General features: G+C 36.8%; 1 protein-coding gene across 1 annotated transcript; it reads left to right on the top strand.

Moving 5' to 3' along the window:
* Positions 1-12,274: 12,274 nt before the first annotated feature.
* Positions 12,275-64,525, top strand: NFXL1 (nuclear transcription factor, X-box binding like 1). Its single transcript, XM_049790114.1, has 22 exons — positions 12,275-12,486; positions 15,843-16,013; positions 23,600-23,709; positions 26,538-26,671; positions 29,255-29,433; positions 29,846-30,007; positions 30,097-30,197; positions 31,738-31,852; positions 35,725-35,849; positions 36,517-36,639; positions 41,200-41,290; positions 45,942-46,062; positions 46,460-46,619; positions 47,460-47,551; positions 47,957-47,978; positions 48,502-48,642; positions 50,795-50,961; positions 53,056-53,122; positions 56,761-56,865; positions 61,392-61,478; positions 62,752-62,805; positions 64,169-64,525. The coding sequence occupies exons 1-22, from the start codon at positions 12,288-12,290 to the stop codon at positions 64,340-64,342; spliced, it is 2,700 nt and encodes an 899-aa protein (XP_049646071.1). The 5' UTR covers positions 12,275-12,287; the 3' UTR covers positions 64,343-64,525.
* Positions 64,526-72,089: the final 7,564 nt, after the last annotated feature.

The raw sequence follows: 72,089 nt of genomic DNA, 5'->3' as shown, positions 1-72,089 counted from the left end.
ATGGTGCTAAGGGAGAAAGCATGTGCCAAGAAACAAAGACTTAAGGAAATGTGTTTTTTAAACAAAAACAGCCAAGGGCTTGGAGAGATAGCAGAGCAGGTAAGGGGCTTGCCTAGCATGATTCTGACCCAGGGTCAATCCCTGGCATCCTACATGATTCTCCAGCACTGAGGATCACAAGGTGTGACCCCCGAAAAAGAAAAGACACAACAAAAACCAAAATAGCCAAGATACCCAGATGACTATCAAGATACTGGAAAGAGCCAACATTGACTAAATTGCTACTTATTGAATATTACTCAATTAAAAAAAGGTCCCATGGAAGCTTTAAAAAAACTTCCAGGGGCCGGGCGGTGGCGCTAAAGGTAAGGTGCCTGCCTTCCCTGCGCTTTCCTTGGACGGACCGCGGTTCGATCCCCCGGTGTCCCATATGGTCCCCCAAGAAGCCAGGAGCAACTTCTGAGCCCATAGCCAGGAGTAACCCCTGAGCGTTACCGGGTGTGGCCCAAAAACCAAAAAAAAAAACAAAACAAAAAAACAAAAAAAAAACAACAAAAAAAAACTTCCAAACCTATCTTTGATGAACAAGAGAAAAGGAGCATCTAAGGTCATGATAGAGAGAGCATTCAATGCTCATTTATGGCACAAACTCTAGGCAGTTTAGTCTCTTAGGAATAAATGATCCTTAAAAGTAAATATTCAGCAGAGCTTAGAAAAAAAATTGTCTTTTGCTCGGACAGTCTTTAAACTTCTCTGTGAAACCACTGAATTACCAAGAAAGCATATTCCCTTTTACAGTATCTCTTCAACTCCCTCTGCTGTTATTTGTGAACAGAGCAAGTCATTTGAAGAAATTGGAACTGATAAATAAATTGATAACCTGTCACATTTTTGCTTAAGTATAGAGGTATACCAGTCTTCCCATTTTCTTTTCACCCTCACTGATGACCACTTTTCTTCTTGTTTCTGGGACATATATTTTCTTATCTCTCTCTCCCTCCCTTTATTTTTTTTGTTTTTAGACATTTTTTCTTTTTAAACACTTTGGTTTGCAGTACAAGACACATTTTTCACCACTAATGTCCCCAATTTTCCTTCAACCCTCCCTCCTACCCACCACTGCCTGCCTCTGAGGGCAAGCATTTTACTTCTCTGTCTTTTCTTTGTTGATACTGTGGTTTGCACTATTGCTAATTAAGGGGTAAAATGTACAGCAACTTATTCCCTTTCAGCACTGAGTTCTTATTCAGAGTAATCAGTTCTAACCATCACTGTCACCATGCCACTAACCATCATGTCACTGTTCACTACCCTAACTGTATTCACCACTCTTTGTGCCAAGCTTCCTGCCATGGACTGGTTCTCCTGATCTTCATCTCTATCATCTCTGGATATTACCATACAATCTAATATTTTATTATACCCCACAAATGAGAGTACTCTATTTTTCCCTCTCCCTCAGACTCATTTCACTCATATCCATCTATGTATAAGCAAATTTTATGACTTCATTTTTTTTGCTAGCTCTGTAGTATTCTCATTGTATAGATGTACCATAGTTACTCTATCACTCGTCTATTCTTGGGCACTTGATTTGTTTTCACATTCTGACTATTGTAAGTAGTGCTGCAACAATCATCGAAATACATTGGGCTTTTCTCCGTGGTGTTTTTGGGTTCCTGGGATATATTCCTAGGAGTAGTATTGTTGGAGCATATGGACACTCTATTTCTAGTTTTCTGGAGGAATATCCATATTGATTTCAAAATGGCTGGACAGTCTATATTGCCACTGGCAGTAAATGAGAGTCCCTTTCTCCCTGCATCTGTGCCAGCAATTAGAATACTTTCTAATTTCTTGCAATGGTTATTCTTATTCTTTATGATGTGTGTCAATCTCCGTGGTGTGAGATGATATCTCAATGCTGTCTTGATTTGCATTTCTCTAATGATTAGTAATGCAGAGCATTTTTTATGCGCCTTTTGGCCATCAGTAGTTGTTCTTTGAGGAAATATCTGTTCATTTCTACTCCCCATTTTTGAATGGGATTATGTAAATAGATGTTCTTTAGGAGTTGGTTTGAGGTCTGGTTGTCCCAAAGTTTCCAAAAGAGAAAGGGATATCCTGTAACCCCTATCCAGGGAGTTCAGGAAAAGATGGTACATTGGTAATTCTCAGCAAATAATTTATTCACACAAAAATAGACAAAAGAGCTTACAAGAAAATTTTCACTGCAAGCTGTTCATCCACAAGCCAGTTGCTCCAACAAATGGAACCACAAGCCAAGATGACAGCCCCCACTCAGCTCTCCTGCCTTCAATTTATTCAATTCCAAAATTTAAGCCCCTCCCCTACAAGAGGGGGAAAATACCAACTGATTGAGATACAATAACAAATGGGAAACAAATGGGGACCATTTCTTTTTTTTTTTTTTTGGTTTTTGGGCCACACCCAGCGATGCTCAGGGGTTACTCCTGGCTGTCTGCTCAGAAATAGCTCCTGGCAGGCACGGGGGACCATATGGGACACCGGGATTCGAACCAACCACCTTTGGTCCTGGATTGGCTGCTTGCAAGGCAAACGCTGCTGTGCTATCTCTCCGGGCCCAATTTCTAAAGGCACCAATTTACTTAATATTTCTCCCCTTTTTAATTTTCTAAAAAAATAGAAAGTAAACAATAGACTATGAAAAGATAAAGGAAAAAATACCCAAATGAATAACAATATTTGCATAGGCACAGCATAAAGAAAAATGTAGGGCCCGGAGAGATAGCACAGCAGTGTTTGCCTTGCAAGCAGCCGATCCAGGACCTAAGGTGGTTGATTCGAATCCCGGTGTCCCATATGGTCCCCTGTGCCTGCCAGGAGCTATATCTGAGCAGACTGCCAGGAGCACCACCGGGTGTGGCCCAAAAAACAAAAACAAAGAAAAGAAAAATGTAAATAAAAAACTTTAGGCATAATAACAGGGTGTTCCTACCTTAAAAAATGAGTCAAGGAACCAATTATAAGCTCTATAATAATTCACAATTCCCATAGTACATTATGTAAAGTTCTCATAAGTCTTTTTTGTAGACCAAACAAAGTCATAGTTCATGGATCTGTTAGCTCCATGAAGCAACTGGAGAATCGCACGGGAATCACAATTAGAAAACTCAGGAAGAAAGGAATTTACATACTTAGATGTAAGTCAGTCCACCCAGCAGGCAAGATGAAGTTTATCATAAGGACACAAGCAGTACATGAGTCAAATTAAAGGGCTCAGGCTTGAGCCCGATTCTGGAAGATTGTAGATGTACCCAGCATGTTACTGGGGGAAAATAGCAGAATCCATCAATAGACACTTGAGGTTTTTGACACAGAAAAAAAGATTTTTCAAGCTCTTCATTCTTAGCCAGATTCCAAGGAGAATTCCATGATAAATCAGAAAATGAGGTACAATGAATAGAGGAGTTCAGCAAATTATAGATTGATGGGAGCTCAAGTCAATTAACCAAGACTAAATGTTTCAGGTGAAGAACCTGTTTCAAGAAAATATGTGAGGTTCCATTCTTATTGGATAGAAACTCCTATTCTGAACCTACATATTTTAATGCACCCATGCAAAATTTAATGTGCCTATGCAAAATAATTGCCAAAAAATATAAAGAAAAGAAATCAAAATAATAATAATAAATCAACAAAAACCAATAGTACATTTTTAGCCAAAAATATTAAAAAATGTTATCTAAAGTAGATTCCTACAAGATAAATAAGAATAGGGAAGACTATTTACATAAGAAAATAGAAAGTAAAGGCAAATACAAATAAAAATACAACTAAATGTAAATATTCACAAAAGTCAATATTTTTTTAGAGTCCATTTTGAATAAATTCTGGAATTAAAAATCAAATGCGGGGTCCTGAAGCCCCCCGGAGGGGCCCGGCCAGCGGGGATCGGCTGGGGAGGCTCTGGGACAACCGCACCTTTATTTTGCAAGGCTCAGATCACACCACACCTGTAAGAAATCTGAGAGAGGTTAATAATAAATGGCCCAAGACATAAACTCTGTTCAAAGGCGTTTATTAAAGTCCAGCACCTTCTTATATAGGGAAGGTGAAGGAGGCAGGCAAAAGGCAATGTCAATCATTCTTTTGGCATGAAAATTACTTCATTATTCCAAATAAGGCAAGTGGGCAATACTTCTTGCAGTATCCATGGAAACATCTTGTGACCTTCTAGCTGCATTCCTAACTGCTTAACTATCAGGAGGTGGTGGAAGATGTGCTTGCCTCAATGATCTTGAACAGACAATGTAACATACACTTATTGATAACAGCCTCGTTGACTCCGGAATGTAGTCTTAAGGAGTGAGGCCCTGTCTCTGATAATGGTACCGGGTAGTGTTGCTCTCCTCCGGGCTAAAATTAATTATCTCTTGCAGCTGCACATTCCTTTCTCTTTGGCCCAAGAACTTACAGCAAGACTGCACGTAGCCTTTAGGTGAAAGGCTGAACTAAGGCAGAAAGTATAGCAAAATAACCTCAAACAAGTCACAGTCCCCAACAAATATTCACAGAAGTCAATATTTTTTTAGAGTCCATTTTGAATAAATTCTGGAATTAAAAATCCAAAAAGCCGATTTTTTGCTAACAATGTAATATTAAGAAGTCTGAGCAAATGGTTCATAAATGTCACTGGCTAGCAGAACTCTGAAAAATGTGAATTTCCTCAATAGGCCGAAATCAGAAGCCGACAGCTGAATAAGATGGAGAAAACTGGAGGAGATGAGGAGGTTTCTGTATGGAGAAGGGTAAGGACTGAGAGAAGAGAGGATTAGTTCTGGCAAAAAACATCAATCAGTTATGTGAGAAGTAAGAAAAAGTCTTCCATATATATTATACAATATATACAGAACAGACAAAAGACAATACAAATGGTAGACAAACAGAAAGGTGGCCACCACATGCATACATTCTCACAGACACATTATCCACAGATTTTAATTGCAATAGATTCAAAGGTAATAATTGAAGAAAAAAAAAAGCTGGAAGGAAATAAACATCTAAGAAGCAGCAGCAGTAGCTTCAGCTTAAAAGGGAAGTCAACCCTGCCTCCACCAACCTTGGCGGATGTCCGGCCCTTAAGGAAGTCATCACTACCTCGGCCCCACCAATAACTCGTATTACCTTGGCGGATGTCCCGCCCTTAAGGAGTCGTCACTGCCCCTTCTCCCTCCCCCTTCTTAGAGTATATAAGAACGAACTTAGACCACCACGTGGTCTTTGTCTCTGTCCTACTCTGGGCACACTTTGACCCTGACCATTCTGGTCAGTAATAAAGCACTTACTGGAGCATTTGCTGGGGGCTCAGCCTCTTCATTTCTCTGCATCGGGCAACTAGATTAGGACACCCGGACCTTTCACAGCAAAGGGAGATAGTTAGCTAGGAAGCCTGAAAAAGGCAGCTGAAAGGGAGACAGAGCTGAGAGAGCCAGGAGTAGAAAAGTAGCTACTAGGAAAAGGCTTAGTATAGAGGCCATGGAAGGCGGTGATATAGTGGAAGGGACCGTGAAATAAAGCTGGCTGACTCCTGAAACTTCATTTGACTGCTTTGTGAGTTTCTCTGCCTTTACCTTGCAGCTTTCAGACCCTTGGGCATAAGGAGTGCAGGAGCTGGGCCTAGCTGAGAAAGGCCTCACCATCCCCCTACCAACTCTAGGACTATTTAGTTTATATTAAAACAACAGGGTTAGATGTTTATTTCTTCTTAATAAGTGTTATCAGTGCCTTGTATATCTTAGATATTAACCTCTTATCTAATGGCTATTGGGTGAATAGTTTTCCCATTTCATGGGTAGGCTTTTATCCTAGTCACTACTATTTTCTTTAAAGTGCAGAAGCTTCTCAGTTTAGCAGGGGTCTCAAACTCAATTTACCTGGGGGCCGCAGGAGGCAAAGTCGGGGTGATCCTTGAGTTCAAAGTCAGTAGTAAGCCTCGAACATTGGGGTGTGTGACCCAAACAACTAAAACAAAATGAAACAAAAAAAAGATTCAGGGCCACAAAATGTTGTATGGAGGGCCACAAAGGGCCCGCGGCTCGCGAGTTTGAGACTCCTGGTTTAACATAATCCCACTTGTTTATTTTTCTTTCACTTGCTTGGCCAATGGTGTTTCATTCTTGGTGTTTCATACCTTTAGCTTCAATATCATGAATTGTTCTGCCTATGATTTTCTTTTCTCTTTTTTATATTTATTTATTTTTTAATTTTTAATTTTTAATTATGAGAACAAAGATGCAAAGAAAGAGGACAAGGTAAAGTTACAGTGGAAGGACAATCACTCAGAAACAGAATTCTCAGAAATCCCCTTGCTAATATCTGAACTTTGAACTTTTAGCCAAAGAACATTAAGAAAAATAAAACAGAACAATTACAAGTACAATTACTTTGTCCCACAAGTCCCCAGATTGTAATACATAATATTTCTTAGCAGCACACAAAGCAATCTAAAGCCATAAAACTTATGTAACTCCTTAAACATTGAAGGAAAAGTACTTTTTTACATTTCCATGCACATGCATATTAGTTTAAGTTAACCTCAGAAGTTTAAGTGGGTTGTTTTTCTTAAGGATTAGAGTCAAAGGAGCACAGTAAAAACAGTGTTAGAGTGGCAATTATTGTTTGCATAGGCCCACCAAAATATGAGGGACATGGAAGGAAAAGCCTTGGCCTAAATACAAGGAGACCCTACCCCTGAAGTTTTCTGGTATAAGACCAACTCTAGGCTTCAGGCAAACTAGTTTGTCCAATTCAAGTCATTGTCTGTAGTGCCGACACACTTTTATTTTTCACACAGTCTCTGTTGTTGGTATCATGTTTCTGTATTAAAGATCCCGGAACCTGCATATCCTACATTGCAGTCAGGATGGTGCACAGCGTCCTCTTGTTTCACCTCACAATTAAAGGGCAATGCAGAGAGCCCTGTCCTGTAAGCAGGTTGTTGTTGTTGTCAAGTCTTCTTAGTGTTAAGGGAAGTCTCTTTTGAGCAGGTCGATGTCAGAGCAGTGGTAGGGTCTTCCCCGGTAGAGGATTGCTTCCAGATGTTGTTATAAAGAACCTTGGATGTTTTGTAGATAGCTTCCCTGGTTTAGGGGTGAATGGAGATGCCCATTCTTGTGAGGCCTGTGCCTGGACATTATATCAATGTTCAGGGTGTAAGGTCTCATTGCACTACAAGATTTGTGTATTCCAATCTCTATTAGATAAGAACTTATTTGTATGTATAGTATTTTCCCATTTTAATGTGTCTATGCAAACAAGGAACAATGCCACGTGGTGTTATCGGCGCATATGGGAGCCATAAGAACAAGTCCAACAATCCCCATGACATGGTTCAATCATAAGCATTTAACTGAGGGACTCTTTCACCAAAATTCCTTATTGAACAGCTCACAAAAAGAAGAAAAGATAAAAAGTGGGTAGAATCGTCACTGTAAAAGAATACTTAGTAAGAGTTATTGCTGTCAAAGAAAATACACATAAAATATTCAAAAGACATATGTGTCCATTTTATGTCTTTTGAAATAGTTGGGGGTTGTTAAATCCAATGCACGACGACTTTGGTCTGTGATTAGGACTGTGCAGTACTCAAGTTAAAAAGAGTAAATGTGGGGTACTGATGGTTGGGGGTGAGAGAGTTAAGGAGTAATAATAAGCTTTGTAGGGGTGTGTGAAAGGGCAGAATCTGTTGCAGCAGGAGGTCAGTCTTGATGCCTAACAAGTAAAGAACTGAGGGTAAAGAGGGTTAATTAAGGGGAAGATAACGAATCCGGATTGGGAGATGAGGGAGTAGAAGGGGCTCTGGTGTGGGGGAGGAGATATATATCAGAGGGGCTATATACATTGTATAGCTGAATTGTTTATGGATTAGGCTTGGCAGTCAGAGAGGACCACTGTATAGGAAGTCACGTCTACATATACACTGATTTTAGGGACCTATTTAAATGTTACCCTCCAAATCTAGAGCATTCCATTTTTTTTTCTTAGAAACAATCAAGAATTAAGAACATTTTTGGGTGAAGTTAAAAAGTATATATGTTGAGCGGGATTTTGAAAATGAATACTAGTAAAAAAAAAAAAAAAGAAGCCCTGATTAGGGTCCAGCATGCATACAACAGGAGTTTGTTTCCCCAACCCTCCCCCCAGGGCCCAATTTACCAGGCCCGGCCCTGAAGACAAGTCTGGCATGGGGGGATCTCAGTCCCCTGGACTAAGTGGTCAGCCCAAGGGGCCTGTGGCTAGCTGTCCTGCCCAGAGTCCCCAACATACCAGTGGAAGACACCCAGAAGTCCTGGCATGTGGAGTCTTCTGAGTGCAGCCCCTGCCTCTGTAGTTTGTGTATGAATAGGGGAGGGATTTCTCCCCCCACTACCTCCCAGGGCCTGATTTACCAGGCCCAGTCCTGAAGACCAGTCTGGCGTGGAGGGATTTCAGTCCCCTGGACTAAGTGGTCAGCCCAGGGGGCCTATGGCTAGCTGTCCTGCCCAGAGCCCTTAACATACCAGTGGAAGACACCCAGAAGTCCTGGCATGTGGAGTCTTCTGAGTTCTGCCTACGGTTTCCTTATTATTTCAGGTCTGATATCAAGATCTTTAACCCATTTTGACTTGACCTTCTTGCATGATGTTAAAAAACGATCTGAGTTAAAAAATTTTTTTTTCCATTTTGTTGACCAGTTTTCACACTACTACTTGTTGGAGAGTCTTTTCTTGTTTCACTTTGTATGTTACACCTTTACCAAATATTGATTTATACCTGTGGACCTGTGTCAGAATTTGAGTTTATTTCACTGATCTGAGGGTTTGTATTTAAATACTTGCTATTTTGATGACTACTGCTTTATAACCTTTTTAAGGTTGGGGAAAGTGATGCCTCCTATCTTTCTGCCAAGGATTGCTTTAGCTATTAGTGGACATTTATTGTTCCAAATGAATTTCAAGAGTGTTTAATCCACTTCTTTGAAAACCTTCATGGATAATCTTATAGAGATTGCATTAAATCTATTCAAATGCTTTGGGGTATATTAACATTTTAATGATGTTAATCCTCCCAATAAATGAGCGAGGTATATGTCTCCATTTCCTTGTATCCTCTATCATTTCTTGAAACAGTGTTTTGTAGTTTTCTTTGTTTAGGCCTTTCATCTCCTTAGTTGACTCCAAGGTACTTGATTTTCTGAGGCACAATTGTGAATGGATTATTTTTGAATGTCTTTCTTCTCTTTCACTATTTGTATGTAGAAAAGCCATGGATTTGCATATTAATTTTGTAGCCTGCCACTTTATTATACAATTCTATTGTTTCTAGAAGCTTTTGGTAGAGTTTTTAGGATTTTCTAAGTATTGTATCAGATCATTTGCAATTAGGAAGAACTTGACTTCTTCCTTTCCTATCTGAATGCTCTTGATATTTTTTATTCTTTACTAATTGCTAAGGCAAGTAATATCTAGTATTATATTGAATAGAAGTAGGGAGAGGGAGAAACCTTGTCTCATTCCAGAACTTAGTGGAAAGGATTTTAGTTTTACCATATAGAGTAAAATATTTGCCATAGGCTTGTGGTAAATGACCTTGACTATAGTGAAAGTTCCTTCAATTCCCATCTTATTGAGAGTTTTATTTTTATTATGAACAGTTGTTGGACCTTGCCAGATACTTTCCCCGCATCTATTGTTATGACCATATGGTTATTATTTTTCTTTTTATATGCATGGTCTTTTATATTGATTGACTTGCATATGTTAAACCATCCTTTATTGCTAGGATAAACTCTATTTGGTCATGGTATATAACTTTCTTGATGAGTTGCTGGATTCTATTTGTTAGTATTTTGTTGAGGATTTTTGCATCTGTTCATTAGGGATATCAGCCTGTACTTTTTGTTTTGTGGTGTTTCTATCTGCTTTTTGTATTAGGGTGATGTTAGCTCCATAGAAACTATTTGGGAATGCTTTTCTTTCTTCAATTTCCTGTAAGTGCTGAAAAGGATTTGCAGTAAATCCTCTTTAAAGATTTGAAAAAATTCACCAGTGAATCCATCTGAACCTGGGATTTTTCTTTTAGGAAGCCTTTTTATTTCCTTTTCAATTTCCCTAATAGTAATAGGTATTCCATATCATCTTGGAAGGTTGTAGGGACTCTTTTTCATTTCTTTTTTTCTTTTCTTTTTTTTTTTTTTTAGTTTTTGGGCCACACCCTGTGACGCTCAGGGGTTACTCCTGGCTATGCGCTCAGAAGTTGCTCCTGGCTTCTTGGGGGACTATATGGGACGTCGGGGGATCGAACCGCGGTCCGTCCTAGGCTAGCGCAGGCAAGGTAGGCACCTTACCTCCAGCGCCACCGCCCGGTCCATCTTTTTCATTTCTGATTTTGCTTATTATGGTACTCTCTTTGTGAGTCTTGCTAATAATTTATCAATATTGTTTATATTTTCAAAGACCCAAGTTTTGCTTTCACTGATATTTTGGACTGTTTTCTGGGTATCCAGTTCATTAATTTTTGCTCTGTTTTATTATTTGCTTCCACCTACCTACCAAGTTCTTCAATTCTTCTAAAAATCATAATTTTTACTGTATTATTGCATAGTGCATTCTTAAAAATCAGTATATACAATTGTGTTCTTTGTCCTCATTTACTACTTCATTCAATGTCCCTATTGTTTCCTGCCACAAAACTCCAAATTAATTTTCCCTCCCACACAGCTCCCCACAACTATCTAATTTTAGGAACCAGGAGAGTTACAAGATAAATGTCTTGGCCACTACCTCAAATAAAGACCATGAGCCTCCAGAGAGTGCAATCAGCAAACCAAGTTTATTGATTCCAGCTAGCTGGGGCTACCAGATCTGTCATACAGATTGAAACCAGAGGCCCTGAGCAACTTGGGGAAGTACCTTTTATAGGTTTAAAGAACTCTAAGGGGAGGGTCAATATGGAAAGTAGGGCTTGCAGAATTACCAATCCTTAGTCCAGGTTCAAACACAATGTCCAACCTGTTGGTGAGCTTATTCTTCCAAATTAGGCGATCCCCTTGGAGGGGTGATCAGAAGTCCATCCTTTGCCCAAATATATCAAATCCCCCTTAGTAGGGGGTCAGCTGATGGTTACCACGGTGGCAAGTTTGCTAAGGTGGGCAACATCCTGTCAAATATTTGTGGTTGTCCGATTGTGGTAAAGATTTCCTGCTCAAAGTACATTCTGTTAACTTATACATCTTACTTCAAAGGTGGGTTTTTACCCCCCAGAATAAGAGGGAGGACAAGGGGTGTGTGTTTGAAGAAAGTAAAAATCAGAAACTTTCAGCTTAACAGGCATCTATAGATGATCACTTAATTGAATTATTGCATTTCGCTCTTATATTCATCTAGCACCCATTTTCCCTTCATTCCTGTAACACTCACATTCCTTAATAACTTCGAGGAAACTTCCAAGAAGCTAACAATGGGCGTGCTTCATGAAATGCATAAAGTAAACTATAAAGAAATATTATGGGCATTAGATTGCTGAGTCTTCAGATTGTCAGTTTCCCAAGCTGTTCTCCACTCTTTTCCCTCCTTCATATGGCAAGAAGTTACATTGGATCAAGTTGAACAAATCTTCCACGGTCATTCCGAATAATTTTGCTTCCCAAGTGGCTTTAGAGAGGCATCAAAAACAGAGCCACCACCCGTCAGGGTGAAGACTACTTCAGCGTCTTCCCCTTTCCTCACCAAGCAATAGCCCATAGCAGCGCTCTGCCGCAAAGCATGCCGGGATTTGTAGTTTCCAAAGACTCGGGCTAGCGGAATACGCATGCGGGAGACAACCCGAAAGCTCCCGGATCAGGAAAAACTTGATATTGCCACGCATTCGAGGAAGCCGAAAGCAGGGGTTTCTGGGAGTTGTAGTCCCCGGGAGCAGACGGTCTGAAAGAGGTAAGGAGACGTAGCGCAGCTTGCTTTGGGGTCCGGGAGGTGTGAGCTGAGGGGCCGCTGCCTGAGAGGAAGAGGAGGACGGGGGCCTTTTCTTTCTTTGAGGTCCTCCTTTTGGGGCGTCGGGTGCTCCTTTTCCCTGCGGTCCGAGTCCTGCCCCCCAAACCCGGGCCAGGCGCGGACTCGCCATCAGGGAGACGCAAGGGCCGCGCGCGACCTTCTCTCTCACACCCGGAGCCCTGCGGGGGGACCTTGCTCTTGGGGTTCCTCGCCCCGGCTCCCCCATTCCGTTCCATTCCAGCCTCTTTCCAGGTCTGTTTCTTTATCTCCTCAGGAATGTCGGCTTCCTGGCGCCAGGTAGCAGCCGGTGGCCGCGGCCGAGCCCGAGGACGCGCCGCTGCGGCCCCTGCCTCCGGAAATGGAGTCCAGCTCCGCGGCGCGGGCGGCGGCGGCGGCGGGCGAGAGAGGGCTGCGGGGGCCGCCCCCGACGCTGGCCCCGCGCCCCGGGGAGCCGCCAACGCCGCGGCTGCTGCAGGTAGGTGGGCTCGCTCGGCGCGACCCCTGAGGTGGGGTGGGGTGGGTGTCGGGGAGCACTGAGGAGTCCTAGAGGCCCTAGGGCGCCTCTCCTCCCTGGTGTCCTTCCTTTTGGGGGGGGGGATCAGGGCAGCCACCCCACCCCCCACTTTCCCGATCTCCCTTCTGTGAACTTTTTCCAAAACCTCTTTCCAGGCACAGCATCCTGCCTTGCATTGTAATTTCGATTGCGTGGATTCTTGATGGTTGGTTACTTCTTAACAGTTCAGTATGGGCCCTCTTCTCTCCTTTTTCCTTTCTTTTGCCCTTCCCTCCCCTTTCTTCCCTTCCCTTCCCCCTTCCCCTTCCCCGTTCCCTTTCCCTATCCCTTTCCCTTTCCCTTTCTTCCCCTTCCCCATCCCTTCTCTTCTCCTTCTCTCTCCTCTCCCCTCCCTTCCCCTCCCCTCCCCTCCTCTTCCTTCGACTCCTTTCCTCTTCCCCTCCTCCCCTCTCCTTTCCTCTTCCCTCCCCCATCCCCTCCTCTCCTCTCCTTTCCTCTCCTCTCCCCCTTCCCCTCCACAACTACTTAGTTCAGTAGTTGTGTCCCTAGTCTAGAAATGAGCCTTCGGGGTTTCTGGGATCTTATTTAGTTTACGGTATATCTTACTGTAGTTTGGTTTGGTTAATGTGTCTGGACTTGAATTTGGTTATCTACTTTTTTTTTGGTTATTCCAATTAATTACTTTTCTTCCAAATTGAGATCTTCCGGGCTTTCCTGCCTTTGTGCCTGCCTTTGTGCTTGCAGCATCAGCCCGGATGTAGATTTCTGCACAGACACTCGGTTTCATGTGGCCTCAGCTAAGTTCTGGGCAACCAGTTGTCATTTTACAGTCCATGGCAGATTGCCTTAGCAGATTTTTTACATCCTTATCAGATTGTCTGGTCAGATTTAGAGAATTTTAATTGTACCCCGTAAGTAGTTGGTGTGCGTTACTTGAACTCTGGTTCCAGTACAAAAATTTTAGTTCTTTGCTTGGACTTATGGAATTATCTTCATCGAAGGTGCTGAATTTTAGTGCAGCTCGAGATCAAACATTCCTCTCACTTACCCATGCTAATGGAAGGAAGACTAATCCTTGAAAAAAATTGTTGTACATGTTTGAAATGCATTATATGAATATATGATTTATTTTTTATAAGGGGATTGCAAACAGCTTCTGAGAATTTTTTTTTCTTAGTTAATTTTAAGGCAGGTGATATTTTCTTAGTTTGCAGTACCGAGTTTAATGTAGTGGTGAGGGATACCATTTGGGACCTAAGAACAGTTTTGGTAAACTGATTTTGTAGATAATGGAATGGATTTGAGAAATTGCTTTGTCAGCTTTTCCTTGAGATCTGTAGATATATTAATCAGTTTATAAATTAAAATGTCTTAAAGATAATATTTGTTTAGTTCAGCCTCTACTTATATACATATTTAAATGCTAATTTCCCATAAATAATGAGAATAATGGTAGCTCTATTATTGTATGCCAAGGGTTTGGTCGTATATCTTATAATCATTACTTGTCTCCTAATAGCCTAAGATTCTTAGGTAGGCACTTTGTACATTTACAAAATTTCAGTTTTGCTTGAAAAATTGCATAATTGCCAATTGAACTGACTGTAACAAGAAAAATGAAACTTTTAAATAGAAAAATAAAAATAAAAGCTCATTATGTATAAATACATCTACAATATGAAGTAGTGGCTAATTAGTTTTAAGCATAAAATGAATTTTAAATTAGTAATTAAAATGCTTAAATGAGTAAGTTAAAATTCTTTAAACATTGGCTTTAATGAATTCAGATCAATTTAGCAGTGTGGCTTTCTCAAACTATGATTGCTGCCAGTAAGGGTTTATTAACACTTAGCATTTGAAGAATATTCAAGTTTGAAATCTATTAGGGGATTGTGTTGTAAAGTGATTTCTTTCTGCATTATTAACCAAGTAACAAAATGAGAAGTACAGTTAGTGCTAAAGATAATAGTAGAAGAGTTAGCAGAAAAATTATTTAACATTTCTTTTTTGGAATGAAATTGTTATAAGAAGCACATTTTCCACATTAGCAACATTTGTGTTTAATATATTTTGTTTGTTTTGGAATCACTCCTGACGGGCTTTGTGGACATTTGGAATGCTGGGGATTGAACTTGGGCCGCTTGCATGCTATGCAACTCACTACCCTCTGTACACCTGTAATATCTGACACCTGTAATATCTTTTTCTTTTGTGCTATTTAATGAAGGCAAATGATCTTGAATTTTTTAGGAAGCTGAGTATCATAATGGATATTGCTTGTGCAATCTTCGGTGAGGTATTAAAATGGTGGAGCTGAGGGGGATGGATTTTGATCGGCTCCCAGTGGAGTTTTCCATCTCTTCAAAATCACTGAACGATAGTTATAATTATTTTGGTGAAGCAAGATAGTTTTTATTGAAATATATTTGAAAGAAGCAAGAGGAGATAAGTCCAAGTTCAAGATAGAACACAGACTTATCCAGAGTGGAAAGAGGTAAGCAAGTGAGATATATGTTCAAGGGAGAATGTGAGCTCGAAAAGTATGTCTACTGTAATTTCTTTATATGCAGAAAAATGTGTGCTGGAAGGCTCCAAAGGCCTAACCCAATTCCAGGAAAATGGATCTGGAGCAGGATCATTGCAGGAAATAATCCAGATCAAGTTTGAAAGGGTCAGGGAGCTTTCCAGCTCAAGGGACATGGAACCAGAGATCAGCCTTCCGAAACCAATTTATATTAAGCACCTGAATCCACAACTAGCAGGGAGAAAGAGAAGAATACCAGGCTTATCTGGATTTATCTCCTGAGCCAGTCCCATCTATGGTAGCCTTAGACACGTTAAGACAGGAGGGTAGGGGCCGGAGAGATAGCATGGAGGTAAGGCATTTGCCTTTCATGCAGAAGGATGGTGGTTCGAATCCCGGCGTCCCATATGGTCCCCCGAGCCTGCCAGGAGCGATTTCTGAGTGTGGAACCAGGAGTTAACCCCTGAGCACTGCCGGGTGTGACCCAAAAACGAAAAACCAGAAAAAAAAAAAAAAAAAAAGACGGGGGTAAAGGGAAGGGTAAGAAATCAGTTTTGTTTAGGGTAAAAACAAGTTGTAAACCAACAATATGCATTTTTATAGAATATTTGACAAAAATGAGTTTTCATTACAGTATTGTATTCTGTGACTCAGAAATTTGAAAAGGCCTTTTGCCCCCATAAATAATAGTAAAATGGAATTCTTCCTAAGTGACTTTTGAGTCAGTGTTTTGAAAAGCTGTAGTACAGTGGTTGTTTTGAAGAAATAAAACTCAGTTTTTTCCCTTAAGCAGAGCTAATGTCTCAAAGAAAATTTGAAGAAATCAAGAAGGCTAATCAAGCAGCAGCCAAGAAGCTTGTTGAAGAACATTTCAGCTCTTCATCTGAGGAAGAAGATGATGATTTTGAAGGAAAGCAGGGGAAAATAGTTGCTAATACTTTTACAACTTACACTACGCAGACAGGTACTGCTTGATCTTTTAAATTTGAACATCTTTGACATTAATGATAATACAGTCCTGACCTTTTTGATGACACCTTTCCTTGATGCAAAAGAGAATTGAATTTTCGCATAGTTTTCTATTTGTGTTTTATTCTGTATAATACTTACTTTAAGACCTGCCACAATAGGGGCCCGGAGAGATAGCACAGCGGTGTTTGCCTTGCAAGCAGCCGATCCAGGACCAAAGGTGGTTGGTTCGAATCTCAGTGTCCCATATGGTCCCCCGTGACTGCCAGGAGCTATTTCTGAGCAGACAGCCAGGAGTAACCCCTGAGCACAGCCGGGTGTGACCCAAAAAACAAAAACAAACAAACAAACAAAAAAAAGACCTGCCACAATAGGTTGATTGGTATGTCTTTTACAACCTTAGAAGTTCTTTTGCAGTTTGGTGGGCAGATTGTAGGAATGTTGTAAGGGAAGAGAGGTGCTCAATTGTGAAATTGTGAAATTAGTAATTTGAAGCTGCTCTTGGCTATGACTAAAGTAGACATGAGAATTTTGATTACTTCTTTTTTTTTTCTTTCTTTTTCTTCTGAAGGTAGGTGGTGAATATGGGTAATAAATAGAAAGTTTAATATGTGTCTGATCCTGGAGTGCAAAGCCAAATGTGGAGAGGTAGAAGGGAGTAGAGAAGAGAAGGAATGAGAGAAAAAAGAGAAGGGGGGAAGGAGAGGGAGAAAAACAGAATGAGGGAGGGAGAGTTAAAAAGAGGGAAAGAAGGAAAAAGAGGAATGGAAGGAGAGGTAAAAAGAGAGGGAAGGAGGGCTTGGTTACTTCATTAAATCTATTTTTCATTGCTTTTTTTCACCATGTTACACATGTCTTGAATCCTTTTCATTTCTTGTCTTCATTCCTTTGTATCTTACTATGACTGATTTCATTCCTTTTTAAAAAAGAAAACGTGTGTTATCTACAATCACATTATGTGTTCTAATTATTAAAGCTATGCTTATTTATATTAGAGAGTGCCAAAGTGATAATTCCTGTGTATTAGTTGGTATAATAAATGGTTTTATTACAAAAAGCTCATATACTTTGTACATTTATACTTAAATGATTTAAAATACTCCTTTTTTAAAATTAATTTTTATTGGGGCTGGAGCAATGGCACAGCTGTAGGGTTTTTGCCTTGCATGCGGCTGACCCAGGACGGTTTGCAATTTGATCCCCTGGTATCCCATATGGTCCCCTGAGCCAGGAGCGATTTCTGAGTGCAGAGCTAGGAGTAACCCCTGAGCGTCACTGGGTGTGGCCCAAAAACCAAAAAAAAAAAACACAATACTTGTTTTTATTGTGACCAATGTGAATTACAAGTATATACAGTTATATTTAAGGTACAGTTATATTTAAGGTACATAGAGGCAGTGAAATAGGGCAATTACTACCACCAGTGTTGACCTCTTTCTGCCACTGTTCTCAGCAAGCATCCCATACCTCCACCCTTAACTCTCTAGACTGCTAGTGTGTAACAGGTCCCTTTTGTGTATTTATAGCTTGTTGTAGTTTGGGTCTCTCTCTTTTTTTTTTTTTTTTTTTTTTTGTTTTTTTGGGCCACACCCGTTTGACGCTCAGGGGTTACTCCTGGCTATGTGCTCAGAAATCGCCCCTGGCTTGGGGGGACCATATGGGACGCCGGGGGATCGAACCGCGGTCCTTCCTTGGCTAGCGCTTGCAAGGCAGACACCTTACCTCCAGCGCCACCTACCCGGCCCCGGGTCTCTCTCTTTTTTAAGGCTAGTCAAGTGAAGCAGTGGGAGTGGAGAAGGAACAAAGAAATCTGTAACTGGCTGTGATCAATTAATTGTAAACACCACTACACTTGGACCAGCCAATTTGGGTCTCTTGATTCTTTTTCTGTTGACTTTGGCTTGGATATTTAAGTCTGATCATTTTTTATTACCACTCAATGTTCATGAGACTGCTTTGGCCCTGGTACCATCTACTTTTTTTTTTTTTTCTCAATTTGTAGGAAGTCATAGCAATATGAGGCAGAACAAGATGATTCATTCATGCACTATGGTTCTGTTAAAAAAAAGGAATCGGGGGCTGGAGAGATAGCATGGAGGTAGGGTGTTTGCCTTGCATGCAGAAGGATGGTGGTTCGAATCCTGGTATCTCATATGGTTCCCCCGAGCTGCCAGGACCGATTTCTGAGCATAGAGCCAGGAATAACCCCTGAGTGCTGCCGGGTGTGACCCAAAAACCAAAAAAAAAAAAAAAAAAAAAAAAAAAAAGCAGCCAGATCCCCTGTCTAGAAACTATAAATATTGATTTAAAAGAAGAAGAAAAAGAAAAAGAAAAAAGGGGGGCTGGTGTGGCAAGGTTTTTTTCCTGTGTGTGTGCGTGTGTGTGTGTGTGTGTGGTTTTGCATAGGTACAGTAAGTATTGGACAAATTAGAAAGGAAATTCCCTTGGCCTAAGAAATACAGGGTATCTCCACCTTTGAAGCATATTGTCAGGAAACTGACAACAGGCTCTGGACATGTTCATTTTCAAACTCCAAAGTCTTTCTATATGGTGCCAAGAAACCTTCTGCTTTGTCGTGGTTGCTAGTCAGTCCTCTGTAATTAGAGATCTTGGTTTTTGTACAGATCCTGGGATGAAGTCTAGGATAGAGTCTTTCATTATGGTCACAGGAAAAGTTCTGCACAGTGGCAGTTGTAGTCAGTCTACTGTAATTAGTGCTCTTGGTTTTTGGACATACTCAAGGACTGATTGTCTTCTGATATCATCTCACAGTTAGGTGATGAGGTAGGGCAACCTGCCCTTAGATTAAGTTGTTGTTTCCTTGTCGTCAGGGTGTCCTATGAACCTACCCTGGTGCAAAGTGGTGCTGGAGCGGTTTTAGGGACTCCCCTGGGGGGAATTTGATTCCTGGTGCTCCTAAAGGGGACTGTGCCTGTTCTAAGGTTGCGATCTGGAGTTTGGGATTCGACGGTTGATGTCTGATCACTTGATGTCTAAGTCGAGTCTCCATGACAAATGTTCAGGGTGGAAGGCACCCCTGTAAAATACTCCTTTTCTTAAAATTAAAAAAAATTGATCCTTTCTCCATCTCTTTGCTGTTGCTACTATTGTGAACAACATGCCTACAAACTTGATTATAGTATTTGCTCAAGTTTGCACTCATTTTGTTGGCATATTTCTGCACATTCTGGTTGTAAAGCTCCTTGAGTTGCTGTGTTGTTCCCACACATGCTTCCCTGGGGTGGTACTCCTGGCTGAAGTTTCCCTACATCTTTTAGTTGTGCTCACCAGGACTTGCACTTTTAGTTTCAGTACAAACATATATTGTTGGCTGTATATTGGAGATTATATTATATACTCTGGCAGTGCCAGGACTCCCAGAGACAGCTGCCAGGACCATTTATTTGTGTATATGGATAGCCATGAAGATTGAATTTTGCCTTATAATTTCCAGGAAGACAATTTTAGCCATTGAACCATTTCTTGTTATCTTAAAAATATTCTTGTGCATTATTATTAACACAAAATGCCTAAAGTATGCTGATGGCATTTTGAGTTTATTGTCAAATCTAATTCTGAGGAATTCACTATATTGATTAGTTGGTAACCTTGAAGTTAGTTGTCTAGGTTAGGAAAAAGTTGATGAAAAGCAACATGAATGCACTGTTTGAAATGGGGGAGGCCTATATTATGCTTAGCCCCAGAATATTGGAAGGTGAAGGGCAGTGAACAAAAGAAATTGAAAGGAAATAATAGAGATTAGTTGGGAAGTAGCAGGGGGCAGGAGTGTAGGGGATCTGTGGTTTTGATTACATTAGTCTGAAGGAATGGGATAACTAAATATCCAATTCAGGGACCACAGCACTGAAAACGAGATCCAACTTCAACAATCAGCCTTAAAAAGGTGTCCTTCAGGGGGCCGGGCGGTGGCGCTAAAGGTAAGGTGCCTGCCTTGCCTGCGCTAGCCTTGGACGGACCGCGGTTCAATCCCCCCGTGTCCCATATGGTCCCCCAAGCCAGGAGCAACTTCTGAGCACATAGCCAGGAGTAACCCCTGAGCGTTACCGGGTGTGGCCCAAAAACAAAAAAAACAAAAAAAACAAAAAAAAAAAAAAAAAAAAAAAAGGTGTCCTTCAAGGTGGTAGATTGGGGGTGAGAAGGGGGTGGTGGGAGGGACCTGGGAACTGTGAGAAAGGGAAGAAGACACTGGTGGTGGGATCAGTGCTGGAACATAGTGTATCTAAAATCCAAAATAAGAATACCTTTGTAAATCATGGTGCTTTAATAAAACAAAAAAGAAGAAAAAGAAGGCACCTTGAATATTACGAGGCTCTTCTAAAGATTGTCAGGATTCTGGTCTCATTAGGATCTCATTAAGGTACAGACATTTTTTACTTTAAAATAGAATGTACAGTGACATAACAGGTATTTTTTTTTTTTTTTGTTTAGAAAACATTACTCTTTGTACATTTGATTTGATTTGATTTTTTTTTTTTTTTTTTTTTTTTTGGTTTTTGGGTCATTCTTGGCAGCCCTCAAGGGTTACTCCTGGCTCTAGGCTCAGAAATCGCTCCTGGCAATATTGGGGGACCGTATGGGATGCTGGGATTCGAACCACCATTCTTCTGCATCCAAGGCAAACGCTCTACCTCCATGCTATCTCTCCAGCCCTCATTTGATTTTTAATGTAGCTTTCATCTTAATGTGGTCAGGCAGTTTTTCTCATGCTGTTTTTGTCATATTAACTAATTAATTTTTTTAGTGTTTGTTCTTTGCCTGTACTGAAGTGAGGAAATCTGATCTCTTGATTTATCAATAGTAAATGCTAATAAAGCAGTGAGTTGCTTCTTATCCCATTAGTGAATAAAACAGAAAGTTAGAGAAATTCATTATTTTTATGAGTAGCTGATCATTGTTTTTCCTTTCAAAGTTCAAACTTAACAGTTTATCTTTCTGACAAGTATTTCTATTTGTAGAAATATTCTACAATTTTTACTTGCTGGTTTATGGACATATCAAACTATATGGCATATATGTTTTATTCACTGTTCAGACAATGCCATGAGGCACAGCACACTTTTTTTCTTAATCTTGACTTGAACAGCTTTTTAAATATAAATAAAACCAAAAGTCAAGTTATAACCAAGTTCTGCTTGGTTTCACTTTCTAAATTTCTTTAATCTTTTTCTTCCTTTATATAATCACTGCCATAACTCAGGGCCTTACAGCTATTTAATTTGTATGTTAAATTCACTTAATGAGATAATTATTACTATTGTTATTGTATGAATGAGGTAATTGAGACAAGTGAGTTATTTTGGGTTATTTTAAAATTTTTATTCTGTAACTATCTATTAACTGGTACTTAATGCTTCTAGGCTTGGCCTCTTCCTGCTAATGTTTTTATTTGCCTGTGTGTGATATTTTTATTTATATATTTTTGGTGGGGGAGTTTGGGCTATACTCAAGATATTGAGGGTACTTTTCTGGTTCTGTACTCTAGGATTAGTCAGTCCTGGTGGGCTCAGAGTGCTGGGAATTGAATCTGGATTATTGCAAAGCAAGCACCCTTACCCACACATGATAACTTTGGCCCCAAAAGGATCTTTTAAAACACATGACAGCAAATGTAGCACTGTCTACTATGATACAGTGGACATCAGCCCTGAATAGTTTTCAAAGAAGTCAATGTATCATTTTATAAATGTAGAATGTTAGGCTTTATTTTTTCCATTTAAACCTATTTTATCTTGTTCTTATATTTTAATTTATGCTGTTAATTCTTTTGTTTGTTTTTGGGCCATACCCAACAGAGCTCAGGCTCCTGGCTCTGCACTCAGAAATCGCTCCTGGTAGGCTTGGGGGACTATATGGGATGCTGGGGATCAAACCCGGGTCCTTCCCGGGTCTGCTGCATGCAAAGTTAATGCCTTACTGCTGTGCTATCACTCCGCCCCATGCTGTTATATTAGATAAAATTTATAGTAGCATACATTTGTTAAAATGAAAAGTAAGGATAAGCACACAATACGATTTGGTTTTCTTTTAAGAATATGCTTTAGGGCCCAGAGAGATAGCACAGCGGAGTCGATCCAGGACCTAAGGTGGTTGGTTTGAATCCCGGTGTCCCATATGGTCCCCCGTGCCTGCCAGGAGCTGTTTCTGAGCAGACAGCCAGGAGTAACCCCTGAGCACTGCTGGGTGTGGCCCAAAAACCAAACCCCCCCCCCAAAAAAATATATTCTTTAAACTTGTGACTGACTCTTTACTGTACTGGTTAATATGGCCCATTTTGAGGTCAAAGTGAAGTTTCTTAATTGTTCTATACCTTAGTTTCAATAAAATAAAGATAAAAGTAACACATTAATCCTACTGAAATATTAATACTAATGAATAGCCTACTAATATAGCATTTTTTTCTAAGAAGCTAATACTATTTTTGGGGCTGGAGAGATAGCATGGAGGTAAGGCGTTTGCCTTTCATGCAAGAGGTCATCGGTTCGAATCCCAGCGTCCCATATGGTCCCCCGTGCCTGCCAGGAGCAATTTCTGAGCATGGAGCCAGGAGTAACCCCTGAGCACTGCCGGGTGTGACCCAAAAAACCAAAAAAAAAAAAAAAAAAAAAAAAAAGAAGCTAATACTATTTTTAAAATAGAAATAGTGAATTTAACTTAATCATAGTTAATATACTGTATGACCTCAAGATATTTTATTCAAAATAATTTGTGTAATAATAGAATGTGCCATTAGAATAAGATCCCCAATCTACAACAAAGCTATAACTAGCAGTCCAGGGGGCAAAGGGGGGGAGGTATCGCATGGATGCTGGGAACAGGGGTGGAGGGAGGACAACACTGGTGGTGGGAATGGCTCTAATTCACTGTAACTATCTATCTTAAATATAATGTGAAAGATTTGTAATTCACATTGGTCACAATAAAAATTATTTAAAAAAAAAAAGAATATGCTATTTGGTCCAGAGTAATAGCACAGTGGGTAGGATGTTTGCCTTCCAAACAGCTGTCCCGGGTTCCATCCCGGTATGGCCCTCTGAGCCTGCTAGGAGTACTATCTGAGCATAGAGGCAGGAGTAACCCCTGATCCTCGCCAGGTGTGACCTCCAAACCAAAAAATGCAATATTCTGTATGTTGAACACAGGTACTTAACACTTAGGCTGAATGAATGCTTAGCTTTGGCCTCTCAGTTTTTACACTTTCAGTTTCTTAAAACATTTTTTATATGCTTGTTCTTCATAAATATTTCTGCTCTGCTCCCACCAAATTTGTTAGGAGATATAATATATAACAAACAAACAATATATATAAAACAAAAAAGAAAAGCATAAAGTATACTTTGAGAGAAGGCCAAGATATTGTTTTAGAAAGTACATGGAATTTGAATTATGTAACCTCTTACTAGCTAACTTACTACTTTTTATTTTTTTAACTTGCTTGTTTTTCCTCTGTGTTTTGATCAATATATGTTGCCAGACGGTTAATACATAATGTGGTGGTGTTAGTAGTGTGTGTTATTTTCAGATGTTTCTTAATACAAGGTTTTCAATTTTTACATTTTTAAGATGGAGATGTCCATGACTTGGAGCGAACAAAGCAGTATGTACATGAAGCTTTTCAAACAGGAGCTATGACATGCTTAATTTGTATTGCTTCAGTGAAAAGAAACCAAGCAGTAAGTTTTTCTTCTTATCTGTATTAATATTTCCCCCCCACTGTGTATATTTATAGTAGTTAACTATGTATCATTCTTTTTCTGTTTTCTTTTTAGTTTTTTTGGGCCCAACCCTGAGTGGAGCTTAGAGTTTACTCCTGGCTTTGCTTTCAGGTATCCCTTGGCAGGGCTGGGGAAAATATGGGCTACCAATTATCAAACCTGTGTAGGCTGCATGCAAGGCAAGCATCTTAACCCAGTGTGCTCTTTTTTGCCCCCCTCTTTTCCTTTTTTTTGGTTTATAAATTCTTCATTTGAGAATTTTACTTATGAATTGATTTAATTTTATAAATTTTTATTTAAAAATTACTTTAAACTGGGGCTAGAGTGATAGCAGGTAGGTTGTTTTGCCTTGCACTTGGTCTACATAGGTTTTATCCTTGGCATCCCATATGGTCCCTGAGCCTGCCAGAAGTGATACCTGAGCCCATAGCCAGGAGTAACGCCTCAGCATGATGTAGCCCAAAGATCCCCTTCAAAAAATTACATTTAACTAAATAAATACAAAATGATTTAGCACTAACTATAACTGAAGCACATATTTTCAGTTTTACTGCACCTATCATTACCTGAGAGATTAATACAAATGCAGAAATGTTAAAATTATTTGTATTTTATTATTTTCAGCAGGTCTAATGAAATTTATAGTTCCCTGCCTCTAAGGAAGAAAGTAGAATTTAGCAGAGATACCTAACATTTATTAGTGAGTTTTTGTGAACAAGGCAGGAAAGTATGATTGGCACTCAAAAGTGCCAGGTGAGTCAGTGGAGTGAGTAGTGAATTCAGACATAAACCATGTACTTAAAGAAACTATGACCTGGGGCCGGAGAGATAGCATGGAGGTAAGGCGTTTGCCTTTCATGCAGAAGGTCATTGGTTTGAATCCCGGCATCCCATATGGTTCCCTGAGCATGCCAGGAGTGATTTCTGAGCGTGGAGCCAGGAGTAACCCCTGAGCACTGCCGGGTGTGACCCCCCCCCCAAAAAAAAAACCAAAAACAAAAAAAGAAACTGTGACCCAATGGCAAGATTATATGTAAGTTTAAAGTGGGCATTGATAATATAGTTAAAAGAAAGTAGTGGCTCACATAATTGACTTAATATTTAAACTGTAGACTAATTCATTTTCCTTATAGCAAAAAGAGAGAAAATCATACCAAATCAAGTAAGTTAGAAATTTAGCACGCGTTTTAGAAGTTAGAAGTTGGCACAAATTGATTAGAATGTATAAGCAGATACATGAATATGCCTTTGGTGCCTGGAGTCACATGTGCTTGACTTAATCTAATTTTAGTGGCAATTGATGACTAGTTTCTTGGCATCGTCTAAGGCCTACAGTACAAGATTTTTCAATGGCTGTGTAGCAGGACTGAACTTTAAAATTTAGTAATCAGTTCAGCAATATAAAATGTATTGGTAGTTTCTCTTCCCCATTTTGTCCCCTATTCTAGCGCTCAGTTTCTACCTTTTAAAGAAGGGGTCTCAAACTCGCGGCCAGCAGGTCCTTTGCGGCCCTCTGTACAACATTTTGTGGCCCGTGGTCGGCCTTCAAATATCGCAGTATTCGCGATTATTCGCTTACCGAATAATCGCAATAAAAATCGCATTAGTAAGAAAAAAATCGTATTAAACATTCTCATATTCCGAGCAGTTTCGTTCGGGGTATGCAAATGTTTAATGCTATTTTTTTGTGATTTTTTTCTTACTAATGCGATTTATTGCGAATATTTGGTAAGCGAAATCCCTTATGTGGCCCTGTCTCACCCAGACTTTGCCTTCTGCAGCCCCCAGGTAAATTGAGTTTTGAGACCCCTGTTTTAAAGTAAAAAGTGGGAATTTTTACAATGCTTTTCTGGCATAAAGTTGCCTATGTCATTTATGCTACAGGTCTGATAACATTAAATATATAATGGAGAACTTAGTATTGTCAGTAACATTAAGTTTTTGTCAGGTTTTAAAAATTAACTCACTGTTTTGCCTTTACCCTTTTTTTTTTTTTTTTTTTTTTTTTTGGGTCACACCTGGCAGTGCTCAGGGATTACTCCTGGCTCTACGCTCAGAAATCGCTCCTGGCAGGCTCAGGGGGCGGGGACAGACATATAGGATGCCAGGGATTCAAACCACCATCCTTCTGCATGCAAGGCAAATGCCTTACCTCCATGCTATCTCTCTGGCCCATGCCTTTACCTTTTAAATTACATATGTTCTCAATTTTTATTCACCTGAATTTTAGATTTAACATTATGGTGCTAATTGAAGTGTTCTTGGAGATTTATGTTATATTTGATGATTAATTTATCATGTTACTTATAGTTGGAAATACTCATGCTGAGAACAAGAAATTGGTTAAATAAATTAGTTATAAATCTTCATGGCATAAAAATAGTTTGTATGAAATTTGACAAAGGCATAAATGATTATACTGTGTTGAAAGAGTATAAAGGCACATCAGTATAGTATGAAATCTTTATAAAAAGAAATAAATTAGAGACAGCTAGAATGTTAGCACTATATTTATAGCTGAATAAATCTGAATGATTAATAGTATTTTGCTTTAAGTTATTCAACTTGGAGCTGGGAATGTAGCTTAGTAGAATAGTTGCTACCTTTAAATGTTTATAAAGAACATTTCTTTTGTTATACTGAAAAGGAATGTTTGTCTCTTTTATCCTTAGATAGTTCATGAAAATAATGTGATATTTTATACTATGTGGAATCTAAAAAGAAAAATCATTGTAAAATTGCAATAGAAAATCATTGTATGCTAATCCTTTTAATTATTGTCTTAGGTTTGGAGTTGTTCAGGGTGTTTCTGTATATTTCATATGCCCTGTATCCAGAAGTGGGCAAAAGATAGCCAATTTTTGGTATCTTCTCCGTTGACAGATGATGATTTTGGAAAAAAAGATTATCCCTGGCCTTGGTAACTTTTTTTATATTTAATTGGAAGATTAATCAGAATTATAAAGTAAATGAAAATTATTCGTGATTTGCTTTGACAGTTTAAGCATTTACACTTGGCTGTCATACTTTAGGACTTTGGCAATGATGCATCTCTCACATAACCATTTGTTACTTGTTCCTTTTAGTCCATATAAAAAACATTCAAACCCCGTGAAACAACTTTTTAATTTAAGGCTTAAATTTTACTTTATATTATGTTATGTTATTTTATATGTTTGAAAGGGGACTTCCCCAGCACTACTTAGCAGGTATGGCTACTTCTTAAATGATATTTGACTAAGGTGATGGTGTGATGTGCAGGGGTGGGACTGTAGTGGGAGTGGGGCAGTTATGTATGGTGATGGGCACTAACTTGAGCTCTAGCTTTTGAATTCTCTTGGGCATTTTGATTTCTTTTTACAGGACCAGCATCTTCATAATTTGGATTGTCGTCTAACTTTTTGATCATAGATATTTCAGCTTTATCCTCAAAAAAATTTTGTTTTTGGTTTGTTTTTGGGTCATGCCCTGTGACATTCAAGGGTTACTCCTGGCTCTTCGCTCAAAAATCACTTCAGGCTGACCTGGGGACCATATAGGCTGCAGGGAATCTAATCCGGTCAGCCATATGCAGGGCAAATACCCTACCCTCTATGCTACTGCTTCAGACCCCTATCCTCAAAATCTTGAAACTGTAGCTTTGTGATAGCTAATCTTACTAATCTGTTAATTGTTTTAGTTTGGCTTTTTTTTTTTGATGACATTTTTGGGGCACTAGGGGGTGGTGGTGGCTCCCAAGTGATACCTTCCCTCTTTTGTTAAATAACTTCACACATGTAAGATAAGTGCTTTGTTGCAGAGTTTCATCTTTTTTAATTTTACAGTTAGTTTTACTTTTAGTTTACATTTTTGGCAAACAATAACTATAACTGTATTTATAAATACAGTCTTGTTAATCTCATCAAGGTGGGGCTAGAACTTGAGAAAAAGACTAATAGTTTTAAATTGGTTGTTTTAGAAGCCATAGGTGTAAACCACCTATTTGTACTAAGACATTATATGTTTATCAGTAAGATATGGAAACATATTTATATGTTGGCATGCCATTATTTTAAATAAGACACATGCATTTGCAAATAACACATCTACTACCTCAGTCTTAATATTGATGAGCAATTCCTTAGAATTGTTAACATTTTCCTTTCATAAAGGAAAACTTAACTTCTAACGACTTTTTGGTTATTTATTACAGATGAAATAAAATGTCTTGGGGCCGGGTGGTGGCGCTAGAGGTAAGGTGCCCGCCTTGCCTGCGCTAGCCTTGGACGGACCGCGGTTCAATCCCCCAGCATCTCGTAGGGTTCCCCCAAGCCAGGAGCAACTTTTGAGCGCATAGCCAGGAGTAACCTCTGAGCGTTACCGGGTGTGGCCCAAAAACCAAAAAAATAAAAAAATAAAAAAATAAAATAAAATGTCTTCTGGTTATTCTGTGTATTTATGTGGCATTTTAAGAAACACCATGTTCTCAGGATAATGAGAATATATGATACAAAAAGATATTTAATTGATGTTTTGAAACCTTGCAGTAAACTCTAAATTTATCTGGGAAGAGTAAAAGTGAGAGCATCTTTTGAGAAAAGAACTATCTTATGTTATGTTCTACTTGAATATGATAGTTGATGGTTAATGCTTTTATAGCAAATTTTATTATTCAATCTTGTTAATTTTAAGTCTGCTTGAACTATCTTATGTTATGTTCTACTTGAATATGATAGTTGATGGTTAATGCTTTTATAGCAAATTTTATTATTCAATCTTGTTAATTTTAAGTCTGCTTTAGCAGAGATTTTGAAATATATCAATTTTGTATTTGCTGCTAAAATGCAAACTTCTTTAGTTTCAAGTATTTTTCTCTTTAATTTGAGATTTTTTTCTTGCTGTTATATTGAATGCTTAGAACTTGAGTTATCTATTTGCTGATGTTAATATATTTTACTTATTTGTAAACCATACAATTAGACTTTCAAAGCATTTAACTTTGTATACATTAGCAAGATATTCAAGAGTAAAAAGAAACCAATTAATGAAAATTCAATGGTACTTCTTTTAGTACTTTTTTTTGGCTAGATTTGTGCTGTTTAATACATATATAATGGTAGCAACTAGCAAGATGGCTCTTTAAATTAAAAATATGTAAAATAAACAATTATATTAAGTTGCACTGGATTTGTTTCAAGTATGTTAGCATACTTGAAGTATGTTAGCATACTCAAGTATGTTAGCATATGTTAGCATAAGTGGTCACTAGAGTGTTCAGTGATAGAATAGTCCTATAATCTCAGTGCATTATATTGAACAGAACAGATCTAGTTACTGAAATTGTATCTAAGTAAAATGGTGCAGAGTGCCTTGACATAAAATTGAGTGTGCAATGATACTAAGTGTACATCTATATGTGTATATAATATATATATACACAAATAATATATATAAATAAATATGTAAATAGATACATCTCATGTCACTTTCAGAATGAAAACTGAAGGAATTTCATTCTTTTCAGTCCAAAATGTAGGTTTGAATACAAGAAATCTGACACTCCTACAAGGTACTTCTGCTATTGTGGAAAGGTAGAAGACCCACCATTAGATCCATGGCTTGTGCCACATTCATGTGGTCAAGTATGTGAAAGAGATTTTAAACCTCCTTGTGGCCATAAGTGTTTACTCCTTTGTCATCCAGGTAAGCTTTAGGTAAATATTTTCTGGGTTGGTTACTTCTAATTATTTGAGCCTAAAAGTACTGTGAATACTGAATTCTGAACTTAAGTTTTCATAAAATACTGAAAGGGGGGACAGAGTGGTGGTACAAGCGGTAGAACGTTTGCCTTGTGTGTGCTAACCATGGTTTGATCCCCGGTGTCCCATATAGTCCCCTAAGCCAGGATCGATTTCTGAGCACAGAGCCAGGAGTAACCCCTGAGCATCACCGGATGTGGCCCAAAACCCAAAAAAACAAACAAACAAACAAACAAAAAAACTGAAAGGGATAAATTTTTGAAGTATTTAGTAAGGGAAACTTCAGTCTAATATGTGTAGAAATGCCCAATTTTAACTTAATGTTTGATCTTAATTGCTTTCTTTTGGATTCATAGGTCCCTGTCCTCCTTGTCCAAAGATGGTCACAATTACTTGTTACTGTAAGAAAGGAAAACCTATTCCTCGTCGATGCAGTGCCAAGGAATGGTCGTGCCAACTGCCATGTGGGCGGAAGTTGCTCTGTGGACAGCATAAATGTGAAAATCCTTGTCATGCAGGTAAAGGCCATATTGGATGCTCTGACTTTAAGAAAAAAGTCAAATCTATTGCTTTTTATTTCTGTATTAATTGATCATTGTGATTTTAGGAAATTGTCAGCCCTGCCCAAGAGTTAGTAGACAAAAATGTGTTTGTGGCAAACAAGTAGCTGAAAGAAGCTGTGCTAGTCCACTATGGCACTGTGAGCAAGTAAGTGTATATGTGTTGTAAGGCATGGGAATTAAAGAACCCAGAAACAACTAGAAACAACTAGAAATGCTCATTAGTTTTAGTTGGATGAAAAGAGAGGAAGGATAGTAACTCATATATATACATTAGAAAATGATTTTCGAGCTTACTATTTTTTATTATTGAAGGTTTTTTTTTTTTTTTCAAATTCTAGCTATATTTTATTATATTTTACTTTTTTTGGTTTTTGGGCCACACCCTGTGAGGCTCAGGGGTTACTCCTGGCTATGCGCTCAAAAATCGCTCCTGGCTCGGGGGACCATATGGGACGCTGGGGATCGAACCGAGGTCTGTCCCGGGTCAGCCGTGTGCAAGGCAAACACCCTCCCGCCACGCCACTGCTCTGGCCCTAATAGCTATGTTTTATTTATTTATTTTTATTTTTTATTTTTTGTTTTTTGTTTTTTGGGTCACACCCAACAGTGTTCAGGGGTTACTCCTGACTCCACGCTCAGAAATCGCTTCTGGCAGGCTCAGGGGACCATATGGGACGCCAGGATTCGAACTAATGACCTTCTGCATGAAAGGCAAACACCTTACCTCCATGCTATCTCTCCGGCCCCAATAGCTATATTTTAAAAGAATAGTGAAAGAGCATGAGTTTTGTGTGAGTATATACACACACATATATGGGATTTATGTGGAATTCCTTGTAAACAGTGTATAATTATAATGTACAATACTTTAAATGGGTACCTTAAAGGATCAAATATTCTTTCTTGTGATTTTTTTTTAAATAACATTTTATGCTGGAATAATAGCACAGTGGTAGGGTGTTTTGCCTTGCATACGTCCAACCCAGGACAGACCTGGGTTCAATTCCTGGCATCTCCATATGTTCCCCCTAGCTTGCCAAGAGCAATTTCTGAGCACAGAGCCAGGAGTAACCCCTGAGCACTGCCAGGTGTGGCTCCCCCAAAAAAGAAATGTCTTTTGGGGCCAGAGAGATAGCACAGCAGTAGGGTATTTGCCTTGCAAGCAGCTCATCCAGGATGGACGGTGGTTTGAATCCCAATGGTTCAAATCCCGGCATCCCAGATGGCTCCCTGTGCCTGCCAGGAGCAATTTCTGAGTGCAGAGACAGGAGTGACCCCTGAGCACTGCTGGGTGTGACCTGCCCTTCAAATTTTTGTTTTCTCTATATAGCACATATTGCATAAAAGATAATAAGATGAATATTAATCAAACATTTTATTAGTATGATTTCCAGTCAACAGCAGGCTATTAAGTAACTTAATGTTCTGGGTCAGAAGTTATACTCAGAATTTTTATTGTGGCTGTGGAGAATCAGTGCCCCTAAATCTCTGCATTGGTCAAGTATCAACAATATGCTCTTGGTAAAGGAAATGAATGTATGTTATGTTAATATAATTTTTGTGTATGTATCTATATTATACACGATAACTATGTAAGATAAGTAGCTTATTTATGAGTGAAAAATAAATTGCCATGTATAGTCTGTTTTAAGTTCTTTAATAGAACTTATTGCCTTTTATTTTAGATATGTGGAAAAACATTGACATGTGGTAATCATACATGTGAGCAAGTTTGCCATGTTGGTGCTTGTGGAGACTGTCCTCGATCTGGGAAAAGGTTCTGTCCATGTCAGAAGTCAAGTAAGACTAAAAAAATTCACTGATTTTGTTATTCTTTCTTTTTGGGCTACACCTGGTAATGCTCAGGGCTTACTGCTTGTTCTGCCCTCAGGAATCATTCCTGGCAAACTAACGGGAACCAAATGGGTGCTGAGTCTGCTTTATGCAAGGCAAACTATCTTCAACCCTTAGTGTTCATTAATTTTAAATAAAATGATTTACCATCGTCTTAAAGTGCTCTATAGATTTTGGGAATACATCTTCACATCTCAGTGTATGTTACGATTTACCACACCTACTGCCAAAGCTTTAGGGTTTAGAGCATTATGATTTTACTTTCCCCTTCTCTTGTGATGTCTGCTGTATTTTTTCAGATTCTGTTATTTTGTTGTATCTTATTAGTTGTTGGCATTGAGTATTTCTGTTTCACATGTGAGTGAAACCATCCTGTAAATTGTCTTTTTGCTTTCTGACTTTTTTTTTTACATAGCCTAATCACTTGACAATCCATTAGTATGTTCACATATGGTAAAATTTCATCTCATTTATAGCCAAGCAGACTTTCATGGAGTATATATGCCACAGCTTCTTTATCCAGTCATTTAAGTTGTTTCCATATCTTGGCTATTGTAACTATTAATACTGGAACATAAAGGTGCATATTATTTGAGTAATTGGTTTTATATATTTTGGCAACCTCCAAAGCAGTGCTTGGGAGACCCACAGCAATACTCCTAGCAATACTCAATCAAAGATGTGAGTGGTTTAGTGGGCTCTAGGACCAGCAGCGTCACTGTAGGTGTTTGGGGTCCTCTCAGATCACATTTAATGCATGGGATCCTCCAGATCTATACACTTTGGTTCTTGAGATCCATGTGTTTGTGGTTTGAACTCAGGTCCCAGTTCACGTAAAGCTCAGCCTGTGATCACTGAGGAATATCTTGGTTCCTAGTTTTATATTCCTTAGATAAATGCCTGGAAATGATTTTTGTTTGATTTTGAATTAGAGTTTTTGTTGTTCAGATAAATATCATTTGGAATGATACTGTTTGATGACAGTTTATCACTCCGGGCAGTGGTAGAGGGATTAACATTCTGCTTGGCTCTGAGCAAGGTGCCTACCTCCTGTAATATCATTCTTTATCCTAAGTAGTTTACTTTCCTCTGTAAGTTTAATTTCTCTGTTACTTAATGCAGTTTTAGTAGTAATGTAAATTTGGTACTAGGGTTTGTATATTTAGCTAAGAGAATGTTAACCACAGATTAATCATAGATTGTGGAGTCAGGCTCAGATTTTCCTATCACGAACCAGTTTTCTAAAATGGTAGTAATAATAGTAGAACACTAGTTCTACTACTAATAGTAGTAATAATAATAGAACATACTAAATGTGTTCCTGACAGTAGCTTTTATAAGATAAAGGAAAACTTAGTGTTTTCTTTATTTTTTGATATTATTAGCATACAATAAATAATTTTGAAGTAGTTATCTCATAAAAATGTGATTCTTGAAAATGATAACTTGTTAAATGTCATATTATATTCTTGTTCTCTTTCAGTAAATTTTGGGACTTGGGGCATATTCCGTAATTGTTTAAAGATGATGGAGCACTAGCTCTACACATAATGCCCATTTATTTTTTTGGGTTGTTTGGGCCACACCTAGTGACTCTCGGGGGTTACTCCTGGCTATGGCACTCAGAAATCGCTCCTGGCTTGGGGACCAATGGGACGCAGGGGATTGAACCCAGGTTTGTCCTGGGTCAGCTGCATGTGAGTCAAACACGCTACTGCTGTGCTATTGCTCCAGCCTCATGATGCCCATTTTATAACCAGCACTACATGATCCTTTGAATATTGCTGAATGTGGCCCTGGTGGTCCCCAACACTGTGTACTCTGTATCTTAAACACTGAATTATCAGGGAAGACTGATATGGCTGAGAGTCCCATATTGCCCTCTCCCCTATGCATCCCTGGGAATGACCCCTACTTTTGCAAATGTTAGGGATTATTTTCATTAAAGCAGACATTTCCAATAAATAGGTTGATTTAAAAAATTATAGTCTGAAAGTGCTGTTAGTTTTTTAAAATTTAGTTACTGTGAATTACAAAGTTTTTCATGATTAGATTTCAGAAATACAATGATCACCAACACTAATCCCTTGACTAGTGTCCACTTTATCCACTCCACCAGCTTGCTTCAATGGCAGGCACCGTGATTCTCAGTATTGTTGTTCATAACGCTTCATGCATAACACTTCACCAACTTTCAGTACCCCATAGTGATTTCCCTCCATCATTGTTTTAAGTGTTTTCTTTCTTCCCTGTTTTTCTCTCGCTACTCTGACAAGATTCTTACTGAAGACAGGTTCTCATGTTCTTTGATTCTGTTATCTTGAGTTTTTATCTCCCTTTTGTTTCTTTATATCTCACATATGAGAGATCATTCTGTGTCATTCTCTCTCTCTCTAACTTGATTCACATTATATTCTCTAGATCCATCCACATAATTACAAATTGCATGATTGTTTCTTTACTAATAGCTCTAATTGTGTGTCACTGTATATATACCAGTTTTTTTTTAATCTTATTAGTTCTTGAGCATTTGAGTTGTTTCCAGATTCTTACTATTGTGAATAGTGCTGCGATGAATACAGGAGTGCAAAATTTTTTTGCTGTTTGTGGTGTGTGTGTGTGTGTGTGTGTGTGTGTGTGTGTGTGTGTGTGTGTGTGTGTTGCTGGGTCATATGGACTCTCAATTCTTAGTTTTTTTGAGTATTATCCGTATTGTTTCAAAAAGGCTAGGCCAGTAAATATGAAAGAGGGTCCCTATCTCTTCTTTCCTCTTTCCCTCTTTCCTTCCTTCCTTCCTTCCTTCCTTCCTTCCTTCCTTCCTTCCTTCCTTCCTTCCTTCCTTCCTTCCTTTCCTTTCCTTTTTCCTTTCCTTTCCTTTTTCCTTTCCTTTCCTTTCCTTTCCTTTCCTTTCCTTTCCTTTCCTTTCCTTTCCTTTCCTTTCCTTTCCTTTCCTTTCCTTTCCTTTCCTTTCCTTTCCTTTCCTTTCCTTTCCTTTCCTTTCCTTTTCTTCCTTTCTTTCTTTGTCTTTGGGCCACGCCCTGTGATGCTCAGGGGTTACTCCTGGCTATGTGCTCAGAAATTGCTCCTGGCTTGGGGAACCATAGGGGACACAGGGGGATCAAACCAAGGTCTGTCCTAGGTCAGATGTGTGCAAGGCAAATGCCTTAGCACTGCACCACTGCTCTGGTCCCCCTCCCTTTTATTTTTACATCCACTCCAATACTGGTTGTTTTTGTTCTTTTTGATGTATTCCAGTCTCTCTGATGTGAAGTAATAGCTCATTGTTGCTTTGATTTGCATTATGCTGATGATAGTAATAAAGAACATTTTTTTTCCATGTCTTTTGACTGTTTCTATTCTTTGAGTAAGTTTCTGTTCATCTTTTTTTCGATTATTTGATGGTATTGAATTGTTTTTCTGGTTCTACCAGTACTTCATTTATTATGGATATTAACCCTTTATTAGATGAGTGGTTGGCACATACTTTCTCCTAGTCTGTGGGACTAGGTATTTGTATTTGTATTTTGGTCATTGCTTCCTTGGAGGAGCAGAAGCTTCTTAAATTAATGTACTACCATTTATTTATCTTTGACTGTTTCTAGCTTCAGTGTCAAGGAAAATTTTGCTTGTTTTCTCAATGCTACTTATGGGCTCAGATTTGATATCAAGGCCTTCAATTCTTTTTGATTTGACTTTTGTGCATGGTATTGGAAAACAGTCTGAGAGGACTGTCATTCTTAGGGCGTTTAAACAAATGTGTGGTACCTTGTTAGTGTTTTATAATATTTTATTAACATTGACTTTTTGTCTGCTTTTAGAATTTTCTTTGCCTTGTACTGAAGATGTACCAACTTGTGGAGATAGTTGTGACAAAGTACTTGAATGTGGAATCCATAGATGTTCACAGCGTTGTCACCGAGGTCCTTGTGAAACATGTAGACAAGTTAGTCATCTCCTTTAATAGCTGCTTTTAAGAGCAACGTATCATAATGTTAAATGTAGTTGCTTTGTAATTGTTTTTCATTACTTTCATGCATACCTATGTCATGATTTATGAGTTGAATGGCCTGTATTATAGTGATCAAGCAATTATATCAGCAAGCAAATAAAAATTTTTATTTGGTAAAATTTGAATGTTCTGATTTTATAGTTGAATGTGTTTGTTTCCAGAAACATTCAAAGCAATGATATACCTACAGATGTTGGAAAAACATAAATATCTAGACTTGAGACCTTAAGGTTAAATATCCCATTTTGGTTTTATCCATATTATTTATACACCTGTTTTAATTTACTGAGACAAGATGTGCAGATGTAATGGTGTATATAAATATCACTGATTTAAATGAGTAGTTTTGCCTTAATTTTACTTCATTAAGTATTACATTTAATAATGGAAGTCTCTAAAGTTTTTTGGGAAGCACAATAAGTTGTAAACAAACTTGAGAAAATTTAGCTATTTTTTAAAGTATATTATTTTATATATATATTTTATACATATATATTTTAAAGTATATATATTTGCTTTTAAAACTTTCTAAAGTAGATTCTAAAGTGAAAAATACTCAAATCACCAAAAGTCTGTCATATAATTTACCTGATTCTTCCAGGAAGTGGAAAAACAGTGTCGCTGTGGGAAACACACAAAGCGAATGCCATGTCATAAACCTTATCTCTGTGAAACCAAGTGTGTGAAGATGCGTGACTGCCAGAAGCATCAGTGTAGGAGAAAGGTCTGTATTAGAAGTTTGTGAAATTTTCATTTAAAAATTCTCTTGATTTCCTCCCCTTTGGACCTGTTATAAGTGTCACCTTGACCATTCTTACTTCTTATTGTTATCTTTGTTTTCCATGTGAGGTATTAAACAAATATCTGATTATATTAGGATCTAGTATTTTTTTGGGGGCATATCTAGTGGTGTTTAGGGGCTCCTGGCTCTGTGCTCAGAATTTACTCCTGGCAGTGCTTCGAACTATATGCCTGGGATGAAACCTGCGTCGGTCTCAACTGTCTATTAGGCAAAAACATTACTTGTGTGCTATTTGCTCCAGCTCCAATGATTAGTGTCAAATCTTAGCATGGCTTTTAGACTACTGTGTATAATCCGTTTTCTCTCTTTTTGGTTTTGGTGCTTCCTCTTTAACATCATAGCAGTACTAGAGGAATAGTCTGATACTATTGGGTCGAGTGATATGAGAGTGATTGTTCTAAAGCTGTCTGAAACAGACTTGACTTCTGTTGTTCAAATCTTGAATACCTGGCTAAGAGTAATATATTTTTATTGGGTGCATAGATTTGCAGGTATTTTTTATTCCTTTTTATTATTAATAATATATTTCTGATAAAATTTCTTGTTCTTAAATATTGAAATATTAGTATTGGCATGATAAATATTCTATTATTTTAACTTAGTGTCTTTTATATTTAAGGTAATTTTCTTAAAAATATCTGTTAGAGGGCCCGGAGAAATAGCACAGCGGCGTTTGCCTTGCAAGCAGCCGATTCAGGACCTAAGGTGGTTGGTTCGAATCCCGGTGTCCCATATGGTCCCCTGTGCCTGCCAGGAGCTATTTCTGAGCAGACAGCCAGGAGTAAACCCCTGAGCACCACTGGGTGTGGCCCAAATACCAAAAAAAAAAAAAAATCTGTTAGATATTAAAGTTGACCATTTCTTGTCATTTAATTCAGATTATACCAGTTTTATTTTTGCTGCTATTTCCTGTTTATCAATCTATTTTTTTGGTTAATTTGTTCATTTTTGTTTTTTTAGTTGATGTTTTCCAATGATTTCAAACTTTTATATTTCATTCTAATATACTAATATACATTCCAAAAAACCTTTAAAAATTTTCTCTTAAGTCATACTTTTAAATAGAAAAGTAAGAACAAATAAACAAATAATCTTTTATTGATCATCAGATTATTTTTAGTGCTCTTATCTTTTTATGTGATTCTAGGTTTCTTCCTGCTTTATTTCTGTTTTTGTTTTATTTCTGGCTCTATGCTTTGGTTTACTTCTTTTTTTTTTTTTTTTTTTTGGTTTTTGGTTTTTGGGTCACATCCGGCAGTGCTCAGGGGGTTACTCCTGGCTCTCCGCTCAGAAATCTCTCCTGGCAGGCTCAGGGGACCATATGGGATGCCAGGATTCAAACCACTAACCTTCTGCATGAAAGGCAAATGCCTTACCTCAATGCTATCTCTCCGGCCCCCTTTGGTTTACTTTTTATGGTGCTCAGGAAACATATAGTGCTGGGATCAAACTTGGCTTGGTTAAGGCAAGCACCCTACTTGGTATATTTTTCTCTTAACTGCTTCCCCTTTGTAGGAAGTAGTTCTTTTAATGGCTCTTTGTGATGCTAATAATTAAATTTTACAAATTTTGCAAGACATTTTAAATATTTCTCAAAATTTTTTCTGTAGAATTCTTGTCATATTTTGTTTTTTTTGGTTTTTTTTTTTTTTTTTTTTTTTTTTTTGGTTTTTGGGCCACACCCAGTGGTGCTCAGGGGTTACTCCTGGCTGTCTGCTCAGAAATAGCTCCTGGCAGGCACGGGGGACCATATGGGACACTGGGATTCAAACCAACCACCTTTGGTCCTAGATTGGCTGCTTGTAAGGCAAACGCCGCTGTGCTATCTCTCCGGGCCCCATATTTTGTATTTTAAAGATGTTTCAGTGTCCTTTTTCTTAAACACGTATATATATATATATATATATTTTTTTTTTTTTTTTTTTTTTTTTTTTTACAAAGAATGTGCTGTTGGTTATTATCTTTGTTCCTCTGAATATAAGAAAACTTTTCCTTTGAATGTTTTCAAAGTATGATCTCTTAACATCAAATTTTTAGCTATTTGTTCTGGTGTTCTTAAATATTTTTCCCCTTGTTTATTTTGATAGCATTTTTCGGATTTTTGGGTTTAGTTTCTATCAATTATGCCATCCTTTATTTTATTTATATTTATTTTTTGGGGGCTTTTGGGGGTCACACCCAGTGATGCTCAGTGGTTACTCCTGGCTCTGAGCTCATAAATTGCTCCTGGCAGGCACGGGTACCATATGAGATGCTGGGATTCGAACCACCATCCGTCCTGAATTGGCTGCATGCAAGGCAAATGCCCTACCACTGTTGCTATCTCTCAGGCTCCCATCCTTTATTTCTTTTTTTTTTTTTTTTTTTGGTTTTTGGGCCACATTCGGTAACGCTCAGGGGTTACTCCTGGCTATGCGCTCAGAAGTTGCTCCTGGCTTGGGGGACCATATGGGACACCGGGGGATCGAACCGCGGTCCGTCCAAGGATAGCGCAGGCAAGGCAGGCACCTTACCTTTAGCGCCACCGCCCGGCCCCCCTTTATTTCTTTATTAGTTATTTTATATTTCATTTTAGCTCATATAATTTTATCTTGAATTTCACTTAATCCTTCGCATTGTCTAATTCACTTTTAAATTTAAATTTTTATTTTTTTCAATTTTATATATAGTTACTGTCTTGAAATACGAATGCACTCTGCTTATAACGTCGTTCTTAAAAATGTGCTTCTTTACCAAGTAATTTTTGGTGATTTCTAATAATATATATTTATATTTTTTGAATGCTTTTTTGGGGTGTATTCCTTTAAATTTTATTCCTGATCAAAGTTAGGTAAATTACTTCTAACAGTGGTTTGCAACCACCAGTGTTTGGATCACTGCTAGTTCTCTGGCGTAGAAAGTTCAAACCAGTGGTCAGTGGGTTATAAAGTGGACTATATAAAGTGAACAGGTGCTGTTCCACAGGTGTAAAGGAAAGTTGAAGAGTGGTAGTATAGAAAACATTTGATTCCTTGTGCTTGATTTTATAAGGTGTGACTAGACTACATTTTTATCTAAGCCTTATTTGACTCTGCTTCTAGGGTAGTAATTCTTTTAAATTCTGTACTTGATTCCTCTGCATTAGGATATTCTTCCACTCGTATGGAGACCAGTTCTCAGCCAAAGATTAAAGGATCTCTTCTGGAGTTCTTCACAGTTTTCCTTATACTGTTACACTTTCTACAAAATTTAGTCACAGTGATCTCTTTGGGCTATGAATTTTGTCAGCTGTCTTTCTTGTGGAAAGCCTGGAAACTCCCAGGTTCAAACTAGAATTATTTTAAACTCACCTCATTTTTTTTCTCAAAAGGTTGCTGTGCCATGCTGCCTAATTTTTTAATTTCAAAAAACTAATTTAATATGTTTTTGTCTGATTTTCTAGTTTAAGGCAAGAAAATTAGTTGTGATTCCATTATGATCAGAGTCAGGAAAGTTTAAAGTCATAATTCACAAATCACCTTTTACCTTGCTGCCACAGGCAAAGAGATAGGTACATACTTTTTTGCAAATATTTGTCTAATTGAGCTCTTTTTGTTTTTAGTTGCTATTTAATAATGTATTTTGAACTTTTTATATATTGAGCTTTATTAAAATATATCTTATATATTGAAGTTTTTTTAAGCAACTTGTTTAAACAATTGTGGTTTGTATATCCTTCTTCAGGCTCAGATGAGAAGTGAGGAGTGGAGTTAGAAAAGCAAGATAGGGGCCCCGAGAGATAGCACAGCGGTGTTTGCCTTGCAAGCTGCCAATCCAGGACCAAAGGTGTTTGGTTCGAATCCCGGTGTCCCATATGGTCCCCTGTGCCTGCCAGGAGCTATTTCTGAGCAGCCAGCCAGGAGTAACCCCTGAGCACTGCCGGGTGTGGCCCAAAAACCAAAAACCAAAAAAAAAAAAAAAAAAGCAAGATAGATTTATTTTAGTTATCCTTAGTTTATGAATGAAAAATGGCACAGCTGATAGCTTTATTCCTCAGGAAATGAGAGCATGAACAAAAGCTAGAAGCAAATGGCTTTTCTCATCTTTTAATCTCTGATTATATGCTTTGAATATAATCATTTAACTGGTTTTATTTTCATTTAATTTTAAAAAATGACCAGACTATAATTATTTACCTGAGCTGACTATAGATAGGTCTTAACTAGATTGGTCCTTTGGTTAATTACAATCTCACAAAGATAAGTGGAAATTAAAATATCCAATAGAAATGTTTTAAATTATAGACTAACTGAAGGGCAAGAATAAATTAGCTAATTTCTTTAAATTAGTCTATTGATATTTAAGCTTATACAGTATATCTGTTTAGCAGAAAAATGCTGGTACTCCATTAATTTCTTTTAGTGCAAACAAGTATCTTTTGTTTTTAATGGAATCTGTGAGTTACAGTCAAATTCATATTGATGCATGATTATTACCTTTCTTTACATATTGCTTTCTCTTTAGTGTTGCCCTGGGAACTGTCCACCTTGTGATCAAAATTGTGGACGGACTTTAGGATGTAGAAACCATAAGTGTCCATCTGTTTGCCACAGAGGTAAAAATTAAAAATAATTTTTATTATATTTACATAGTACTGTGTAGTTGATAGAGAACTTAAAAATCCATTTTCTTATTTATCTTAACCTTGAGAAGTTAGAATAGTTGCTAATTTTCTTATATCGTGAGCATGAAAATTAAAGCAAAAATGGATTACTTAGTGACTCACTCTGGGAATATCTTTTAAAGTAGTACTGTGTAGGTATCCTGAATATGAAAGTTTTCTTTAACACCATGTTAAAGATGTGTTTACTTATTTTTTTCAACATTCCCCATATAGCCTTTATTTTAAAAATTTTGTTAGTTTTACTGGGATATATAGCATTTTGTGTTTTACAATGACATATAATTGACAAACAGCATTATATATGCTTAGGATATATAGCATAACAAGTTAATATATATAGAAAATGATTACTACAGTTAGTATAGTTAGTATTTATTATCTCATAGATTAAGAAATAGCAAAACAGATATCAAACTTTTTCTTGTGTTGAAACTTTTAGAAATGTACATACTTTACCAGCTTTAATACAGCAGTGTTCACTTTCTGTCCCTGCTGTTGCAGTGGAAATTATTATATTTTTAATGATTGTTATCTAATTCTTTCTTTTTTTTTTAAAAATGTACTCCTTGTTTTTTTTATGTTAACTTTTCATATAAATTATATTGCTTTATCATTGGTTTAGAGTGCTATAATATTTCAGGCATACGTTCACACCTTTTTAAGTGTATAAGCCTTATGGAACCTCTGAACCTCTGAAGTTTAGTGCATGACACAGTGAAAGTTGCTACCTCCATCTATTCTTTGCTTTGACCCCTTTCTTCTGTTAACTCCTATATTTATGTGTGTGTATATATCTTTTTAGATTTTTGTTTGTTTTTGGGTCACACTCAACTCTGCATTTAGAAATGGCTCCTGGTAGGTTTGGGGAACCATATGGGAAGCCAGGGATTAAACCTTACTGCTATGCTGTTGCTTTGACCCCACGTGTACATAAAACTGAAAATTTGTTTTTTTTTTTTTTTTTTTTTTGGTTTTGTTTTTTTTTTTGGTTTTTGGGTCACATTGGGCAGCGCTCAGGGGTTACTCCTGGCTCTATGCTCAGAAATTGCTCCTGGCAGTCTCAGGGGACCATATGGGATATTGAGATTTGAACCACCATCCTTCTGCATGCAAGGCAAACACCCTATCTCCATGCTATCTCTCTGGCCCCACTGTTTTTTATTGTATTTAGTTAGTTCATTTGATTTAATTATTTATATTTTACATATGATTTACCTATCTTTTACTTGCTGAGTTAGTTTGCTTAGATTTATCACCTCAAGTTCCATCCCAATTGTCTCAAAAGTTAAACTTCACCTAAGTGAAGTGCTAGTGTTTTAATATTTTATATTTAAAAAGTGAGTATATATAACACAATGTTTTATTCAATCTTTTGACAATGGGCATTTGGTTGAGTCTCTGTTTGGGGCTTTTATGAACAAATGTGAACATGGTAATTCAATTGAATAGGAGTTTTCACATTCTTTAGGCTTATGTCCAGGAATGATACTACTGTAGTATGTGATATTACATTCTCATTTCTTTCTTTGTTTCTTTGTTTATTTATTTATTTATTTATTGGGTTTTGGGCCACACTTGGCGACACTCAGGGGTTACTCCTGGCTCTGTGCTCAGAAATCATTCCTGGTCGGCCGCATCTAGGCAAACGCCCTACTGCTGTGCTATCGCTTCAGCCCCAGTTGATTAATTTCTAATAGTTGGTCATACCTAGTGTACTCCCAAGTACCTAGGCCTATTTTTGGTAATGCAAAGGGTTTACCAAGGTGGTAAACAAGGGTAGCCTTGTGGTGCTAGGCATGTGCTAGGCATGTGCTTTCCAATTGAACAAAGCCCTGGCTTTATTTTAGTTTTTCACTATATTAAGGAAATTTAATACTGTTTTTCATAGAGGCAGTACCAATTTTTTTTTGTTTTTGTTTTTGTGTCACATCTGGCAACGCTCAGGGGTTACTCCTGGATCTGTGCTCAGAAATCACTCCTGGCAGGCTCAGGGGACCATATGGGATGCCTGGATTTGAACCACCGACCTTCTGCATGCAAGGCAAATGCCTTATATACTCGATGCTATCTCTCCAGCTCCAGCAGTACCAATTTCAATGATGACACAATACTGCCATGGTGTCCATAGTTGTTTTGTTTTTTTTTTTATTTGCCCTCTTTACCAACCTGTGGTTGGATTGTTAGTTTGTTGTTGAGTTGTCCAAATCCTGGTATATTTTGGACATCCTTGTTGGATAATTAACTGGCAAAAATAAGCTCCCATTTTGTAGGTTGTATATTTGTTTTTATGCTACTTTCTCTGTAAAAGGATTTAGGTTTGATGTTCTTTTGGCTATTTTTTAAAATTTCTCTTGCAACTGGAGTTGATTGTTCAAATACATTGTGTAAGTCTAAATCCAGAAGAATATCTCCATTTTTTATTCTACTTTGTGGTTTTATATTTTATTTTGAGTTAATATTTAAAATGGTATTTAGTATTGATCTACTTTGATTTTTTTTGTCATATAATTTTTCATTGTTTCTACCATGATCTGTCATAGACTTTCCTTTCTCCATTGTAAGGTCTTGACTCTTTGATAAAAGTCTTTATATGTATGTTTATTTTTGTGTCTTTTATTCTATTCCATTGGTACCTATATCTGTTTTATTGTTCAATGTCAAACAGTTTTTATTTCTTCTACTCTAACATTGTTTGTAGTAAAGTTTTGCAAATCAGATAGTTTGTTTAGCTTTTATGTGTGTGTATAGTGTTGCTGGATACCACATTTAATCCACTTTAATGTAATTGTAAATGGAATTTTTTATGTAATTTCTTTTTTACACTGGTCCTTTATTTTCAGATAGAAATGCAATAAACTGAGGCCAGAGCAGTGGTGCTAGAGGTAAGGCATCTGCCTTGCAAGCACTAGCCTAGGACGGACCACGGTTCGATTCCCTGGCGTCCCATATGATCCCCCCAACCCAGGAGCGATTTCTGAGTGCAGAGCCAGGAGTAACCCCTGAGTCAATGGGTGTGGCTCCAAAACAAAAACAAAGAAATGCAATAAACTGTTGATTTTGTGGCTTGTTGTTTCATTTATAATTTGTTGTAATTTTTTTTTGGTGGAATCTTGGATTTTTATGTATGGTATACATCTGAAATAGTTTCTTTAGTAATTAATTTTTATTTTAGATTTCCTTCAACTTTTTTCTTGCTGAATTGCTCCGATTGAATTTCCTGACTATATTGAATATTGTTAATGAAAAAAGGGCATGCTTGTTTTGCTCCTGATCTGTGGGAAAAACTTCCCATTTTCACCATTGTATATGATATTTGAAAAACTTTTTCAGTTTATTATGTTGTGGTATAATATCCTTCTATCAACATTAGGTTTTTTTAATCATGTATGTTGAATCTTTTAAAATGCTTTTTTAACATTTATTGATACTATGTAAATTTTATCTTTCGTTGCTCTGATATATATTTATTGAATTATATATATTGATATATATTCTTGGAATAAATGTTACTAGATTAGACTATATTATTCTTTTGACATGCTAGATTTAGTCAAATTTTTTTGGAGGATTTTTGCTTCTATGTTCATTAGTGAAATTGTAGTTTTCTTTTGTGGAGACTGTCCATATTTGGTTTTGGCAACATGAAATGTTAGCTTCACATATGTCTTTAGGATTGTTCTTGATATTATTTCTTTTATAATAGACTGAGGAGTGTTTATTTGAAAATAGTTATTTGAATAAACTATGTATGAGATTAAACCAAAAATATTATTGTTAATGCTATATTTTCCAAAGACTTAAATTCAGTGCTTTTGTAACTTGGAATGGGTATCATGTTAATTTGTTAATTTATAACAAAAATGTAATAATTTTTTGGGCTGGAGCATTAGCACAGTGGGTATTTGCCTTATACCCCACCAACCCAGGTTTGATTCCCGGCATCCATATGTCCCTTGAGCCTGCCAGGAGCAATTTCTGAATGCAGAACTAGGAGTAACCCTTGAGTACTGCCAGGTGTGGCTACCGCTGTGCTATCTCTTTGATCCTAGAAATTAATGATTTTAAAAGAAAATTCTAAAGCTTTCCATTGAAGTTCCAGTATTGATACAGAAGAAGGTATATTAATCATAAACATTCAGCTTCATAAAGTTTTTTTGGCAAGGATCCTCCCGCCCTGGTGCCTAGGTCCCACTGGTGATTCTCAATCACTGGCTCATCAGTTCAGCAAAAAAGACTAAGGATGTGATGTTGCTTATGTCCTGCAGTACTAGATAGATACCTGAGCCGTCCTGACAGTGCTGGGGCATCCAGAACCTGGACATGCTTGGGAGTCTCCAGGAGTGCACCCAGCAATGCACCACAATGCTGTGTGGTATAAGGAATCAAAATCAAGCTTGAGCACATGTATACTCTTTTTTTTTTCTGCTATCTTGGGGTCCCAAGTTTGATGTTGCGATGATCATATCTTTTATTCATTTTCATTATAGAGTATCCTCTTTGTATAAATGTATTGAATTTACTAATTGCATTGTTGGACATTTGGATTTTTAAGGAAATTTAAGGTTTAGATTTTATTTTTTAGGTAGTTGTTATCCCTGTCCAGAAGTTGTTGATGTGAAGTGCAATTGTGGTAAGACAAAAGTGACTGTACCCTGTGGCCGAGAACGTACTACAAGACCACCCAAGTGCAAAGAGCAGTGCAGGTTAGCATGAAATTTTGTGTACACTTAGGTCTGGTATCTTACAAATGTAAGTTTATACTGATACTTAGCTTTAAATTTTACTTTAATGTTTTAAAGTATTAATATTTGGAACTGAATAGATAGTACAGAAAGTAAAGTGCTTGCCTTGCTCACAACAGACCCAGGTTCAATCCCCAGCACCCTTCGTGGCCACCCTGCCAGGTATGATCTTAGAATTGAGTGCAGAGCTAGTTACAGTAAACCCTTAACATCACTAGTATAGCTTCTAAACAAACAAAAATAATATTCATAGTGTACTTTTTGGGTATGCAGTCAGAAGAAATAAAAGACAGCTGAACTTTAGATGTAGTTATTAAATAAAAAAAGTAAATTTTAAAAATTATACTTTATGATTTAGTCAACCTCCAACTTGCCATCATACAAGTCAAGAAAAACATCGCTGTCACTTTGGCTCTTGTCCTCCTTGTCATCAGCCCTGCCAAAAAGTTTTGGAGAAATGTGGTCACATGTGTCCTGCTCCATGTCATGACCAAGCTTTAATAAAGCAAACTGGCAAGGTAAGAGAACAACATTAAGAGATTGGAGTTGTTTTCAGTTATATTTTCTTAATTTAGATAGTCATTCAACAAGCAGTCATTAAGTACTTACTGGGGATATGATCTCTGATAGCATAAGATTTAAGCTTTAAGTTTTAAGAAGCTTATATTTTATAAAAATGTAGAGAAATCAGATAAGAATTTATCAGTCTTTCATTTATTGTGGCTTGGGGTTATGGATAGCTAATATTGAATCTAGTGATTTTTTTGTTTGTTTGTTTTTGGACCACACCCAGCAGCACTCAGGAGTTAGTCCTGGCTCTGCAGAAATCTCAGAAATTGCTCCTGGCAAGCTCGGGGGGCCATATGGGATACCAAGGATTGAACCTGGGTCTATTTTATGTTGGTAGCATGCAAGGAAAACACCCTACTGCCATGCTATTACTCTGGCCCCATATAATGATTATTTATTAAACCCTTACTATGTATTAAGATTTCTTGTAGATGCTAGGGAGATAGTAGTGAGCACAGTAATGGAGAATACTTTCTAATGATGGGAGTTGGAATTTACAGTTCTGTTTCTCACATATTGACTTCTGAAAAGTGAACAAGACCACAGAGCCTTTGCTCTGCAATTAAAAAAAAAGTCTTGGTTTTCTTAGTTTTTAATATCAAGTGTATTGTGAGACAAATGATAGAACAAAATGTATTTGTCAGCAAGTATAGTTTGTTTACTTGAAAAGGTGTTAAACTGCTTGCACATGGGTTACTTGAAGCTATTGTTTAGATTCTTATAATAACCATATGATTTAGTCTCTGGGACTTAATTTTTTTTTTTTTTTTTTTGTATTTTACTTGTAGCACCAGCCTACAGGCCCTTGGGAACAGCCCTCTGAGCCAACATTTATCCGAATTGCTTTACCTTGTCCTCCTTGTCAAGTTCCTATTCTAATGTAAGTATTAGAATTTTAACAAGATTTTTTTTCTGACATAGTTCAGTGTATCTTTAGTCATCTTCTCCACTTTTATCATTATTTTGTGTAGTCTGTAAAATATTTTTTCTTCAACTGTTCTCTGTCTTCAGCTATAATTTTTCTAAACATGTTTTTCCATAATGTTTAAAAGCCTTGTCTAGGGTACGCTTTTTTTTCTAAAATTCCTATCACTATTTGCTAGTATGTAGGAAAGCAATTGGCTTTTTATTCGTTAACTTTGTATTATGAAACCTCTGTAACTGTTAGTTCCTTTTGGACTGTTTTTTCTTAATAATCTAGCGGGGGGGGGCAGGTAAAAAATCTAGCAGATATAATATTGCTTTACACACTCTTTAGAGTCTAATGTTTTTATTTTTCTTACAGGGAATGTCTTGGAAAACATGAGGTAAATTATAGACACTACTTTTTTTTTTTCTTTTGGTTTTTGGGTCACACCCAGCCATGCTCAGGGGTTACTTCTAGCTTTAACGCTCAAAAATCGCTCCTGGCAGGCTTGGGGGACTATATGGGATGCCGGGATTCGAACTACCGACCTTCTGCATGCAAGGCAAACTTCTTACCTCCATGCTATCTCTCCAGCCCCATATGGACACTACTTTTAAGTAATACTGTAATCTATAAATATTTTATGCTGTGATAAAATCAGCATTTTTTGCTGACTTTAAGGAGTACATGAGTGCTGATTTTAGAAATGATCAGTGTGTTTGCACATATATCAGAGACATTTTATTGCATTTCTCATTCAGTAGTGTTTTGCTTTTTATCATTTATATTTAATATTTTGATATGCTACCTGACCTTAGTAGTAATTTTTATTAGTGAAAATATTATAGACCTTTGTAAAACTTCTCAAATCATGACAGTCATTTTGGAAACAGGACCAGAGGCTTTTTTTTTTTTTTTTAAAGGTGAGCCCTCTACCATGTCATGAAGTAGGACCTTATTCTTGTAAGAGATCCTGTGGACGAATCTTAAATTGTCAGAATCATAAATGTATGAAAGAATGCCATAAAGTAACTGAAACTGATGCTTGCAAGAACAAAAATAAGGTAATATTCTTAAGTTGAATGTATATATGCTTAGAATATACTTGAAATAATTTTACTACGTTATACTTAAGATAAATCAGGGGGCTGGAGAGATAGCATGGAGGTAAAGCGTTTGCCTTTCATGTAGAAGGACAGTGGTTCAAATCCTGGCTTCCCATATGGTCCCTTGTGCCTGCCAGGGGTGGTTTCTGAGCATAGAGCCAGGATTAACCCCTGATCACTGCCGGGTAGGACCCAAAAACCAAAAAAGAAAAAAAAAAGATAAATCAGCTTTAATATTATAATGTTTTTGTTTTATATCTGTGTAGCAACTTGCACTTTAAATATGGTATTCTTTATATGAAATACCTGTGCTACTGCATAAGATTTCATTTTTATGATAAAAATACAGAATTATCTTTTTATATAGTAGGTAACAATATCACTTCCACTTCTCTTCATATGGCTGAGCTTAGTTCAGAGAATTTTTTGTTATTTTAAAAATTTGATTAATGATTTTATACTAATCATAAATTTCTAATCTTTAGAAGTATTACCCAAATACAAGATGAGGAGGTGTGTGTGAGATTTACTAAAAGTATTTTATTTGTATATCTAAATTCAACATTTTATGGATCTCTAAAAATTGCTAATTTGCAAGGTGTTAACAATCCAGCCAATATATAAACAAAAAGCCAAATAAAACAATCCAGCTAAGTAAATATAAAGCCATAATTAGATTAGGTTTAAGTTTTGTAAGAGTCCTACCTTATCTCTGCGGGGAGGCTGTCGTGTTACCTAGGCAGTACTTCTAGGGTCTGGGGACCCATTTCAGGCATAACTTGATTAAAAATTTTAAGCATTACTTATTAAGTAACATTAACTTAGTGGCCAACCTGGGTTTGATACCTGGCACAACATAAGTGGTCCCTCTGAGCTCTGCTAGGTGTGGCCCCAAAATAAAACAAAACAAAAAGAAACTTATTCTTTTTATTCTGTGCATCAAGAGTAGCTTAGAATTTTATTCACATAAATTTATTATTGTGGCTGTATTTAGAATTGTTGGTAATAATTTTCTTTCTTTTTTTGATAGTAATTTTCTTAATTTTTCACTTTCTTAATATGAATTGCTCTTTTCACTTATTCTCATGTGCAATATTTAGATAATCTATTTTATAGCAAATACCCTAAAGATAGATACTGGTTACGTTAGTAAATCACCAGCGCAGTGAAAGTTATATTGAGGTATATATTCTTGCAAATTTAATTTAATTTTTGGTTTATTGAAATATCCTGCTAGCTATTTATTAAGCTCCATTTTTTCTTTTTGTGAAGGTGAGATTAACTTCTTTCAAGCATTAAATGCCTGAAACTTTTATTTTGTCTAAAGAGTGGGTTAGTGATGATCATGTTTTCATTGTTTTTGCTGCTGTTATGGAGGTTGTTGGAGTTTTGAGCCACACCTTGCTGTACTCAGGACTAACCCCTGACTCTGTAATTCAGGGATCACCCCTCATAGGCTTAGGGGACCAAATGCAATACCAGGATCAAATCTGGGTTGACTGCATGCAAGGCAAACACTTTACTTTCTGTTCTGTGACTCTAGCCCCTGATCATGTTTGTTGGGTAGAAATGAATTTATAGTAGTTCATTCTTTCCATTATTTCTTGCTTCTGACTATTCTTCAGAAGATAATTCATATTTTCTTGGTAGAGATACTTTAGGAAATTAACTCCATATTAAAGGTGGCACAATTTGATTTAATGAGGTGTTTGAAGAAATAAAAATCTTTGTGAGTTATAGTCATTTTAGTCATCTTCATTTTGAATTTTTTTTTTGGCTTTTTTGGGGGCCACACTCTGTGACGTTAAGGGGTTACTCCTGGCTATGTGCTCAGAAATTGCTCCTGGCTTGGGGGACCATATGGGACGCTGGGGGATCAAATTGTGGTCCATCCTAGGCTAGCGCCTGCAAGGCAGACACCTTGCCGCTTGCACCACTGCTCCAGCCCTCATTTTGAATTTTTTAAGTGAGTGAAAGCCTGCACTGTTTTAGTTATATCTAAGAACTACAGAGTACTTTATTTTGCTAGAATATATAAATTTTATATCTTCAAGATAATAGAAACAATAGCCTTTGTACTTACGTGACTTATTTCTTTGCTGTTTGTTAGTCTGGTCCAGAATGCCTTCAGTGTGAAAAAGGGTGCTCCAAATCCCAGCCATCAGGTTGTCCTCATCCATGTGTTTTACCATGTCATCCAGGGGAATGCCCTCCTTGTGTTCAGATGCTACGAATTAAATGTCACTGCAAGATCACAAGTCTGTATGTGGAATGTAGGTAAGTGGACTAAATAATAATGGATTTACTCATATCTTCTTATAATTTAAAATTCTTCATTGTGAACCTTAAAGTTTATTTTTATTTATGTTCCTTGTATTCTAGAGGTCAGGTAAATTTATTTTAGTGATGAAAATAGTTCTTGTAAGTTAGTGCATTTCTAAATATAAAGTTATAGAAATAAAGTACATTAACTTTTAAGTTCAGAGATGAGTACTATATTTGTAAGAATAAACATTTTTAGCTTTTAGTGGACCCAGCATAAAAATTTTTGTGTTTAGGGGCCAGAAAGATAGCGCAGTGGTAAGGCATTTGCCTTGAATGCAGAAGGACAGTGGTTTGAATCTCGGCATCCCATATAGTCCCCTGAGCCTGCTGGGGGCAATTTCTGAGTGTAGAGCCAGGAGTAATCCCTGAGCACTGCCGGATATGACACAAAAACCAAAAAAAAAATTATTTTTTTGTGTTTAGAGAAATTTTAACAAGAAAATTGTGTATGTTTTTTTTTTACAGTACATTTATGATTAATTTTGTGTGAAAATTTAAAACAGTTCTTTTGACAGTATGGCTGAACTTTAGCAATATTTAAGATATATTTATATCTTAAGATATCTTATTCATATTTAAGATATTCACCTAGTGAAGAAAATAGTTAAAGAGAAGAAAAATAATAGGGAAAAGAAAACAGGTGTTCGATGGGGATTTTATTTTATGTTTTAATTGATGTAACATTGTATTATAGCATATTTTAAGTTTAAAGGATATGCCTTTTTTGTTTGTTTCTGGGTCACACCCAGTAGTGCTCAGGGGCTACTCCTGGCTCTGCACTCAGAAATCACTCCTGGTAGGCTCAGGGGACCATATGGGATGCTGGGGATTGAACCTGGGTTGACCATGTGCCAGGTAAACGTCTCCCCTCCAACCCCAAAGATACACTTCTTTAAAAAAAAATGTGAGACCCAGGATGTGTAACACCTTTGAGGCACTGACTTTAATCCCCAGTACCATATGTCACTCCCAGTGCTAGTACCACCTGGCTTTACTCTGTCCCCTTTAGCAGCACTGGGTGTAGATCCACAGCTAACAATAAAAATTGCAACGTGTTATATACTACGTTAAACTTCATCCTGAATGTCCAGTGTTCTCTTTGACTATATTAGTGATCTGATAGGGATTTTTAGATGGCAAATTACTAACTCTCGAATCTATTTTGGTTCTGTTCAATTACTAATAGTAATTTTTATTTCTTGGTTATGCTTTTCCTAATTCTTTCACGGAATCAGATAGAAAAACAGGCTGAAATAAAATGATATAATCTAAAATCAATGTTTGAGACCTAAGAGATAGCTCAAATGGGTGCTTTCCTAGAGGCCAGGGGCTCTGTTCCTAGAACCTCATTAACCTCCCAAGAATTTCTGCGGGTGTGAGGGGATGGGGGGGACACAGTATTTTAACATTAATGGCTAACTCATCCGAAAACTAAAAACTAAAAGTTTTTCTAAAGTAAGTTTGCTACATTTCTCTCTGAATAGTTCTCAGTGTGAAACATGTTAAAACCCTTAGCCCTTAATCTTTTATGTAGAGTCTCTTAATTCTTTTTTTGTTTTTTGGGTCACACCCAGCAGTCCTCAGGGGGTTACTCCTGGTTCTTTGCTCAGAAATCGCCCCTGGCAGGCACAGGGGACCATATGGGATGCCAGGATTCAAACCACCGTCCTTCTGCATGCAAGGCAAATGCCTGACCTCCATGCTATCTCTCTGGCCCCGAGTCTCTTAATTCTTAAGAATTAAGAGTTATGAGAAATGCTTTATCTAGAAGGAAAGATGTAAAAATAATTATAGGAGATAGACACACATTGTTTATTTAGTATTTCCTTCTTATCCTTTTGATGTTTAATTTATTGGTAATAGAGAGGGACTACTACTTTTAATATAAATATTTAAGTAATTTGAATATTATTGATTTAGATACACAATTAACATAATTTTCAAAAAGTGAATAAAATATTTTTATAGCTGTAATTAAAACTGTAGATTAGTTTTGGGAAACTGTTATAAAATGGGTTAAATGTCATCCAGTTTTCTCTTTTTTAGGAAAATAACTACAGCTGATGTTGATGAGAAAAACCTTCTTTGTTGTAAAAATCAGTGTCCTAAAGAGGTAAGCCTTGGTATAACATTTTATAGTATTTATAACATGGTTCTTGGGTCTTTTCCTTTTTAGTTATTCTTTTTTATGTTATCTGGAACTTCTCAGCATGTGGGCCTAGAATGGTTCTCATGTTTGTAAGAGTTATGTGGTCAAGCTGGGTGTACATCTCTTTAAGACAGGTAGGTGTATTAAGACTAGGAATGACTCTAGTCTTTGAAATTTTTATTTTTTTTGTGTGTGTGGTATGATGAGCATTGAATCCAGTTTGGCTACATGCATGATAAGTACCCTATCACTATACTCTCTCTCTCTCTCTGGCCCTGAAGATTTCTTTTCAAAGAACAGTTTTAAAGTTATCTTATACACTAAATAAAGAAGGTATTTAATTTTATTGACCCCCCCCCCAAGTATGATTCAGACATAAGATAAACATATAACAGCTGTGACTCTTAGTAACACATTAGCAGGTTGTTAAACATTTCTGTCTCTCTGAGCTTTAATGTTGACTATTGTCTTGAATTAGTTGTCAACATTCATATATGAAATTTAGATTTTTTTGAAAAAGACTCATGGTTTTTATATGTATCAAATTCAAACTAAAACTATAGAAAGGCATAGTCAAAAAATTGTTCAGAGATAAAAAGTCACTATTATTTTGGTAAAGAAATCAAAGTAGCCTTTATGTAGAAGGCTGTTTCTTCCATTGTTAGTTTCAGGGGTAGAACCTATTAGTTTAATTTGGGTGACAATTTTCAAAGGACTGTTTTAGATTTATTGGTGTACTAATAGTATTTTTTTCAATTTTTTGTCTTTATATACTTATCAAATTATTTCTAATCTCTAAATTCAGGAATAGATGACAGCACAATCTTAAATATAATAGTGCACAACATGCCTTTTTCTATAGTGCCTCTTTTTTAATATTTTTCTTTATTTAAACATCTTGATTACAAATATGATTGTGATTAGGTTTCAGTCATGTAAAGAATACCCCCCCTTCACCAGTGCAACATTCCCACCACCAATATCCCAAATCTCCCTCCATCCAACCCCACCCCTACCTGTACTCTAGACAGGCTTTCCAGTTCTCTCATTCATTCAATTGATTATGGTAGTTCTCAGTGTAGTTATTTCTATAACTGCACTCACCACTCTTTGTGGTGAGCTTCATGAAGTGAGCTGGAAGTTCCAGCCCTCCTCTCATTGTCTCTGAGAATTGTTGCAAAGATGACTTTTATTTTTCTTAAAACCCATAGATGAGTGAGACTATTCTGTGTCTCTCTCTCCCTCTGACTTATTTCACTCAGCATGATAGATTCCATGTACATCTATGTATAGGAAATTTTCATGACTTCATCTCTCCTGACGGCTGCATAATATTCCATTGTATATATGTACCACAGTTTCTTTAGCCATTCGTCTGTTGAAGGGCATCTTGGTTGTTTCCAGAGCCTGGCTATTGTGAATAGTGCTGCAATAAATATAGGTGTGAGGAAGGGGTTTTTGTATTGTATTCTTGTGTTCTTAGGGTATATCCCTAGGAGTGGAATAGCTGGGTCGAATGGGAGCTCAATTTCCAGATTTTAGAGGAATCTCCATATCGTTTTCCATAAAGGTTGGACTAAATGGCATTCCCACCAGCAGTGGATAAGAGTTCCTTTCTCTCCACATCCCTGCCAGAAGTGATTGTTCTCATTCTTTGTGATGTATGCCAATCTCTGTGGTGTGAGATGGTATCTCATCATTGTTTTGATTTGCATCTCCCTGATGATTAGTGATGAGGAGCATATTTTCATGTGCCTTTTGGCCATTTGTATTTCATTTTTATCAAAGTGTCTGTTTATTTCTTCTCCCCGTTTTTTGATGGGATTAGATGTTTTTTTCTTGTAAAGTTCTGTCAGTACCCTGTATATTTTGGATATTAACCCCTTATCTGATGAGTATTGGGTGAATAGTCTCCCACATGGTGGGTGGCTCTTGTATCCTGGTATAGTGCCTCTTTTTAACCAAAAGTTCCAATACTTGAGTACTTTTACTTAATGTTGAAATTTGAACCTGGAAATTTTCTAACATTTATGTAAGATTTAAAGAAAGGATACAGTTTCATGCAAAAATATATACTTTTAATATCTCTTACTTTGTTAGCGAAGTAAAACCCGGATGTGGGATATTTCTTTTATATATATATATATATATATATATTTTTTTTTTTTTTTTTTTTATTTAAACACTTGATTACATACATGATTGTGTTTGGGTTTCAGTCATGTAAAGAACACCACCCATCACCAGTGCAACATTCCCATCACCAATGGGATGTGGGATATTTCAAACTTAGTTTTCTAAATTCTTTAATCCTGACCTTTTCCCTTACTAATAATAAGTTTTCTTCAGTGAAAATTTATATTTCAGATAAAATAGTTTGAGAATGTTTAATTTTTGATTAGTAGCTTGATGTGATATAATTCAGGGATGGTTATTTTGCAGTTTAGCATGTTCTTGGACAGAGACTGTAGCCACTTGCAAAAAATGACAAACATGATATAGAATAAACTAACCAAATTGTTAAAGATCAAACATTTAGTCTTTTAATATAAAATTAAATACAAAATCAATATTCTCTGCAGGTATACAAATAGCAGAACTAAATTAATACAAAGAAATTATTGGTCTAAAAAACAGATGATGGTTAACAATAAAAGAGGATGGAAAGATGGGGCCAGAAAGATAGCACAGTGGTAGGGCATTTGCCTTACACATGACCAACCTGGGATGGACTCAGGTTTGATTCCTGGCATCTCATATGGTCCCTACTATGAGCAGTTTCTGAGTGCAGAGCCTGGAGTAACACCTGAGCGCTGCCGGGTGTAACCAAAAAAAAAAAAAAAAAAGGGACAAAAGAAGAGGATGGAAGGAAGGAAAGTATAGTTAGACAGGATTGCATGAAGATTTTCTTTTTAGGGGACTCTCCCAACCAGTGCTCAAAGGATTTAGGGTCCATTCCCATTGATTTGCTCTCCACCTGTATTTATGAGATCTATCACACTTGGTGTTTCTTTGGACTACTAGGACAAACTTAGGGTCTCCACATGCTACTATACACTGCAGTCGTTTGAGCTACCTCCCTTCCCAAGAAGATTTTTGACATGCAACAATGCTATATATTTGACACAGCTGGAATTATATAGTGTTCACTTTTTAGTAAAATTAAACTATAGATGTATATGTTATGGTATATATATGTAGATAGATTTCTCTAGACATGGTAGTACAACTTCTTTGTTACAGGGAATGAATACTTTCAACTTGTGTAATAATTTGTTTCCCACATATTGCCAATTTATAGTAAAAAAATTTTCCAGTGTGACATTGGTCAGAATTTTATCAGAACCTTAGTGTGTATAACAAGTGACAAGATTGATGTAAGATCTACCAGGGAGAATATTAAAATTTTTATATATTTCAAAATGAAAAACTGGTAACATATATGTAATAGAAGCCAAATGATACACAATAGGATCGGAGTGTACAGAAAGTTAGTGGTGTTTGGCCTGCAGGATTTGATCCCAGGATCAAATAGAGTTTGATAGATAGAGTTAGTTTTAACAAACACTAGTATGTAATGCTTTATGTTGATTTTATTTTAGCTTCCTTGTGGTCATAGATGCAAGGAGGTGTGCCATCCTGGTGATTGTCCCTCTAATTGCAACCAGAAGGTAAAACTTAGATGTCCTTGTAAGAGAATAAAAAAGGTAAATATCTTAAGTTATTGGAAATACTTGTCTTTGTATTTTGCATTGGTTTGGTGGTCATTTTGATTTATTTTCAACTTTGAAACCTTATTTATGTCTTTAAAGTTTTTTACTAGTCTACCTACAAATGACTCATTTTGAAAATCCTTTTTGACAGTATAGTTTTCTGCAAGTTAACAGTAAAAGTGGTTGGAATTGAGTTTAGTATTTTTGGGGATATAATAATATAGTCTAGATTTTGAGTGTTTTGTGCTAGGAGTGTAGTGTGAGTGATAAATGAGTTTCATACTTTAAGAATTAACTTGAACTAATCCTTGGTGTTCTCATTTATGAAACTTTTTGTTGCAGTATTGGATTTTAAAAATGCCTCATGCACGTAACACAATAACATTCAAACTGAAGATAATTAATGTAGTTGTAATAGAGGAACTGAACAGCAAAAACTATTGATAGCTCTAAGGATACAAATTGCATCAGTCAGCAAATTTATGGGGTTTCAAACGTAGTTGTCAGTTGACTGAATGCTGTTTTTCCAGTTTTTGTGTTCTTTAGAAAGACTTCTCTCTTTATATCGTTGGCCACTTTAAAGTTTTCTTCCTTGTTTTCTTTCCCCCCTCAGTTTATAGTTGTAATAACTTTTTCCTCCTCTATATGATCATTATCATTCTATGGAACTATCTTTTTTCTTCTCCTTAAATTTACTATTTTACCTACTTAACAAATAGGTATGTTTTTTTTTTTTTTGTATTTACTTTTGCTTTTTGTTTGTTTTCATGATTCCTATTTTCATTACCTGGATAGATAAATGCTGGATTCATATATATGTCCTTATCTTCTCTGGAATTGAACTCTTAAGTTTTAGTTAAATTGGGCCTCTTTAACATGGAATTTAATATTAAGAATTCCATGTTAGATTTGAGATTTCTCAATTTTTTTTTTCCTTCACATCTCATATTGCTGTCCAGGTTCATTTGCCATCCATTAGAATTCATCTTTCAACTTTGACTAAAACTTCAGTAGATTTTCTTGTCCTGGTAATATACTTATTTGATCTAAGTTATTCAGTAGGTTTTCATCACTTCTGGATAAGGTTCTTTATAAAAAGCATATATGTGTGTGTATATATATATATGTACATATATATGTACATATATACATATATGTATATATGTAGTATCATATATATGTATACTACCTTTGCCTTCTTGTTTAGTCACATTCACTAGCATTCATTTTTGTGAATCTGTTTCTTAAGTGTCCTAATATATGCACTATTTCTTTAATCTGAGTACATGTATAAATATTCTGTATCTGTTAATACAAATTCCTTGTTACATTTCCTTTGACATTGAGGGAGATGATTGTCATGGGATTTAATGTCATCTTTGTATATAAGTTTGGTGTGTTTGTTCGTCTGTTTTGTCTTAAAGTAGACCTTTTAGTTTTTTTTTAAGGCTGGTTTTGTATCTGCAAAGTTTCTGAGCTGTTGCTTATCTGTGAAGCTATGTATCCTTCCTTCAAACCTGTACGTAAGCCAGGCTGGGTGAGTATTCTAGGTGAAGCCTCTATTTCATTCAATCTTGTCACAATATCCCATCACTGTCTTCTGGCCTTGAGAGTTTCTTGTGACATGTCTGCTGTAACTCTTAAGGATGCTCCTTTGAATATAATCTCCCTTTTTTTGATCTTGCTGCTTTCAGTATTCTATCTATCTGTGGGATTCATGATTGTGACTAGGATGTGTCTTAGGGTGCTTTTCTTAGAGTCTCTTTTAACTGCTACTCTTTGGGCATGCAGAATTTGATTACATGCAGTCTTTAGCTCTGGGAGTTTCTCTGTGATGTCTTTGACTGTTGATTCTTCCTGAGGATCTCCTTCCTGGGCCTCTGGGACTCCAGTAAATCTTATGTTGTTTCTGTTGAGTTTATCAAAGACTTCTATTTTCATCTGTTCACATTCTTTGAGTACTTTTTTCATTATCTGATCATTTGCCTTAAGGTTCTTTTCCATTCTCTTCTGCTGTATGGAGGTATGGAGTTGTTCTGCATTTCATCTTCCAGTTCACTGATTTTGTCCTTGGCTGCTGTTACCCTGTTGGAGAGGCTTTCCATTGAGGTTTTCAGATCAGCAATCGTCTTTTTCAGACCTGTTATTTCAGTTTAGAGTTTTCTAATTTCTATCTTTATGTTCTGTTCAGCTTGAGCAACGTTTTCTTTGATTTCTGTGAGGATCCTCCATATTTCTATTCTAAACTCCTTAACTAAGAGATTAATCAGATAGTTGGTATTTTTGGGTTATCAGAGCTATCATCTTCATTCTCTATGCATGGTGTTTGCCTACAAGGTTTCCCCATTGTCACACTTGTAGCTTGATCTTTTCTACGTGTTATGGTGGGACTCATTAGTTAGAAAGAGCATGCAGCAGCAAAGCAAAGCGGAGGCTACGCACCTCTGGCCTCACCCTGGTTAGGCGGGTCCAAGACACCTCAGTCTCTTAGATTCCTACGGGGGTGGGGGCACTCTCCAGGCTAGCAAGCCTAGGTACCTCTCGAAGGTTACGGCAGTGGAGGCCTGCACTCACCCTGGTTGGGCAGGCCCAAGACATCTCAGTCTCTGAGTTCCCAGTGAGTGGGGGGTACTCTCCAGGCGGGTGTGCCCATGTGCCCCTCAGTGGCAACTGAGGTAGAGGCCTGCACTCAACTTGGTTGGGCAGGTCCCAGACACCTCAGTCTCTGAGCTTCTCACAGAGGGCACTCTCCAGGCGGGCGAGCCTCGGTACCCCTCAGTGCGACCTCCACATTTTCTTTGGAATTGTTGTCCTTTTCCTTATTTTCTTGGGTAGAGTGCTTCTTCTTGGTTGTTATTTTTTTTTATTTGGTTGTTGTTCATGACTAGAAACATTAGGATTCTAGAGATTTTTTATACACTCTTTCCTCATCTATTAAATAGAGTTTATATAGGTAGTTATTGATAGGAATACGAAGAGTATATAAATCATTAAACTGACTTAATAGAGTTTAATAAATAGTGGCTATCATTATTAGCTTAGCACACACCATATTATACATTTTTTATTGTGTCTTGTTCTTAGTAGTGCTTACTTAGCATGTAATAGAAACTATAAAAAACACTTTTTGAATGAGAAAATACATCCTTTCTCCAGTCTTAATATATGCAAATAAGCATGTTTTTGTGTGTGTGTATATATATATATATATATATATATATATATATATATATATATATATATAAATAAACATATTATTTTTTTCCTTGTTGCGGAGCCACTCTTGGCTGGCTCAGGTACAGTGTTTGGGGCTCGTAAATGCTACCTGGGAGACTGTAGTATAAGAGAGTAAATCCCGGGCCTCTCAAATGTAGGCCTGGGCTGTACGACTGAACAAGACTCCTAGTCCCCACATATGAATTTTATCATTAACTTTTTTGTTAAGTTTTTTCCTTTTGTTTGAAGGAAAAAACTATATATATATATATATATATATATATATATATATATATATATATCACTTGCTCTAACTGAAAATAATGATGTAAAGGGGGGAAATTCTCAAATTAATAAAATAGGTTCACTGAAGTATATTTTATTTTCTCATAAGATTTGATGACCTTATTTCCTACCTGGTTGAATTAAAATTCTTAGTCAAAGGGTGTGGTAGAAAAGGAGAAATTACTACAAATATAGGTACACTTAAAACAAAAGAGATTAGGTAGCAAAAATAAAGAATGAACTAAAGTTGACCAAGGATCTACAAAAATAACATTTTAAACTAATTAAAATAACTACTTATAGCATAAGTATATACATTGCGTATTATATATAAAGTTATCAGTAATAGATTTATTTATATAGGAGATTGTAAACTGAAAATTTACAATCATTAGATTGTATATTTACAAACATTAGAACTGTTTTTGTACTAACTTAAAAATAGATTTACTAAAGAGAAGAATATGTAGGAAAACCATGCAATTGCTCTCTCTGAGTTAGAAGTCACTAGCCAAATATGGCTATTCAAATTTGAATTTTAATTAGTTAGCACTCAATAAGATTAGGCATATATTTTCTTGAATCTCTAACCTTGCCATATTTGAAATGCTCAGTAGCTTTGTGTGGCTAATGTGACTATTGGGAAGTGCAGATTTAAAGCTTCAGTATTTTAGAAAGCTGTGTTAGAATGTATTGCTCTGGAACTTCTTGACTCTGAAAATATGAGGATAAGAAGAAAAAAATAATGAAATAAAATTATAGGCCGGTTAGTGGTGACATTTTATAAGTAATTATTAAGTGAATAATTTTAATTTTATGGTATTCATTTTTTGCAGTTAAAAAGAAGGCAATACTCACTTGAACCAATATATTTAGTGTTTTAATGTTTACACATTTATTAAATATTAATGAACATATTTATTAAGTAATTTGAATAACATTGAGTTGTCCTTTTATGACATTACTTAGAACTTGATGAAAAACTATTAAAATCTGAAATAAAAAATATTTATTTGTAGGAAATACAATGCAACAAAGTTCGTGAAAATCAAATTTCAATAGAATGTGATGCAACATGCAAGGAAATGAAACGAAAAGCATCTGAGGTAATGCCATATAAATTTACATTTTTTTCTTCTACATGTTTTGCTCCTTTTATGAATTTCTTTGTGTATTTATTTTAAAAGTAATTAAAGCATTGATTTTTTTTTTTTTATAAAAAGTTTCATTTTCTTTATGACAGGGGTCTCAAACTCAATTTACCTGGGGGCCACAGGAGGCAAAGTCGGGGTGATCCTTGAGTGCAAAGTCAGTAGTAAGCCATGAACATTGGGGGTGTGTGACCCAAACGACTAAAACAAAACAAAACAAAAAAATTCCTCTAGGGCAGGGCCACAAAATGTTGTACGGAGGGCCGTTTGCGGCCCGTGGGCCACTAGTTTGAGACCCCTGCTTTATGAGAATTTTTTTGTTTTATTGTGTAGTGTATACTAGATTTTTCATTTTCTGTACTAGTTAGTGAATGTATTTTGGGACACACTCATTCTAGTGTTATTGTAAGTTTACTGAAAATTAGGGTGAACTATAAGGATTATTTTTTTTTTTTGTTACATCCAGTGTCACTTTTACCTTTAGCATAATATATGGATAAATTCTTTATTTTGTTTGAAACTAATGATACACTTTTGGATAGGCTATTCAAAGTAAATGGTCACTTTCAAATCAGCCAAGAAGTTTCATTTGTGAGGCCAGAGAGATAGCACAGTGGTAGGGTGTTTGCCTTGCATACACGACTGACCCAGGATGACCTGGGTTCGGATTCCAGCATTCTGGATGGTCCCCTGAGCCTGCCAGGAGCGATTTCTGACTGCAGAGCCAGGGTTAATCCCTGCGTACCACTGGGCTGTGGCCCAGAAGCAAACGAAAACAAAGCATCATTTGTAATTGAGTATATATTCTTTTTTTTCATTTTACTACACCCAGTGGTACTCAGGGCTTACTCCTGGCTCTGTGACCAGGAGACAATATGGGACCATATGTGGTTCTGGAGATGAAACTCGAGTTAGTTGACTCCTATACTGTCTCTGGCCTTCATCATATTCTTAGTATAATAATTAAAGAAAAAAGTTACACTTTTTAAAGTAGTATTTTCATTTACAGTGTTCAGGCGCTTATCTTACTCTCAGAATGCTTTTTTGTTGATAATAATTCTCAGTGTAACTTTCACAGTTCTTCAACAATATTTCTAAAATGATGTTTAAATGTTTAAATACTTCTAAAATGATGTTACAGTTTAGTGGCTTTGGTGGGAAGGTGTTAAAAATTCTATATAAAATTAATAATTTGAGAGCTTGCTTACACTTAAATCTCTATAAACAGATAAAAGAAGCAGAAGCCAAAGCTATTCTTGAAGAGGAAAAACGAAGACAACAGGTAAGTGAACAAAGTACTCAGCTTTTATATCTGCATTATTGATAGTTATGTAGACACATTGTATGTATGTTTCTGATGTACACAGTTATTACAACTTCATTGTTGCCTAGATCTAGTGTACTAGATCCTTCAGATTTCTTAGATGGGAAGGAACAGTTTTGAGCCTACATGGGTAGGGTTACTCCTGGCTTTGGTGGTTTCTTTTAACATAGTTAAAAAAATTTTTTGGGGGGGGGGGTTTATGGGCCACACCCGGCAGTGCTCAGGGGTTACTCCTGGCTATCTGCTCAGAAATAGCTCCTGGCAGGCACGGGGACCATATGGGACGCCACGATTCAAACCAACCACCTTAGGTCCTGGATCGGCTGCTTGCAAGGCAAACGCCGCTGTGCTATCTCTCCAGCCCCAAATTTAAACACTATGTTTGGTCGTTCATAACAGTTTTTTGTTTTCACAAATATAGTTATGCAATGTATAACAACCTTCACCAGTGTGCATGTCTCACCACCAATGTCAACAGGTTCCAAACCTCCTACTTTCTTTCTCTGATGCTCTCTTCTCTTCCACCTGCCACTGGGACAGGCATTTTACCTTTCCCCTCCTCTCTCTTCCCCACCCCTTTCTCTCTCCATCTCTTTTCATTTTTGACATCATGGTTTGTTCTACTGCAAATGATGGGGTACCATGAATATTCCTTTCATATTACACTCTACTCTGTCTCTATTCTATTTTTTGTGGCAAGCTTCCTACCATGGACTGGTCCTCCTACTCCTCATCTCTATTGTCTCTGGATATTATTTCTACACTGTCTTTTACTTTCCTTATATCTCACAGAGGAGAGATTATTCTATGTTTATCCCTCTCCCTTTGACTCATTTCACTTAGCATAAGATTCTCTATGTCCATCCATATATAGGGAAATTTTTGTGGGGGGGGGGTTTTGGGCTACACCCAGTCGCATTCAGGGGCTACTCCTGACTCTGTGCTCAGTAATGGCCCCTGGTAGGCTCATGGGACTATATGGGATGCCAGGAATTGAACCAAGGTCTGCCCCGGGTTGGCTGTGTGCAAGACAAATGCCCTCCTGTTGTGCTATTGCTTTCAGCCCATGACTTCATTTTTCTAATGACTTGATAGTATCCCATTGTGTAGCTATACCACAGTTGTCTAGCACCTGAGTTGCTTCCAGATTTTGCTATTGTAAATAGTGCTACAATAGTATTTTTAACTGAGTATACCAGTTTTATATAATGATTTTATTAAAATTTTTTTAATTGATTACATAATTAGATAAGCATATAAGTAGAAATTTTAAACAAGTTCGCGCATTCAAATAGAGTAAAAATGATACTGTTTGATTTAGGCTGAACTGGAGGCTTTTGAAAACAGACTGAAGGGCCGTCGAAAGAAGAACAGGAAGAGAGATGAAGTGACAATTGAAGTTTCACTATGGCAAAAATACAGATATTACTTCCTTTCAGTGTGTACAGTTGTGGTTGTAGTGTTTGCATGGTACATAGTTGTTGATTTGAATTAGTAATATTTTAAAATTTTTATTTAAATACCACGGTTACTGTTCATACTACAGTTGTATTGAACATTTTTAATCTGTTATATATACCTCAGATAATAATTTCCATACAATGTTAAATTTGAAATATTAGAAAATGTATATTGAGAACATGCTACATATTCACATTTATTTTGATATTTTTTTCCAGCTGTTAAAAATTCAAAGTGCTAACCTTTATTCTAATAACTACTAGAAATGGCAAAATGTCTTTGTTTAACAGTTGGAGTCATGAATGAAATTATAAAATATTTTATAAGGAATAGTAGTGACAGAGTAACATATTAATTGTTCTTTGTGCTTCCTTGTATTAATAACATAGCTGTTCCATGTAATATTTTAGACCAAATTTTGCAAGTACAATTAAGATGACACTGAGCCATATGTGCACTAAAGAGTATTTCACAATGTTTTGGTTACCTAGTAAAAGGTACTTTCTTGATCATGTAACTTTGTATTTTTTAAAAAATGAATTCTTGTTTAAAATCCTCAAATTATAATATGACATTATATAGTTAGATTCTACAAGTTGGCTTATTAGAGAGGACTTTTATTAGTTACTAAACAATTTTTATCTTGTATATTCTGAAAGGAAAATATGACTGCTGGGGTAGGGGAGAGCCAGACTAGATTACTCACATGTGGCTATTTCTTACTGTAAGAAACTTTTAACTGAAGTTGGCATGTTTTATAAAACTGGTATGTGTCTTTTCAAAGTAATTATAGAAGGAAAAACTAATATTTATAAGCAACATTTGCTGAGCACAGAGCAATGAGCTCTATGTGCATTATTCTTATTTCTTGCACCATGATCCAATAAGTAGATTTTAACTGAAAATAGTTCTTATGGAAACAAATTGATAAATAATCTATTTGTATTGTAAGTTATTTTACTTTCAGGTTTAATTTTTGTACGATTAATGTTTTCATTAAAAAATTTCATATTGAGTTTGTAATCTAGCATGTTTACTCCTAGGGTATTTAGGAACCTGACACTTTCATTACATATGATTAAGCTAAAGATAACTCTTTAAAATAATAGAAATTGATGGTAAAAAATTCAAAGTATGTTTTAAACAGAAATACAAAAAGATTTTTAAGCTTTGCTGAATTTTATTCAGTTTAAAATACATTCATTAGTCAAGTATCTATCTGCTATCTAAACATTAAAGGTCAGTTATTTTTAGTGGGAATTAAATTTTTACTTAAGATTTTTTTGTTTTGTTTTGGTGCCACACTTGGCAGTATTAAGGGTTCCCCCTGTGTCTGTGCTCAAATATTACTCCTGGTGGTGTTTGGGAGTACAGTATGAGATGCCAGGGACTGAACACAAGTCAGCTGCATGCAAGGCAAGTGCCCTACCTACTGTACTATCACTCTGGTCATATTTTTAATTTATTTTCTAAATATAGTATTTGCTTAATGTTTTAGGAGACTGAATTAAATTTTCTGTACTCAAATACAGAAATTACATACTCAAAAATGAATTATCAAAGAATATGAATAGCTAGGTATTTACTTGGGAAACTTTCCTGTTTATTAGAAACTTGACCTGTTTAGCTGAAGTATAATGTTTGTTGGCTTCAGTACTTATTTTTTCAATAGTTTGTGGAAAAGCGTTTAGTTAGCAGAGGAAAGAAATTGAATGATTTTGTTTTTTGTGTGTGATTGATTGGTAGTGTTGAGCTTAATTTACTTACCTAATAGTCACACAACCATTTATTCATTTATTTAAACAACAGGAGCATTTCCTAATTGACAGGTACTTTCTAAGCACTGATGATTATGGTGAGCATTTTTTTAAGTTGCTGAATAGAAGAGAGCAGAAAGGAAATTTTTCTCTTTTAAAGATGTGATTTTGTGCATTAAGTAATCTTATTTAAAATAAATGGTTCAGGAAGTGATGAAAGTAAGGAGAAGTGAAAGGGTCAGTTGCTACTGTACGTTGAGGAAATTTCTCTGAAATGGGGATGTTTGGGCTATAAGCTAAATTTACCTTCATTTGAGGATCTGAGGGAAAATAAATGTCAGTGAGAGAATGCATGTCAAGTCTCAGAGTGATCCTTGCTATGATTGTGGAACAGAGTGGAGAGCTGATGTAGTTGGAGCTTAATAAGAGGAATAGTCAGACTAATCCATGTGGCGCTTGATAGGCCATGGTTTGGAAGAGTTTTCTTCTAGTTGCAGTGGGCATCATGGAATTTTAAAGCAGAATTTCGTTTTTGTTTGCTTTGAAAATTGTAGTCTGCCTCATAAAGAAAAAAAAGAAAAAAGAAAACTTGAGGGCCAGAGAGATAGCACAGCAGTAGCATGCAGCTGACCCAGAACGGAAGGTGGTTTGAATCCCGGAAAGTGGTTCAAATCCCGACATCCCATAAGGTCCCCTGAGCCTGCCAAGAGCGATTTCTGAGCATAGAGCCAGGAGTAATGCCTGAGCACTACTGCATGTGACCCAAAAAAACCAAAACAACAACAACAAATAGATAACAAAACTCTTCATCCAGATTAGAAATGAGAGGAGTTACAATAAAAATCACCATAGGAATTCAAAAGATATGTAATTTGAAATTTTATAAAACTTTTTATAATTTCAAAGATCTCAGAATTTGAAAAGATTATCTGAGATTACTGTGAAAAATTTAGACATGGGTACCTTTTTGGAAACAAAAAATAGAAGATACAAGGTAATGGAAACATTCTCCTACATATACATTAGGAGGACTAATACTGTTAAATTAAATTTAAATTTAATTAATATCTTACCTAAGGCTTTATGGAAATTCCAAATTTAAGGTCATGATCCAAATGCTATTAAAATGCATATGAAATAAGATTTCTAAAATGAAGCAACCTGGGGTAAAAGATGGGAGGCATTTCTTTCCCCAGTTTTTAAGTATGCTAGATAAAATAAGACTGTGTGGTAGAGGAAGACTCGGACCAATGGAATAGAATTAAGAGTCCAGAGGTGAACTCTCAGGTGTTTAGATTACTAATTTTGACAGAAAATCTAGTTGTCTGAAGTGAAGCAAAAAAGGCTTCAACATATAGTTCTGGGAGGCAAGAGAGGGATAGTATAACAGGCTGGATCCTTGCTTACTTGTGACCAAACCATGTTTGATCTCTGACACCCCCAAAGGTTTGTCAAGTTCACTAAGAATGATCCCTGGGTACAGAACAAGGAGCAAACACTGAGTATCACCAGATGTGTCCCAAAAGCTTTAAAAAAATTTGGGGAAAAACTGGGTTAGCTACATAGTAAAATAAAAAATCATCTTGGATCTGTAGCACATAAAACAGAAAAAAATTAATACTAGATGGACTAGAGATTTGAGCCCATAAATTAACATCAAGGAAAACAAGGCTACATGATTTTGACTCTAGAGGTATCTTCAATGATTCAGTGCTATTAGCCAAGCAAGCAGAAGCAAAAATAAACAAAAACTTACACTGTAGAAGAACTTATGACAAAAGGACACCTATGGACGAAGAAAATATTTATTTACCACACATCTGACAAAGGGCTAATATCTTATAACTAAAGCATTCACAAAACAAAAAAACCCATAAAATTGAGATGAGGATCTGAACAAATACGTTCTTAAGAGAGACTATATAGGTATCTGAAATAGTGGTCTTCACGTCAGTAAGGAAATACAAATCAAAGTAGTAATGTTATGCCTGTGAGTCTGGTGCACACCAAAAAGAATAGAAACAGTGCTGGTGGGGATGTTGTAATGTAATACATCATAATATAATCCATTCACTGGTGGTAGAAAAGCCATCCAATTCAGCCTCTATAGAAAACAATATGGAAACTTAAAAAAAAAAAAAAAAAGGAACATAGGAAGTGAATGCCAACTGTAATAGATACCAAGTTGAATTTACCAAGGGATACAGTGGGAGGGTCTTTCCATGACACATCAGTAGTGAGTATGGTGTTGAAACATTATATGCCTGGAACTATTAAGTTAATTAGTGTAAGTAACAATTGAGCAGTTGGAGAATAAACACTTTATTATAAAAAAAGAAAATTGCAGTCTGCTACCTGCTGCTGTGTGGAGAAAGGACAGAAAAGGTAAAAGGGTTAGAGTAAGGCAAGAGATGAACTAGGAGGCATTCCATGATATAAACCTAAGGTGTGGGGATACAAACAGTAGTGAAAAGTTGAAAGGAACGGTGCAAGTCTGCAGATACATCATCTCTTGCACTGAAGGAGTGGTGAGTATTCATCATTTTGAAGGTGAAGAGGATCTAATGAAAGAGGGCAGGAGGAGTGAGTTTTGAAATATTAAATTTTGTCTAAATATTTGCACTTTATTTTTCTGAGAGGAATAAAATAGTACACATTGTTCTTTTTGCTTCTATCTGAGCCTATCAGAGAATAAATGAAAAGACCAAATAGCTAGTAAAAAATGGCATAGATAAGATTGTGAACATGGTGACCTTATTTCTGTGTCATTATAAAACTCATTGGCTTATTTGGACTTTGTGAAACACGTAAATTGAAATATATTGGGTATTGACCTGACTCTTGGTATTTGCATTTCAATTAATTTTACTATTTTTGAAGTTTTAAATTCATATCATCTCAAACAGGATGGTGTGATTTTTGGCTCTTAAAATGATCTCATATGACCCATTTTGACTGCTCCAGCTTTGGGTTTTCTTGGGAATTGATACATGTCCTGGAGTTAGAACTGATGTAAGTTATATTTCCGCTGTGGTTTTCACTTATTGCAGTAAAATTGCTCTTATTATTGATTGGCTGTGATTAGACCACCAAACTCTGACCAGACTGTTTTTCTATGAGGTTAGTTTCATAGAGGCAGAATGAAGCTGAGTAAGCTACTAGGAAAGATGTAAATCTGGGAGGGGTGGGAGAAGCTGGGAACCTCTCTGCTCTCCAGAAACTAAAGGAACAAGGAACTATTTGGTCTATCTAGAATCATGTATTTCAGAATTCTAATTTATTGAGCGAGTTTATTTCTATTGTTGAGCTTTTGTTCTCCATTTTCTTTCCACTGAGTGTGGGGACATATGTAAATGATGATGTGAACATTCACCTATCGAATAACCTGAAATTCTATAGTGCAGGTTAATTTGAGTTAAATCACATCATGATCACTGTGACCTCTTTTGTCTCCTGTTTATCTGGTCATCCTATTTTCTTGCAATATATTTTTTTTATCACCCGAGATCCGAAGCCTGTTATTGTATTACAAATGTATTTTATATACTGAATGGAACTGACTGGAGAACCATTCCTAGTTATAGTAAAGGCTGGTATTAGTTTCCTAGTGAACTCTGTCTCAGAGCAACAAAAGTTTATTTACAGGTCAGGAGGCCAGACATCCAAAGATATAAAATGTCAACAGGATTTTTTGCTTCTGGAGATCCTAAAGGTAATGCCACTCCCGAATCATTTTTAACCCTTGACATTTCTTTTTTTCTTTTTGGGCCCTTGACATTTCTTGACTTGTAGACACATAATCCCAGCTTGACCTCCACTTTCACATGACTTTCATATATGTTCTATATTCTCTTATTTTTTAAAAGAAAATAGTAATTATATTTTCATTTTATTTGATTGAGGTAATGACTAAATGTTTATAATATACCCATCACCAAAGTGTCAGTTATCCTTCCACCAAATTCCACTGAATCTCTACTACCTATCTTCATAACCGTTTTCTCCTAAAAAAAAGGTCACACTCAATATCAGGGCTGGATAGTAGTATACTGTAGGGTGCTTGCCTTGCATCCATCTGACCTAACTTTGAGCCCCAGCACCTCATATCACCTTCTTCCCCTGAAGCCCGCCAGGACTGATCCCTGAGCACAGAGCCTGCAGTAAGTCATGAACATTGCTGGGCTTGTATGCCCCACCTCCAACAAAGGACACACTATTTAGGACCCACTCTGTAATATAACATCTTAACTAATTAATAATTTAAAGAACATACTTTGACATAAATAAGTTTACATTTTTAGGTTCCAGTGTGTCAATTGTATTTATGTTTCATTAGCATGAGATTTTTTGCAAAGGACAGGAATTTTGTTCATCTAATACCAACTTCTTATTCTTTTTGTTTTGTTTTGTTTTGGGGGAGGGTTACTCCTGGCTCTGCACTCAGAAATCACTCTTGGCAGGCTCGGGGGACCATATGGGATGCTGGGATTCTTTTTTTTTTTTTTTAATAATGTCTTTATTTAAACACTGTGATTATAGACATAATTGTAGTTGGGTTTCAGTCACTGTCCTGGATCGGCTGTGTGCAAGGCAAACACCCTACCGCTATGCTATTGCTCCTGTCCCCTTATAGCAATTTGTAAGGGACTATTATATTTGCTGAATATCTAGCTAACTAGACAAGACATGGAGTGGCATATCTCTAAGACCAAGTACTAAGCACTAATATGTAAAATTTAATTATAAAGTCACCTTGTTTAGAGGTCTATTTGCTATACCTTTTTAAAACCATGTTATTAATATTTGTATTTCTCTAAATAAGTGCTTGAAATACAAGATGCTAAAAGTTTTAAAAGCCAATATTTTCTGGGTAAAACTGATCATAATATTTACCACTTTCGGAATTACTCAAGTAATTGAAGATTACTAAGCCTCCTAAATATTTATTTTCCACGCCCTGACCCTGACTTATTTTTTTTGTGTTATGAGGCACTTTAATGATTTTCATATTCCCAAAAGATATAACAATAGGTCTTTTTTCCTTGTAAACTCAATTATTTGCTGAATTAATGACTGGAGCTGGCCATATGGTACCGAAGCTGGATTTTCATGCTAAAAGAGTACCATATTTTCCGGCGTATAAGACGACTTTTGAAACAAAAGTCTACCGAAAATCGGGATTGATATATGCCGAGTATATCCCGAAAAATGTTTCAATATGCCGCTAAACGAAAATTGTCTGAATATTGCCACAAAACGAATTTTCCAACTCGATCCTGCACCAATCTCTGCAAGGCTGCTCGGACGCCTCTCTAACTCAGTCAATCCAAGCAGGCTTTTGATGCATGCAAATTAGACAATGTTCTGGACCCGAATCTACACTGTAAAATGCCTGCTCAGATTGGCCAGAGTCAGAGAGGAAGTCTATTACAGTAGAACCTTTGAACCTTTGCTTGTTGTGATTGGCTCACTGTGGTACATACAGTTGCAGCACAGGAACGTTCTGTCTGATACAGCGAATATAGGCCTAAACCTATGTTTTAACTGCAAAATTAGGGGTTGTCTTATACGCCGGCAAATATGGTAGTTTAAGGGATGCTTATTTTATATTATCAATGCTTTCAGTCGTAGTTCTCAGAACACAGTGTGGTAGTTGGAGAGAGATCCTCACTCCATTCATAATTCCTGCAACACTTCCACCAGAGGGCAGAAAGTGGAAGAGAAAGGAAATGAAATGAAATAGAAGTTCACTGTCCTGGCTTCAGAATGCTTGTACAAACCTTGTGGAAAGCAAACCTCTTTTTAAAAACAGTTAAATGTGGCCAAGAAGGACAATAATTTGCCAGGCTTTGACTTTCAACTGCTCCTTGGCAACCGTGTGTGGCCCGCACAATATTAGGAAGCACCACTCCATCTTGACATTTTGCTCTGGGGAATTCCAGTGGGCTGTGTAATCTTAGGCTGCTTATTCTGACTTCTAAATCTCTAAAATAAACATAGCTATCTCATAAAGTGGTTGTAGAA

This window comes from Suncus etruscus, chromosome 16 (assembly GCF_024139225.1).
Source record: "Suncus etruscus isolate mSunEtr1 chromosome 16, mSunEtr1.pri.cur, whole genome shotgun sequence".
NCBI lineage: Eukaryota > Metazoa > Chordata > Mammalia > Eulipotyphla > Soricidae > Suncus > Suncus etruscus.
The sequence above is the reverse complement of the archived record's forward strand: the minus strand, read 5'-3'. Positions and strand labels throughout refer to the sequence as shown.

Coding starts and splice junctions, on each gene's coding strand:
- NFXL1 (XM_049790114.1), top strand. CDS start 12,288: ATGTCGGCTTCCTGGCGCCAGGTAGCAGCCGGTGGCCGCGGCCGAGCC. Junction 23,710..26,537: donor CAGTGAAAAGAAACCAAGCA/GTAAGTTTTTCT, acceptor TTATTGTCTTAG/GTTTGGAGTTGTTCAGGGTG. Junction 61,479..62,751: donor TGAAACGAAAAGCATCTGAG/GTAATGCCATAT, acceptor CTCTATAAACAG/ATAAAAGAAGCAGAAGCCAA.